The following is a 71,613-nucleotide window of genomic DNA, read 5'->3' on the forward strand; positions in this document are numbered from 1 at the left end:
CAGACTGACCACAATACAGGCATAAATTGCAATCGAGTCTCCGCTGCTTCTCTGTTGCTGTGAGGTGATAGCGGTTAATTTGCATTGGCTCTGGAGGTGTGGATTGCAGGGCAGGCCAGGCCGGATGAGGAGCTGCTCCTTCACCTGGTGCTCCGCCAAAGTTTCTGGGAGCTCTCCACTTGCGGCGCTGCTGCAGCCAGGAGACCACACGGACGGCAAGGTCCACAAGAGCATCGAAGCTGATGTGCGGTTCCTGGGTAATCACTTCATCCTTTATGGTCTCTGAGAGACCATTGAAGAAAACGTCAAACTGAGCATCTGTATTCCATCCACTAGAAGAAGCAAGAGTCCGGAAATCTATGGTAGTCCGACACAGAACGGTTTCCCTGCCGGATATGCAGCATCTCCCGTGCCGCCTCTCTGCCGTGTTTGGAACGATCAAACACCTTCTTCATCTCTTCAGAGAATGTGGAGAAGAGGTTGCAGAAGGTCTCCCTGGCTCCCCAGACTGCTGTGCCCCGCTCTCTAGCTCGGCCGGACAACTGGGTACACCACTCTTTCAAAGTTGACGGTTGTAGTTGGAAGATTAGTTCGCATTGGGCTAGGAAAGAACGACAGGTACCTGGCTCCCCTGAATAGTGTTCAAGAGGGGGCAGACGGGGCTCTGAGACTGAAGGGTTGAGCCGTGGTACGACAGGGTCCAGGGGAGCTGCTGCTGGAGGAGCCCTTGAGACTTGGAGTTGTTGAACCTGGGCTGCGAGATCAGTGAGCCGAGTTGAGATGGCCGCTACTGTTCTCCCAATCTCTTCCAGATGCTGCTGTTGTCTCCCCAGAGCGACACCATGGTGTTCGAGGACCGTTTTCCACCTAACCCTAACCCTAACTTCTGCTGGATCCATACTGGTCAGATCGTACTGTTAGGCTTTCAGTAGAAAAGGATCCAATTGCAGACAGAAGGCTTGGTTTCAAAGACTTTTGAGTTTATTTCCAGCAAGGCACAGGTAACATACTGGCACAATCTAACAGAGACACAACAACACACATTAGCAACAGATGTGTTCACAAAGAGGCAGCAATTCAAATCAAGACAGGAGTATCAGGGTGGAGTCAAAAGTACATGGCAATCCAAAACAAACAGAAAAACACATGACACCACCAACTGACCTACAAAATGTAAATAAAAGCACATGGAACAGGAACTTAAAAATCAGGATCCCTTACAATGTTGAAAAAAAATGGAGAATGATAACAGGAGAACTGTCATGGTCTGTCTGTTTTCTTGTCTTGTTTTGGTGTGTTTCCTGTTTTACTTTGGTATCTGTCTTGTTTCTCCCCATGTCAGGTTTCCCTCCTGTGTGATTACTGCTCCCTCCCCTAATGTGTTCCAGCTGTTACTCATTGCGTGCCCTGTGTTTAGTATTTAAGCCCTTGTCTTTCCTTTGTTCCTGGTGAGTTGTGTCCTGTGTGTTACCTGTGTTCCCGGTGTTGCCTTTTGCGTTTATAAATTATCCTTTTACCCAAACTGTCTGCTATTGGGTCCTACCTGCCTGCCTGCCACCCGCTAACCGTGAAAAGAAGATGATTCTTGTAAAAAGATCTGGGGCCGTATTCACAATGCTTTTTATCTTATCGCTAGGAGTTGCTCCCAACTCGCGCTAAAATATTTTACTTCAAGTTTTTCTTAATAGTAATTCACAAAGCCCCTGAGACCTACTCATACAAAGGATAAATCACTAAGAGTGACGCCCCCTTACGTCGATTCTAGTGCACGATTTTAGAACCGGTCAGTTCAGGGCGCTCAAGTTTTGAACTGAGTTCAGAGTGAGAGTTTGACGGGACGGGACGGGGGGGGGCAAAGGCCTAAGCAACACCAGTAGAGCCAAATACGTGAAATGTAAACATTGCAAACGTGCAAAGACATAATTAGATATTTATGTGGCATTCAGTCCAATGCTTAAAATATATCTGTGGCATTCAGTAGGCCAATGCTGTGGTAAAGTGTGTGTAAAGTATGACCAAGTGTTTCTTTCTGTTCAAATTCTATTGTTGTGGTGGTGTTTTTTTTATTTTTTTTCCCTTTTGTTTAATTGTCTGTACTGTATGTATTCCTTTCTTATTTGTCAAACGTCTTTGAGTATTTAGAAAAGCGCTTTAAAAAAAACGGATCAATTATTATTATTATTAATTGCCCATGTGTGTTTTAACCATCACTGATGGTTGTGATATTCCTGAATTGTCTGCATTGCAAAGTTACATTTTCCCTGTAGCTAAATATCTGAGTGCGGCCAAACATTTTATCTCCGGACTGATTTGGTTAGTCCTGTTTGTTGGGGACGTTATTGCATCCTGCACTAATTTAACCACAAGTTTGATACCCTCACGATTTAGCCTATATCTCTTTATCAATTTGCAGTACTCCATTGTCTCCAAAACTTTTCTCGCTGCAGCCATTTTCAGATTCTTTGTGAATAGGTCTTAAAGAGTTAGGAATCCTCTTGAGGACTTCTAAGTTCTCCTAGACTTAGGTGCTACTTTTAGGCCTAAAATACTTTGGTGTGACACAACCCAGTCGCCAAGAAAAAACGTCCACGGTGTACGTTTCCATGAACACTGGATACGTAGCATTTCAACGTAAAAAATAGCGTGTTATACCTACAGTATCCACATGTGCCGCTGTGGAGGCGGGTTTCGGGGTTTGGGTTTCACGGCTTTCGCGGCAAATTGTGGACACGATTGTTTAGGGGGGGGGGGGGGGGGAGACTGTTGTTGACCGGGGAGGGGGGGGGACGACGACACACGATTGTAGGGGGGGGGGGGGGACACGTTAGTTGAAGGGGGGGGGGGGGGGGGGGACACGTTTGTTGAGGGGGGGGGAGACACGTTTGTAGGGGGGGGGCACGCTCGACAACGAGAGTTGGTTTTTATTGAACGCTCGACAACGAGAGTTGGTTTTTATTGAACGAGACTTCAACACGGAACAGCTGCACGAAACGATGGTCACGTCACTCTCAGTGACGGTGTCGACAATAATGAACACACGAACAATGTTAATAGAACAACACACAACCACATAACATCCCGAACCCATTAACCCCACTTAATCCTAACAACAAAACAAGTTAACAAAAGCCCCATTTGTCAACTGAGAACCCCAATTCCCAGAATCCCCCGCGGCTCCGGAACACGGCGTAGCTTATATTAATCTTTATTATCCGAATGGGAAATGCAATATTTTAGGACAGATACACCATTAAACGCGTTTCTAATGACATTTCTAGCGAGAAATGTACATTTTCCTTACATAATCTTCAGTCAGTGAATGTGTATGATCTTTATTAATCTTTATTATCTGAATGGGAAATGCAATATTTTAGGACCGATTCACCGTTAAACGTGTTTCTAATAACATTTCTAGCGAGAAATATACTTTTTACTTGCATAATCTTCAGTCAGTGATTGTGTCTGATCTTTAGTTTTATAGTTATTAGGATTTGATCGGCTGGCTCGCAAGTTTGAACGACGTCAGGTTAAACGTAATAAACTAGCAGCTCACGTGCTTCCTGCGTTTGTGTTATTAAACTGTTACTTTATGTAACTTTTAATGATATCATCTTGTTAGAAACACGTATATCTGAGAGCCAACCCAGTCGCCAAAAGCATACCTACGTTGACAGTGTACGTTTCGTGAACACTGGATTACGTCGCATTTCAACATAAAATAGCGTGTTATACACACACACACACGCACGCACACGCACAGACACACACACACAAGCACACACAAGCACACACACGCACGCACAGACACACAGACACAGACACACACACACACACACACGGTGCATTTCGCTGCTAAAACAAAAAAAAAATATTCCCTCAAATAGTATTACTTTCAAAACGTTGGCCAAAATGGCCAATAATATCATTTTTTATTTGGGATGCTTCTAGGACATTTTGGGTGGATTTTGAACGGTATGTGGGGGGCACGTTTTTTGCAGGACCTGGCAACCCTGCGCTGTTGCCCGAGATCTGGATCCACCCCGGCGTGGTGCCGTCTCCTTTTGACCTTTTGACCCCAGACTTCTGGGGGAATAGCTGAATCAATTCATTAGTCAATCAGAAGCATGTAAATATCTTCCCGGTGGCGTAAGAGGACGAACAAGGTGTCCTTCAACATCTACGCTTCCAGGCGATTGCAACGGTGCCACACATGAGCATATTCGAACATGTTTAATGGTAGTAATTAGCTGTTGAAATTGGAGGCCTTAATCAATACTGAGCAGCTATTGATTTGCTTCCCGATAAAGATGTCACAAATGACATGTTATTTAGCATCTACACGTTGAGCTGAGTCCAATGACACCAAGAACGACACTCTAGCTAATGGTAACATGTATTTTACATGGTACACCTAGGTCTAGGACATGATCTCGGTGTAGCAAGAGGCCGAGCTTGATGTGTAAAGTATGACCAAGTGTTTCTTGGTCAAGTCCAGCAGATGTAGCAGGGTGGCAGGTGTGAGTTGCTTATCAAGTGGTTTACAAGTCAGTTGGTTAAAAGACACCATGAGCAACTATACTGTAGCTTCACAGGGTAACCAGTTTCCACCATCGTCCCAGTCTACAAACCGGCTGCTCCCAAGTGTCTGCCGACTTTTGGAGCTGTTGGACTGTAGACTTCGTTTGGACTGTGGCTTTGTGCTGCCTGAGCCAACAGGAGATCCGGAACCGTCGCTGAATCCCTGAAGCTGAGGGGTAACGATTTGGAGGGCCTTTAGAGTGTGGGGATGAAGTCTATGTAGCCCTTCCAACGCCCCCTCCACAGACAGGAGCCCCACAGGTCATCCAGTGGCAACACCAGTGGCCAATAAAGGGGTCTCTTCCCAGCACGATCATGACATTTCATCCAATTCAAGTTGGGGCGATGATGATAAACTGAGTGAGGGATTCGCGACAGCTGAAGCCTGACAGTCACAATGGGGTAATGCCGGTAAGCACACTTACCCATATCACCTTCAAGGACCTGCCATTGGCTGGAGGGCCTTGGCCGGGGTTGTGGCTCAGTTATATATTCAGATCCTTGGCCGCAAGATTAGGAAGAGAACCACTGATGGGTTGAAGGAGTATCTCAGATCTGCACATTGAGAAGATTCAAACATTTTGGATGGGTAACCAGGACCTTTCTTTGTCACAAGCAAGGGAAAATACAAAGAGGACACCGTTTGGTAGAGAAAAAAACGCAGATCACAAGGCCCCTTCAGAATGACCGGGTTTTAGGGTGTTTAGGAGCGGGGCTTGTATGTTCACGGCAGATGAATGTCACTTATGACAGACATACAAATCATTCTAATTAAGTTTCTCACAAAACCTCATTCGTTCGAGATTAGAAGTATCTCCCATGGAGTTAAATAGGTCGATATCCTAAAATAAACCTCAAATTGGCTAGAGTACAGGATGGGGCTCTTAAAGTGGGAACACTGCCATATCCCTGCACCCTCAAACACAAGCTAAATAAAGTACAAGAAGAAGCAAACAGATTGAAGACCTTTCCTTGGTTCCGAATGCCAACCCTGACTTGTATTCGCCCACCTGTAGACCACAGCATCAGAGGAAGCTATTTACCCTCATCGGAGTCTTGCCTTAGAAAACCGCTTGGCCATCAGATTCATGACACGAGAGAGAAGAAAAACGTTTTCAGAGCTATGGATTATTATTATCATCCCTTTTATTATTGGTCCAATATATCTAAATGATGATGTGAGGTAAAGATAATTTGCAATCAAAACGACATCAATATACAGGCATTTTTTTCTTTTCTTTTTTAATCATGACAATGTTATTTAGCATCCAAAAGATGGTTAGAACAGATTTAGAAATGACAGAAAATGGATCAGTGGCCAGAAGCCAAGAACATGACCCAGAGCTGAGTAACAGAGGGAGGGGAGCTGGATGCTAGTAGGCTGTCCCCAAAAAGAACCCCTACCTAACCCTTATTACTGATGCGATAAACACGGATGAGTGTTTACTACACGGCAATCAGGCTACCTGTCCGTACCATTCTTAATGGTGTCTTAATAAATTTATAATTATTAATATACAGTTACCTCAACACCCATATCCAGGCAAACATACACAAGCCTCATTGTAAACACATCAGTCAACATTCCTGTTCCCATTACAAAAATAGATTCTTCACTTTGTTTATTTTAAGTTATATTTGGGGATAAACTGTACGTATTGCATTAAAGCAGATAAATGTCATGGTCCAAAAGTCCCGGGTGCGTTTTAAAGGTGATGTATGATGGAAGGGGGGTCTTCAGTACCGAGGGGGGTCAACCTCCCCTTCAGCCTAAACACTAGGGTTCACATTCTCTGGCCCAGTACCTCTCCAGAAAAACAAATTGTATCCGGGTTTAAAATGAGGGCTGCCCTCTCATGTACTCCATTCATAGGCCAATAAAACGAAGCAGCCTCCATCTGAGGCAACACCTTGACTCAATGGACATCAACGCTGCATATTTACATCTCGTCATGTCAAACATGAAAGGATTCTTCATGGTGTTATAAATCCATCCCGACACATTATAACTGTCAAGAGTCTTTCAAAGAAAACAGGGAAACAACAGATCTTGAAAAGGAGTTACAAAACAATTATGGTACAAAATACAATTGAAAAATAAACTGGTCCCCGGTAGAGTCGTTTGTTTACAGGGTTCTGATAGAGGGGGGCAGACAAGAGGCCATAATGGTGGGTAAAACACGCCAATAAAAATGATATTAACCAAACCGCCGATGAAACCTCAGCCGTTGTTGCTGTAGACGTAGAGAAGGCTGTATCTACATCCGTACGTCTCACATGCTTAAAGTCACAAACTGGTGTTTGAAGCAAGGACACACCATCCTGTTCAGTCTGTGTACAAAGAGACACTCTTACATCTTTAAGAGCCATTTCTAAATATACCCTATGGTGACATCACAAGTGTCCCCCCAGATTCAGCCTGTACAGGTTGGTAGAGTCCAGGTGATGGGGAATGTATCCAACTATGTGGCGGCTGACTGTCTTCCTATACAAGCATCTGGGTGGCCACGCCTACTTGTGACGTCAGAATTGGCTTTTAGTAATCCTCCCGCCCCTTTATCAAAGCAGCCCTCAAACAAAGTTTGCATTGGTTGAATAGAGGAACCGCTGCCGTCAACCACTAGTAAACTAGTAACTTTTGCTTATAAGAAAAGGCAAATATTGGGAAATTTTTGAGCACTACAAATATGGTTGATATATTTTGTAGGAGTTACCGGTACACTTTCAGTGGCGAGGTGGCGGTGTTTCTCCAGTCAGTTCTCCACCTAGCCAGATATGGTCATTAAAAGATGCTTCGACGCCACTACCTGTTCTTATTAACTCACAGGGTTGTGGAAACCAAAAATACAGAGAATAACTCTGTGGGAAACAACCACAACTTTCAACAATCTCTCAACTCTGACCCAATATCTGTGTCATTCGTTAAGAACATGAAGAAGGGGGAATCACAGTTTAGTCTGAGATGAAATCAAGATCAAGACTTAATCAAACATTTTCTCAGATAGAATTACACCTTGGGACAGACCTCTGGAATGTCCTGCCTCTGTCCTCTTCTTTCTATGAACAATAGCATTACTCCATCACTATCAGCCAGTGAAACCAAACCAACCAACCAACTGGAGTCCTGGATCATCGTCAAACGGAGCACAAGGAAGGGCGTAGAAAGATTTTATTAGTGGCTCCTGCTGATAATTAGTAAGTAAATAAGAGGAATTAAGAACAGATATTCTGCTGAACAGGAGAAACAATACAAACAGTGGAACCGGAGGCGACTGAAGACCACTCACCTAAAGTATGTAAACGCATTAAAGAGAGAATGATGGGTTCTCATTGGCCTTGGATGTGTTCACATGTGTGGAAGCAGTGAATAGTGATGGTATCAAAACTCTGCTCTCCAAAGACAGAAGAGCCTTTCCCCTGCCCTGGCCTGGAGCCAGGCATCCAAGGGCAGTTCAGACTGAATACATCCAAGTCTCCGTCTTCCAGGCCCCTGGAATAAAGGCCTAGATACAACCTCATCTAAAGCGTGAGCATCTAGAGGTCGGGGCGGTGGAGAGACACGAAGGCGGACCACCGGCCACTGAGTCGTCTACAGGTATAAAATACAAAAGGTCTTAGAAAACAACCGAAGAATCACAACATCACAAGCGTCTCCACCTCCCTCCACTGTTCCTTCATCCTCATCACCGTGGTGTTGGTGGGGGCGGAGGCACCAGTCATCTCTTCCTCCAGTGACATCAGGTCACATGGGAACAGGGGGGAGGGGCCAAGTCCAGCACTTAAAGTGGCCCGATTGGTCCTTTTTCCTTGGCATGGGAGTGTGTGTGTCTGTGTTAGTGTGCAATCTCTGTGTGTCTTTGTCTCTGTGTGTGTGTGTCTCTGTCTCTGTGTGTGTGTGTGTGTGTGTGTGTGTGTGTGTGTGTGTGTGTGTGTGTGTGTGTGTGTGTGTGTGTGTGTGTGTGTGTGTGTGTGTGTGTGTGTGTGTGTGTGTGTGTGTGTGTGTGTGTATATATATATGTGTCTGCATTAGTCGCAGTTTGTCTCATTGGTATTCTCTGCCTGGTCGTCCTGTAACTGAGAGACCAGAGACTCCCACGCTGACTGGCACTGGAGGGAGGGAGGGAGGGAGGGAGGGAGGGAGGTAGGGAGGGAGGGAGGGAGATATAAATCAATTAATAACATCACAAGTGTTTAGCATCTTACATCATAAATAGACAGCATCATGTTGTATTCTTTGTCAGAACACAGTATCTCTATATCTTCATGGGGAACGTGACCCTTTGGATGGAGCCCCCAGCCTCAGGCCCAGACGTACCTTCTCGAAGTAGTTAATGTTCTTGTCGGCCATGCTGGTGAGCAGCTGTCTGAAGTCCTGCCTCTTGTTGCTCTGCCAGCGCTCCCAGTCCGCCTTCAGGTCCGCATTGAAACACTCCACCCTGTCCTGGCACTTCTCCACCTCAACCGGCACCTGGGTACACAGAACTATAACTACAGCAGCCTTCAGAGGACAAACTACAACTACAGCCACCTTCAGAGAACAAACTACAACCACAGCATCCTTCAGAGGACACACAGAACTACAACTACAGCAGCCTTCAGAGGACAAACTACAATTACAGCCACCTTCAGAGGAAAAACTACAACTACAGCAGCCTTCAGATAACACTCACAGAACTACAACAGTCTTCAGAGGACAAACTACATTCACAGCAGCCGTAAGAGGACAAACAACAACTAAAGCAGCTTTTGGAGGAAAAACTACAATTACAGACAGAAGCCTTCAGAGGACTAAAGCAGAACAAAAACAGCTTCATAGGAGAAAATACAACCACAGCAGCCTTGAGGACAAACTACAACTACCGTAGCCCTCAGAGGCCAACCAACTACAGCAGCCTTGAGGACAAACTACATCTACAGCAGCCTTGAGGACAAACTACAGCAGCCTGGAGGACAAACTACAAAGACAGAAGCCTTTAGAGGACAAACTGGAAATACAGCAGCCTTGAGGACTCAAACTAAAATGACAGAAGCCTTTAGAGGGGCCAAAGATTTGACATTTTCTCACTTCCTTGTTGAAACGTGGAACAAAATTGAATATAAATGCTACCCCCTTCTGGTTGGAATTGTGCATCACAACAACTCAAATCGAGCAATTTGACAGGAGTGAAGTCCTACCGGCGTCTTCTCCTCCTGTTTGCGTATGACGGCGGCCTCCAGCCGGCCTTCGTACTCGGCCTGGCTCTGGTCCCTCTTCTTCAACACGTTCTGGAACATAAATGTTTTGTTACAACAAAACATTCATGTGATCAGAAAGATTTTACTAAAACATGTAAAGGGCGCAGTGGGAAGGTGGCTGTGTTTGCACTTGGTTTGTGTTCCGGTGTGGATCAGAGTCACATAAGAAATGTGCAGAGTCAGGGCTGAGGAAGAGGACGTGAGTCAAGCATAACTTCCTGTGCAGACCACGGTCAAAGGATTTAAACCAGCACATCCATCAGGGTTATGAAGACCATGATGGTGCAACTCACTGTGAGATGGCAAGGCGGTTTCGTAATAGAGTTACGCCTTTACAATAAACAATAGAGTTACAAAATTAACAGACAACTCTATGTTTGTGGATTAATGAAACCTAGCATGTATTTTCTGTAGAGCCTTCCTACGAGTTATAGTTCAGTAATACAACAGAAGATCACAGTACTGAACTGTTGGACCATCAAGTACAACCACAGGATTAGGACATTTTTGTACATTGGGTTTATTGTTTAATTACAGGGGACGACATAAGCTCAGGAGGTAGTTGCAGGACCCCAAAATGTAAATTACATTGTGCAGTTACATTGCACTAACCCATTCAACAAGCTCCCAACACAGCGGCCGAGCAAGGCTGACACTATTCTGCTCACAGGAATACGTCAGAACGGGCTGAGGAGCGTTCAGCCAGCCCAAACCGTGGACCCCATGAGACTCACCTTCATGGACTCGATGTAGAGGACATACTCTCTGAGGACCGGCAGCAACTCCTGGCTCATGCCCTCACTCAGGTCCTCCATGGCCCCGCAGCATGTGGACACGCAGCCGGCCACGCCCTCCAGGGGCCGCGTCAGGGCGTCCTCCGACCCCGCCCAGCCCGCGTACACCGAGCCATACTCCCTCAGCTCCACCAGGTACTCTGAGAAACAGGAGACCGGTCACCACCCATAACACCCCCCATAGGACAACACCACCCATAACACCCCCCTTAGGACAACACCACCCATAGGACAACACCACCCATAACACCCCCCATAGGACAACACCACCCATAACACCCCCCATAGGACAACACCACCCATAACACCTCCCATAGGACAACACCACCCATAACACCCCCCTATAGGACAACACCACCCATAACACCCCCAAAAGGACAACACCACCCATAACACCCCCCATAGGACAACACCACCCATAACACCCCCCATAGGACAACACCACCCATAACACCCCCCATAGGACAACACCACCCATAACACCCCCCATAGGACAACACCACCCATAACACCCCGCATTAGGACAACACCACCCATAACATCCCCCATAGGACAACACCACCCATAACACCCCGCATTAGGACAACACCACCCATAACACCCCCCATAGGAAAACACCACCCATAACACCCCCCATAGCACCCCCCATAGCACAACACCCCCCATAGGACAACACCACCCATAACATCCCCCATAGCAAACCTTAACTTGACCATCTCCCTGAACAGACCTAAATTTAACCATCCTAAGAATGATAACTTATAGTGATACCTCAAAATAAGGACCTAGATCAAATAAGCACTTAGCTGTACCTTAACATTGATAAGGGTCTACTTGAGCCGTTAACATCTGTATCTATAACTCAGTGTGTTAACAGATCATTTCTTCTCCAGTGTGCCACCATATGAGAAGGGAATCACAACCTGAATCAACCAGGATTGTTCTCTGATCGGAACAGTGCGACCCCCCGGATAGCCTCCTGTCTGGTACCGGCCTGCTCCTTGAGGATCCTCTGGCTACCCTCCAGCTAGCTCTAACCCCGGTTAGCCCCCTGTCTGGTACCGGCCTGCTCCTTGAGGATCCTCTGGCTACCCTCCAGCTAGCTCTAACCCCGGTTAGCCCCCTGTCTGGTACCAGCCTGCTCCTTGAGGTTTCTCTGGCTACCCTCCAGCTAGCGCTAACCCCGGTTAGCTCCCTGTCTGGTACCAGTCTGCTCCTTGAGGATTCTCTGGGCGATGCGGTCCATGGTGCCCAGCTTCTGGTTGAAGGTGTCGAGGTACTCCCCCATCACGCAGTACTCCGGTGGCCGCGCCCGCAGCTTGTAGCCCCCCGCCGCCTGCTTCACCGACTCCCCCACCTTGGTCAGCAGCGCCAGGCCCTGTCGTTTGTTCAGGTCCTGGGCATAAGGGGACAAGACATGTTATGTCTACACACGCACAAAAAACACACGCACACACACACACACACACGAACAAAAACACAGACAAAAAAAAAAAAAACACACATACACAAAACCCCTCCTGATAGCAAGACACTGTGGTGGTTGAAAACAAAACAACAGATGATAATCATGTGATTCGATGTGAATGCATCCATAAAACTGATTTCTAGTAGGTATCAGAATTCGCTGCTGTCAGGCATCACCACTTGTACTTTTGGACTTTTGCGTTGTGCTTGCCAAGACAATCTAGACATTTAGAATTTGTGGACCTGATGGTAAATAGACAATCAATGATTATTATCTGACACCAACCCTTTGGTTTTTGTGGGATAGCTCAAGCGTGCCGGCTCGTTTATCGACCTACTGTACTATACATGAGGGGATCAGGTATGGAGGTAGATTTGTGTCTTTATTATGCAATCAAAAAGAATAGGTTTGAGAGCAAAACTTTCCACACTGCAATCAAAAAATAGGTTTGAGAGCAAAACTTTCCACACTGCAATAAAAAAATAGATTTGAGAGCAAAAACTATCGACACTGCAATCAAAAAATGTTTTATTGCAAGATAAATTAATGTGATAAAAAAAATATTAATGGGAATCCAAAAGTTTTGTTTGCAAATCCAAAAGTTTTGTTTGCGAATCCAAAAGTGTTGTTTGCGAATCAAAAAGCTTTGTTTGCGAATCCTAAAGTTTTGCTTGCGAATCCAAAAGCTTTGCTTGCTGTTGAGCTGAATCTCGTGGGCGGGACCTACCGCCTCCAGAAGCAGATTGTCGGACAGACGGACAGGGTGTTCGTTTGTGCCTCTCAATCCGCGGCGGCGGTCAACAACATCGCCCTGCTCTCCTCTGCCATGGTCTCCTTGTCGGCTGACAGGGAGGCCTACGGAATTTTCAGGGCGCGCAAGCGCGCGCACGGGACAAGCCCATAAGGCGAAGCCTAGAACTCCCTCTCTCGTTACTAACTGTGGGTGTTGCCAAGCTGTCACTCCGATCAAGACTGGCCAATAGAGACGTGTCTTACATCTTTCGGCGTAGGTCCCGCCCACGAGATTCAGCTCAACAGCAAGCAAAGCTTTTGGATTCGCAAGCAAAACTTTAGGATTCGCAAACAAAACTTTTTGATTCGCAAACAAAACTTTTGGATTCGCAAACAAAACTTTTGGATTTGCAAACAAAACTTTTGGATTCCCATTAATAATTTTTTTATCACATTAATTTATCTTGCAATAAAACATTTTTTGATTGCAGTGTCGATAGTTTTGCTCTCAAATCTATTTTTTGATTGCAGTGTGGAAAGTTTTGCTCTCAAACCTATTTTTTGATTGCAGTGTGGAAAGTTTTGCTCTCAAACCTATTATTTTTGATTGCATAATAAAGACACAAATCTACCTCCATAATCAGGGAAGGATGCAACATGTTCGCAAGAAAAGGCCTTGCACCGTCTTTCTCCGGGCTCTCTTGGACAACAGAGGTGTCTTCAGAGGTGTGACCTTACCTTGGCGGTTAGGAAGGCATTGAGGTGGGGGTTGAAGGAGAGGACGGGATGGTCCGCCACCCTCTTCAAGAACTTGTCTAGTGCCTTCATCCTAGTCTCCACAAACTCCTCTGAGAAGCGATCCACCACACCCTTCATCACAAACTTCTCTGGGAGAGGCTGGAGACAGGAGGAGGAGGAGGAGAAGAGAGGAGATGGTTGAGAGGAGGCCCCTGCTGTCATTCATCATCATGTCCTTCAATAGGAATCGCAGATAAAATTATCTCCATTTCTTAAGGATATATCTCAGCAGTATAAAATATTCTGAAAATGTCGATTCAGTACAAATTCTGTATGAAGAAAGGAATCCCTTTACCAGATGAGTTTTACACAGGACAGCATTCCCGGTGCCCAGTCCATCCCCTTTAAGGCTGTAGAACTGTAGTTCTCCATCTTAGCCCGATTCTTAAGATTGATTGACTCGTAATTATGCTCATGCTTAATGTCCATGTACTGAATCAGACAGGCACTGCATTATAGTAAGTGTATTGCACCAAGCTATATATAGTGAAACCGGCTCCAGTCCATCCCTAAACCAACCCACCGCTCTTCAGTGAGGTTGTGCTGTTCTCTCCATCGCCCCCCTCCCCAATTAAATACTCGACCGCCCCATAAGACCCTTCTGCTTTCAGCCAGCCCTGTGGTGAGGATTCAGCATGCCTCCAGTGTTCTGGTCTCCAGCAACAAGTTAAAACAGGATTACACAGCCATCCGCCTCACATCACACTCCATCACTCAGTGAACTGTTTGTTGTCTCTGACTGCTGCAGTGTGAGCTGGCTGCTCCAGGCCTCGTCCCTGGGCTTGTTTACTACCTCAGCCCAGCCCATATGATAGAGAGAGCGGTGTTACAGCTGAATAATGTGCAGCCTGGCGTCTGCTGTCACAGCACAAGGGAGGCTCTTGGATTTATTGGAGGACAACAAAGGAATTCTAGAGCGCCGAAGGTAAGTGATTTCCTTTGGTTGAACCTTTAGAGATGATAGTTATGAGCGGAGAGGAAAGCATGCTGTCTTTACTCTGTGGTGTATTGAGATGGGGGTCATGTGGCAGCTTGTGGTGTGTTCAGGAGCAGGATAGTGTAGCGTGAGCGGGGTTAGACTCCCAGCTAGGGCTCGGAGTCTTACCTTAAGGAGATTCAGTAAGTCAACCGACAGATAATTAATCCAATCTGTTTTTGATAATTGATGAGGCAAACAAACGTATGCTGCTCAATGTTACAGTTCAATTCCAATGATTGGATCATGGATCAGAATTAAATGAAAGGTAGATTTTCCTTGCTGCTTGTCAGATCAAGCATTTAGGATATCACTTCGGAATCTGGTAACTTGTAATGGCATTTGCTATGCTATGCCAATTATTTTTGTCCATTTATAGACTCTTAAGTTTCATCAAAAATTATCATTTGATTTTTGACTATGAAAATGATCGTTACTCGCAGCTCCAATGGCCGCAGACAACCAGTAAGTCTCACTCCTCCCTGCTCCCTGATGACCTGCCTCTGATGGAAAGTCCACCCCTTTCGGTAAAAAGGTCAGACACATTTCTCAATAGTAGAAACAGCAATGACATGGTCAGGTGACATACTGGGATGAGGTGGGTTGGTTGGCTGTCTTCCAGCTTCATCCTCAGCCAATCAAAGTCCTGGTATCGCCGGCGCAGGTTGTACTCCGGCAGGTCGAACTCGATGCGCGAGGTCTTAAGGCGGAGAGAGGAGGAGTCAGGCTGGGTCCACACACAAACTACTGTTACACTCCTCATTCCTGTCCGATTGCCTGCGCTAGCATCTTCATGGCTAATCACTAACACAAATGTTAGTGATTACACACACACACACACACACACACACACACACACACACACACACACACACACACACACACACACACACACACACACACACACACACACACACACACACACACACACACACACACACACTGTGTTAAAGATGGCCTTAATTATCACTTGTTTGTGTTCCAGTGGCACCAACACCATGAGAAAATCTAATTCCCTTTCTAACGTTCAAACCTTTTCTATCATCAACAAAGTATGCTAAATCCCTGCTACTCCCAGCTAATGGCAGACCTTAGTGCCGACTAATTAGCCAATAGCAGACCTTGGTGGAGACCCTGTAGGTGATGTAGGTCTCCATGGTGGAGACGTGTTTCTTGGGATCGTCGACGGTGACGAAGAGGTCACGTGTTTCCGTAGAGGCGTAGAGGTCAAGCGTGTCAGCTTCCAGATCATCGTCCAGTTGGAGTCGGTTGAGTAGCGATGACGCCGAGGCAGGACTTGATGTCTCAACTGGCTTGCCATTGGTCAGCACGACTTCCTGTTAAGACACGAGCCAAAAGGGACTTGACATTTGAGTGTTCCTGTGTCGTTATTGATGATTATAATGTTTCCCTCCTACAATGGAACGCTTGTTGATTCTGCTGCAGCACGCAAGCACGCACGCACGAACACGCAAGCACACGCACACACACACTGGGCATATAATAATAATAATAATAATAATAATACATTTTATTTATAACAATCTTTATATCAATTCAATGATCTCAAAGTGCTATATATACTATAGTTGGGTATATATATATATATATACCCACCATATAGCCCGGCGGTTAGTGTACGCAACAGAAAGTTTATGTGGGAGAACAACAGGATTGCATTAAGATTAAATCCTCAAATGGAAGAAGATCTTATTTAACTGAGGTGCACTTTTGTTGACTTGGGTTTCTTTTTTGACCTCTTCTGCTGAGATACAATATCTCTGCGTATCTCTTAGTTTCTGGTGAATCTAGAATGAACTTTGTTCTTCAAACATTGTGTACTATGAATCGTTGATCCTGTGTTCCGTTCTTTGCAACTAGGTCAAGCGTCTGCTAAAAGACTGAATGTGTATGTGAATGTACTGTATATGAATGAATGCCCAGCTGTTTCATAATAACTCCCGGGTAGAAAATCTTCCTGCACTTCCTTTACGGAGGTACATGACAACAGGGTACTGTTCTCAGATAGGAAAAGACTTCCTCACTTGTATAAACCTCCACATGATTAGTGTGTGACTACAGTATGTGTTTGTGGCCTAGTGTGGACTTGTGAAAAATAGTAGAGAGTAACTGGGATTATTGGCTAAACAGATTACCTTGACACGATCGATGGAAGAAACAATTCCTTCAGAGTTTGTTCCTGCCACCATGAAAACTAAAAGGCACACTATCCAATCTCACCTAGTAACTAACTATCACTCATCCTTCACCACTACATGCCCTAAGCCTAATACAACTATCAAAGAATGTTCTATCTATGCTATAACGGAATATATTACAAACCCAATGGCCCATACACTTTACAAATAACATCCAACATAACATTTCTGTAGGTGAGACCGGCAAACATGTTGTGGACAGGATGGTCTACTGATAATTGAGGGTGTTTGAGTCCCAGGTCATAGGTTCTAGGTTCAAACCCTGATGTACCAGTCAAGCTGTAGGCATCACTCAGCCGGAACCCCCACCTGCTCCATAATGTGTAATCTGTCTGAAAACACCCTAAAAACCCTTGAAGAACAGAGTATGTGATGTGAATACAGGTTATATTTTCAGAAAAAACGGTCATGGGAATTTTGAATCACTCACCAAAAAAGCTAATTAAAATCACGTTAGGTAAATAAAGCAGAGACGCTGATTTGAAGTGAGACTGAGGATGAGGAGGGTTTGTATTAGCCTCAAGCGTATTTATAATCATTCCTTCTTTCCGCACATTCATTACATTTGTGTCGACTTTCACTCTGGCCCCATGGATTTATCCCATCACCTCTTTCCACCTCGAATACACGGCCACCGCTGCTGGAAATGACCTTTTCACACAGGGATCACCTCACAAGATGGTGTGGATGTATGGCCACTGGATGATAAAACCACGTCGATTAGGGCACTTAATTACCAAGATTTAACCACACATCTCATATGCATGTATGCTGATGTTCAGTTTTTTTTAGTTGCCGACCTTGTTAACAATGAAGACGACTGTGTCCCCAGGTCTGAGATGGACCAAGGGCCTATGACACAACCATCACAGAAGACTCAGGCTTTAGTTGGCTCTTGGGATCATTCTATTCAGGGTATCGCTGTCTGAATCGGTCACCCAGGGCGACTGTTGATCAGGCTCAGGAGTGGTGACTGTCACCGTTTCTCTACTCTGCTCCACTATGGGAAAACCACCATAAAAAAATGCAGATTAATCATACGCAGAAATATATTATATATATATACATGCATTTAGAAACACAAGCCGAGAATAGAGGGTACCCACTTTGTCTCCTCCACCACCACCACTGCTGCTGCTGCTGCTGTTGGGGATGTGGCAGCTGGCGGTGACATCTGGGACCGGGGAGAGCGTCTCCTGGACGGCGGACAGGGGGTGGGTGGTCCCGGTGACGGGCTGCAGGCCCCGCGGCGCACCGACAATCATCGTGGTGCTCGACACCCGGGAATCCTCCGCTCAGTGCCCGCGGTCAATCGACCCTCCTCACGGTCGCTACGGTCGGTTCAGAGGTTGCTTTTCCAGGGTCTTTGGCGAGATGCTACACCCGCTAGTCGGTCACAACTGTCACCTGATTCGCGCTGCGCAGGTCCGGAAGTAGTAACGCCCGAGCCAGGAAGTAAACACAAGGGCTGCGTGGACACGTGATCACAGGCGGGTATTAAACAGACCGAGCGGCGCTCTGCTTCTGTGACAGGAAAGCACGTTTAATACACATGAGAGACATCATACGACCGACTATTGACTCTTCATTCTCAATTAGCTGTACAGTACTGCACCCTAGTAGCTGCATATGTGTTAAAGAGCTGAATGAACCGAGTATTAACGGAACAAAGTGAATCCTGTGTAGTGGTATGCTAAGTGATGCTAAAGTTAGCGCGGTGAACCGGAGCGGTGACGTCATCAACTCTGCAGCCTCTTTCTCTTCTCTTCTCTTTCTCTCTAAAATGACCTCAAACCCTCCGAGACCAGGTACATATACTCTATTTAGTCCTTTATGGAGAACGGGTGGGTTTTATGCAGTTAGGGGTTTATTGGAATACGCCAAGTGAATAATACGTGACCTGTGTGCACTGTTAACGGATATGTTTTGGTTCCGTGATGCAGTCCTTCATGATCTATCTGATACATGTCACAAAAGATCACTATGATTATTAATGCCAGAAGGTTACAAGTGAATAAAAATATGGATAAAACCATAACATTGTTCAAACAGAATCGAGTTTAAATCTAGTTTACATAACAAATTAAATAATACAGTCAATTATTTTTTCCATCAGCTTTCCAAAACAAACGTGTAGCGATCTTGGCGGAGCTGGATAAGACAAAGAGACAGCTCCAGAACCAGTCCATGAACAACCCTGGCGGCAGGTAACGCACCCTCGTTGGTTCTTTGTGTCGCTTTGTCACAGCTGGGGGGAAATTATTTCAACACCCCTTTTGCTGTTGATCTTCATCTACATCTGTAATTTTCTCTTCTCTCTTTGTGTCTCTCTTTTTACATCGCTCGGTCTCTGTTTATCCCTCTCCCCCTCTAGCATCTCTCTCTCCAGGCCGAACCTGAAGGAGTTTCGGGACAATGCAGAACAGCAACACATTGCAGCTCAACAGAAGGCTGCTCTGCAGGTAGCTCTATAACCAGGGGTGCTCATAATTTTTTTTTGTGAGTACCGGGAGATGGTGTTTGGTACTCACCCCAAACATAGCCCCAGATGTAACATCTGATCTTATGAAACTAACCCAGTTTCACAAGGGAGATTCCATTTGCAATACACAACTTCTTAAGCACAGCAGTGTTTTTTGCCTCACCTTTTTTTTATAAAACTGCAGCAGCCTGACCACGGAGCGTTTGAATATCTCACAGTAAGGAACGTTGCAATCAGCTGATTTTTGCTCAGTTGTCCAGCGTGTCCGCGGTGCACAGCACACATGAGCGCACATTACAGTGCGCTTATCATTCATTCGAGCCACGGCTCTTCTGCTCCGGCTCCGTTTGCCTTTTCTTTGCAGGTGGTGAACACACCAAAGTATCTGCTCAATGTTTTTTGTTTTTTCAATTCCTTTCGATCTCCCGTTAGTTACGTAAAAGCGTTGTAGTGATGCAAGTGACGTTACACATCCCTGATTTTGGGCATGCATGCGTACTTGTGTACCACTTATGTGTGGCCTTGTCTATAACACACTCGTGAAGCAATAAATAATCTCACATTTGCCATACTGAACCATAATTCATCCTTCGCTTTTATATTTTATGATTTGAAATGTTATTGAGCATTTTATTGTTAAATTACTTAGTTGTGAAATGTTTTAACGTGTTTAAACGTTGGATCATGTTGTGGTTGTTTTTGTGTATAATGTAGATCATGTATGTTGTGTGTTTGCAGCACGCACACGCCCACTCGTCCGGATTCTTCATCACTCAGGACTCGTCGTTCGGGAACCTCATCCTTCCCGTCCTTCCCCGCCTGGAGGCAGCCGAGTCCTGACCTCCGACCTCTGGAGGCACTGTACTGACCTCTGACCCCTGGGTACCCCTGTCCTGATCTCTGACCCCTGGGAACCCCTTTCCTGACCTCCGACCCTTGGGAACCCCTATCTTGAGCTCCGACCCCCGGAGTCCCTCTCCTGATCTCTGACCCATGGAGAACCCCGGATCTCCAACCTCTGCGGACCCTGACCAGACTCCTGGGGACGGCCTGCCTGACCTCCAAATCAGTCTCCAGACCTCAGGTTGGGGGCGGGGCTTCAAGAGCAAGATGACCGGTCAATCCTTCCCTTCAAACAAGGGCCCAGTCGTATGGACGGCTGCTTTGATTGGTTGGCTAAGGCTCTGCGTCTTCTTGCCCAGATATTAAATCCACAGCCGCCCCCCACTACTCCCCCACTCACATGTTATGTTTCTACGCCGTCTTTCCATTTATCTTTCTATGGCTCTTTTAAAATGCTATCCCTTGTCATTTCAAGTTCACTAGGATGCTGCCCTCTAGAGGACAGGTCCAGACTCAGTTAGTTTTATTGTTCTTAACTGTTTTTTACATGGGTGCAGAGAAGTTGCCGTTGCCAAGTTGCCATCTCGGTTGCATTGCTTATATATATGTGTTTGTTTGTGTGTGTGTGTGTGTGTCCAAGGCTTTTTCACATGGAACATTAATACATATATATATTTATGTAGGTATGCTGTACATTGATCATTTAAGTACATATATATATATGTTGGTATACAATGTAATCTTTTAATGGCCGTGGTTAAGTCTCGTACTCTGCAGTTTAATAAATCATTGGAAATAAAGGAGGTGTTTAAGTTTGGCTGCTAGCCTGCTACAGAAGGAGAGTTTGAAGAAAGTTATTAGGCCCAGTACTCAAGGTTGGCTTAGGTTATGGAGGAACAAAAGGGACATATACTATTTAATTCTTTATTTCATGCAAGTTCAAATATCTGAGAAATGAAAATATGAGATTTGTAGTGTCACGAATCAACTTTATTTTGACAATCTCACTTAAAATTGGAGGGTAAAATGTCCCCTCAAAGTATGGACAGAATAAAGTGGACCAAGCATAATAGGATTGTAGGACTACGGGATTAATTTCAAACCTATGGAGATAATGTTTCAGTCAAAAAATCGATGAATTATCCAAATGCAATGTGTAAAATTGTATCACACATTCATGTAGTTAGAACTTAATTTGTTCAAAATGGAGGTCTTGGTGGACCATTTTGGAAAGAAAAACTATTAAAATACATGTGACATCAAACTAATCAGATGTCTCTGTAGCCCTATCCTTCGTTTGCTCTAGCGGCCAAGATAAGTAACTTGATCTCTGGATAGGACCATTACAAATAGGCTAATTGATTAAGCATGACCATGACAACAATTCTTCCTTTAGAATAAGAATAGTCATTGGAAAAATAATTAGGTTATGCTACCTTTAACTATATGACCATGGAACTATAGAGGTTATAATGAATGAATCCACACTCCGAGGCAATTTACATATTGTCGCCTATAATCTGCTGGGTTTTTTTAAAGATATTTTTTCGTTTTTGGAATAAGTTGTGTTATTCTTATTTTATTCATTGTCTCTCTATTGTTCTACATATGTAATGTACTTTGACCTGTATCTTTCCTATGAAATGGGATATATACAAATATCTAATTTTAGGAAGTAATTATATTGCATTGATGATATATAACCGTGCTATGTTGTAGAGTCCATGGAATAATCAAGAAATATGGAGATTTTGAAACCTGACAAAACATGTAGCCTGAGTCTAGTCCACATTGTTGAGTAAAGCCCCACCCTCTCTTACTCATGTTAATACGTGTTAGGACTGGGGCTGCTGGAGAACCCGAGCATCTGGAAAACACCACTTTCTGCTCCCGGTACTCTGCTCTTTACTGGAAACAAGTGAACTGGTAGTCCACTTGTTGATTCAGGTTAGTTGGTACTACTCTGCGTGTTTTGTGAGTTTCTCCGACTCGGATTAAGTTGTGCATGGAGCGACATCTGACCCTGCGACCGGAGTGAAACCAGAGGGGGTTCGGAGACGATCCGACGGCAGCACACGGCTCTACATGAGCTGACATCGGATCGGAGACATAGGGTTTTACTTATTAACTTATTGGTTTATATCAGGTCCTAACTTTAAACTGCGAACCATGGCATTAAAGGCGAGAGTTCTGTACGACTTCAGCTCGGAGAACCCGGGGGAGATCTCTATCGCCGAGAACGAGCTGGTTACTTTATACACCGAAGAGGAGTTCGACGGCTGGTTCGAGGGGGAAAACCACCGAGGAGAGGCCGGCCTGTTCCCGGCCACATACGTGGAAATCATCCGATCCGACGTGTCTCCCAACAACAATAATAACGGCCCCTCGACGGGCTTCGAGTCCCAGTCCCAGTCCCAGTACGACACCTCGGTCCGCTCCAGCACCGTGGAAATCAGCAAAGCCTCCCCGCCCCCCCTCGCCGCCTACCCGACCCCGGCCCAGCAGCCCCCTCAGCGGGGTAGCTACCAGACCAGCCAGGGCAGTGATGATGACTGGGACGACGACTGGGATGACCAGTCTACTGCGACGGAGGACACGGCCAGTGTGGCCAGTGGCCGGCCCTCCACCTACACGGTGACCACTTCACTGCCCGGCCCTGGAGGGCACTCGGGGCAACAGGCCAAAAGCTCCGCAACAGTTGGCCGGAACCTCAACCGCTTCTCCACCTTCGTCAAGTCTGGAGGAGAGGCGTTCCTGCTCGGGGAGGCCGCGGCCTTCGTGAAGGACGGGGACCGGATCTGCGTGGTGATGGGGCAGTGCGGTCCAGAGTGGCAGAAGAACCCGTACCCCTTCTCTTGTGCCATCGATGACCCCAAAAAGCAGACCAAGTTCAAAGGCATGAAGAGCTACATGTCCTACGGCCTGACCCCCACCCTCACCAATGTACAAGTCAACCGCAGGTACTGATGAGCACGTTGTGTGTGTGCTTTTGTGTAGACACAAGAAACCTATGGTTTTAACGACTATAGGCCCCTGGTCCGGGCCACCCTGCAGATCTGGAGTGGGCGATCTGCCCTCCTTTGATCATTTCAGCCCCACCAATAGCATCGCCATCTCGTATATTTATGTATATATCATGCCCTGCCGGTTGCAGAGTGGATCTCCCTAAAGGTTCGGTTAATATGAGTTGAACTTCATCCATGAACACTTTATTCTCTCTCTCTCTCTCTCTCTCTCTCTCTCTCTCTCTCTCTTTCACTCTAATGCCTACATGTTGCTGACATTGGGGATTGACACCAAGTCCTTTATACTCCCCTAGCTACTACACAATACTGCCCCCCCCCCCTCTCTTCCTCTACCACATTATTGTCTACTCCTATGATCATGATGATCTATTCTCTTCTGTTTTTATATCCCCCCCCCCTGAAGAGCTCCCGAACTCCATTTCCATTCCTATTGAGCAAAAGTGGAGGAATACATATCGCTCATTGGCTTAACAGAGGACCCCTAACTGCGTTCTCATTGGTTTAAAGTTTCCTGAACACTTGAAGAGAAAGGGTTTGTTTAAAAAGCGTATTTCTAGCTGTGTTTGTTTGAGGCACCAACACTTTGATTGGCTTTAGAGAGAGAGCTGAAGGGATGTTTTTAAAAGGGTACTTCCTGTTGGATTTAGGTACAAACACTTTGATTGGCTCTATGCGCGGCTGGTGGAGCGGTTCCCGGTCATCTCGGTGCCCCACCTCCCGGAGAAGCAGGCGACGGGGCGCTTCGAGGAGGACTTCATCACCAAGCGGAGGAAGGGCCTCATCTGGTGGATGAACCACATGAGCAGCCACCCGGTGCTGGGCCGCTGCGACGTCTTCCAGCACTTCCTGACCTGCGGGGCAGACGAGAAGGCCTGGAAACTGGGCAAGAGGAGGGCCGAGAGGGACGAGATGGTCGGGGCCAACTTCTTCCTCACCATCAGGTCAGTGGAGCAGGCTGAGAGGGGAAACCAGGGATGAGGGAAGCTCATACGGCCCGACGACGGCCCTCTCTAAAGCTTGGGGTTAGCCCTCACGGCCAAATCATACCTCTGTGTTGAATTGCAAGCCTCGAAGCTAACCAAATTAACTGGAAATTGTAGCACGAAAGACAAACTGGTCTGTCCATCGTTTTGCATTTTTGGTAACTACGGCAACAGCCTCTGTTTCTACACTTGTGACTGAGAGACCCACTGGGTACTTAGGCGGGAGTTTGACATGGAAGTATGATTTGAATATTGGGTCATGGGGCATAAAACATTCTGAACAAAAGCTGAATGTTTATTCTTCTTGTTTGCATTAAGCTGAGCACATCCAACTGGTTTACTATTGACATGCTTTGTTTTCATACAGCAATGAGCATAATGAGGAAGAAATAGAATAAAGATAGCTCACTAATGTTAATGATGAGCTGATGCAGTTGGTGACTCAATGGTCAACCGACTGTTTCCCAGAAAGTGAACATTAAAGGCCAAATAATACTTCCAGCTAAAACACCTTTCCAAAAATGTAACCAGGTCAGGGTGGAGGATGATCCATTGACACTATTTGTACGACACATATTCCTCACATTATTAAGATCACCACCGCCACAGAGAGCCAAGGTGTAAGGTATGGCAGCTGTTCAATGCCGATGTATAATCTGGCCTTAAGTCACAGCTACGACCACCTCCAGAGGAAAAATCACAAATTCTATGAACTTCAACCGGTTTCCATTCCCCACCGCTGCTAGTCCTCCGGTCGTTCCCCTGGACCTCCAGGAGGTGGAGAGCAAGATCGAGGGCTTCAAGTCTTTCACAAAGCGGCTGGATGAGAACATCGTGGTGGTGAACACTACCATCAACGAGTTCGCCCGCAAGCAGATCACCGGCTTCAAGAAGGAGTACCAGCGCGTGGGTCAGTCCTTCAGGCTGCTGGGCCAGGCCTTTGAGATGGACCAGCAGGCCTACTCCGCAGGCCTCAACCAGGCCCTGGCCTACACCGGGGAGGCCTACGAGACCATCGGGGAATACTTTGCCGAGCAGCCCCGCCAAGACCTTGACCCCATCTCAGACCTGCTGGACCTGTACCGAGGCCACCTGGCCAACTACCCGGACATCATCCACGTGCAGAAAGGTAGGACCAGGAGCTAGAGAAAGGTCTTCACCAGGTCAAAGTGAAATGGCAGTGGCCCCATTTACAAAGGGGAATAACGTTGGATAAAAAAATACGTAAACAAGTATGTAAGCGGTGTAGCAGTGATGGATTATCAAGAACAGGCTACAGAATTTGTTTCATTACACATACAGACAGACAGACAGACAGACAGACAGACAGACAGACAGACAGACAGACAGACAGACAGACAGACAGACAGACAGACAGACAGACAGACAGTCTTTTACATTTATTCATAAAGCAGATGCTTCTGTCCAAATAGAATTTGGAAAATTAGTCTCTTAAAGGGGTAGTTCGGAATTTTGGACATAGGGCCTGATTCCCAAGTGAGCATTGGTATTCTACATCACTGGAGACAGTTTTCAACACATTTCATACAGTCCTTATAGTTGCAGAGTTTGCTCGTGCTAGGCTAGCGCAAGTCAACGGGCAATGCTAGCCTGCTATTAAAAACAGTCTTACCCACTCCACAGTACACCCGAGGTAAATCAATTATAACGCCAGACTAGATTTAAATGTCTGTGTTGATAGAATAATGTTAGAAATAAAACTAACCTTGCATCGCATGAATCATCGAGGGACTACTTTCTCAGCAGAAGCGGAATTTTACTATGCGCTGGTTAGGTTTGTAACCGAATCACGACAGAAGAACGTAAACAGAGAAGCGTGGGACAGAAGCGCAATGAACGACTAGGCAACATGATGGTTCAGTGTGCTTTTAGAAATTGTAGAAATAAACGGTACAGATGGGCACCACAAAGTTTCCACCAATTTCCAGTGCGAGATCCAGAAATGACTCAACTGTGGCTTGTTGCTGCTGGCTTGGACATCAAAACACCGGCTCGTACATGTACGGTTCGTTGGATACAACAAATTCCTCATAATCATCTTCAAAAGCAGATGCATCGCAAACTCCTCCAAACGTGGGCATATCTTGTTAATTGAATACGCTTATAGAATTCCTTCGTTCACTGTACTCTGCGTTTGTAGCAATGACAGCGGCAGGTAACCTAGGTATCAGTCCGCCGCTGCCGTAGCCTACGTACAGGAATATAAACACTGCTGCTGAGACCCCGCAATTCCCTCAAAATGCAATGCAATGCAAGGTTGGTTTTATTTCTAACATTATTCTATAAACAGACATTTAGATTTATAGTCTGTCGTTATAATTGATTTACCTCGGGTGTACTGTGGAGTGGGTAAGACTGTTTTTAATAGCAGGCTAGCATTGCCCGTTGACTTGCGCTAGCCTAGCACGAGCAAACTCTGCAACAAGAAGGACTGTATGAAATGTGTTGAAAACTGTCTCCAGTGATATAGAATACCAATGCTCACTTGGGAATCAGGCCCTATGTCCAAAATTCCGAACTACCCCTTTAAAGGAACAGGCACCATCTGTAATACTGCAGGACCAGGGTCAAACCCAACCAGATCAGTGCAAGGTATCTGTAGGACTCTGAGTCTGGAAGGAGGTGGATCTGCTGGCAAAGTCACGCCTGCTGCTCGCCAAGTCCGGAGGCGGCGTCTCGTTGTGTTCCTTAACCCTGTTCTCTAGCTACCAATGGTAGCCCAGAACTCTGTGCAACACACGCGCGGTCCTAGCCCTCAGGTTAAACCTCTAGCAGGTTTCCCGTGCGTTTGGGTACCAGGGCAGGTATTAGGAGCCTGGGAAGCTGGTAAAACACTTCAGACTCCTTCTGAATCTGCATCTGCAACTCACTAGAGTTGTTGTTGAAGAACAGAATAGCTATTTATTTACCCCAAGGGCAACTAGTCCTGCCCATGCAGAAGCTCTGCAAACAAAAAGTGCTAAAAAAAGAATTAAGTGAACATTTAAACAGGAAAACAAATAATCAACCCGCTTACCAAATACACCTTGCAATACATAACCTGTATATATTAATACAAGGCACACTGTTTATTTGTAGATAACACTGCTATCGCATAGCTGTAAACTGTGGTGATAACACAAACAACTGATGGGAGCGGTTTGAGGTCACTGTCCTAATCCAAACCTCAACAGATATCTTTTTAACTATTCATTGAATTTCATTGTCGTTTCTATTGGACTTTTTTTTACTGACAGTGGTGTAATGTGCAAGGCCTATGCCCCTTTACTTACTGGCTAACACGCCAACTAATTAGAGAGCCCTTGACGTCATCGCTGACATCTGATTTGAATGAGGCTCTTTCTCAGAGATCCCCTTGAGGCAGGAATGCAGAGAATAACCGACTCCAAATGATCTGCCTCTGCCTCTCTACTACACTCCCTCTTCTCGTCGGCGTGGGGCAGAAATGGAGTTGGCATCTTCCTCCTTCTCAAGGGACTCCTGATTATCCTCCTCTTTCATGCTTTTCTCTTCTCCCTCCCCCCCTCTTTCCCTCCTTGATGCTAATAGAGAGAAAGAACAGAGGAAGAGGGAATTGGTGGATGTGTGGGTAGGGGTGAGGTGGTTAATGTAACAGAGTTTACACATTTTCCCAGCATGCATCTGGTTCCCCAGCTTTTAGTTTTTATAGCGACTGTAAGCTCATTAGCCTGGTGAGCAAAGTTCAATTGCACTAGAAAACTGAGGCAGTCTAGTAGGGATGAACGATTAATAGAATTGAAACCGACATCGCGATATAAAGGATTTGTTACTGTTACTGACTGGAGATCACTATGATTAGAATTTTTTTCCTTCTACAATTCAATAGTTAAATAAAGATGTTTATAATATCATTTAAGCAATCAATTCATGTCAACATATAGGCCTGGCCTAACGGAAAGAACAGTTGTTCAATGTTCACTGCTTCCAGTATTTGTGTATACATACACAAATACCGTGTGTATGTGTGTATGTATAAGTATTTAATAGCACATTTTTACACAGGTTGTTTACATAAGCAAAGAGACTGAAGGAAGAAAAAAAAGAAAAAGAAACATAAAAATAACATACGTACATTCAAAAAATACAAAAACAACACACTTATAAATGCGTAAGACATACCTATGTATGTGTTTAATATTGTATGTTTGCTGGTTGGGTTGACTGAGGTAGCGAGAGATACAGAGAGACCAGAGAAACAGTCTAATTCAGACTAATTCCAACAAGTTACTGTAGTTGTTAGTGTGTGGTGTGTGTGTGTGTGGTGTGGTGTGGTGTGGTGTGTGTGTGTGTGTGTAAGAGAGGGACAGTAAGTCAGGGTCTGAGGGCCTGTATCAGAGGAGGGTTGTGATATACAGACGCCAGGCCACTTCCTGAGCGTGCTCGTGTTGAGTCAGCTTGGCTGTTGAGCCACACTTCCTCCTCCTTCCTGCTACCAGACGTTGAGCTAACACTTGACCCCGGAGAATGGCCGCAGTGATGGTAGAAGCCATTAGGGAGTTCAGGTTGAAGGATCTTGCATCCAACTGATGAGGCTGCAGACATTGGACATCGAACCCAAACCTTTCGGCTAGGAGCTGCTCAAGGAGCCACCATGCCCTAGTATTGGTTTCTGAATTGTTGTCAGCCTATAGTAATAGTTTTTCTATATTATTTTCTGCCTATGGTGATAGTTTATGAATATCAGTTCTGGGGCCGTATTCACAAAGGATCTTATGGCTAAAAGTAGGTCCTAACTGGCGAATTTAGGAGTAACTCCTGGCGTGTCACTCTTAAATTTAGGACTCCTAACTTTTTTCACTAAGAGCAATTCACAAAGTATTTTGGGCCTAAAAGTAGCACCTAAGTCTAGGAGAGCTTAAAAGTCCTCAAGAGGACTCCTAACTCAGTAAGACCTATTCACAAAGAATCGTAAAATGCCTGCGAGACTAAATGTTAGACTATTCAACTTGTTGTGGAGTTAATGCGTGATGCAATAACATCCCCGACTTCCAGGAAGAATCCGATAAATTCCGAAATAAAATGTTAGGCCACACTACGTTATTTAGCAACAGGGGAAATGCAACTTTGCAATGCCGACGATTTAAAATTATCGCAACCATCAGTCAGCCGTGCCATAAATTTTCCTTTGGACATTCAACAATTACACAGGATCAAAGCCAACTTCATGGCAATTGCAGGTATGCCCGGTGTGGTCGGTGCTATTGACGGGACGCACATAAAAATAATTGCGCCATCAAAAGACGAGGACGTGTTCGTCAATAGGAAGAAAGTGCATTCCATCAACACGCAGGTTGTTTTTGATGCAAATTTTAACATAGCCTACTGGATGTTGTTGCAAAGTGGCCTGGATCTTCAGCTACCCATGATTCGCGCATTTTAATGGTGAGCGGTCTGAGGCAGCTTTTTGAGATGTACCAGTTGGGTGTCACTTGCTGGGTGACAGTGACTATCCATGCAAGACGTGGCTCTAGACACCCTACCTCAATCCACAACCGGGAGCACAGTTAAAGTATAACATGTAAGTGATTACGCAGATTACGCTTAGTCCTATGCGTAAAACACATCGTATTGGCTCTTTGACGCCTTTTATTTGTTGAATCCATATTTATTATTGTTTACTGATTTCTTCCATATATGCTAGAGCACACAAACATACACGAAATGTTGTGGAGAGAGGAATTGGGCAGATGAAACGTCGGTTTCATGTCCTCCACGGCGAAATACGCCTCACCCCAGAGAGGGCAAGCACAGTAATCACTGTATGTGCCTTTCTACACAACCTCTGCAAGCGGAGGAACATTCCACAGCCAGACGATGATGATGATGATGATGATGATGATGAGTGGACAGGCATTTAGGGATCACTTTGAAAACACATTTTAGGTAAACACCTTGGCACAAATCAGTCAACACTTGGGTAGTTCATAACATTTATTTTCTTTTAAATTGTACCTATTTTTATTGTTTGCTTTCTCTCTCTCTTGAACGTGCAGGCTACAACGTCATTATCGTGGTCTGCACAAAATTGTCATCATGCGTGTATTCTGCTAACTGCACTATAACTACTTAATAGGAATTCATTTCTAGCCTAGGCTATTTCCTTGTTTTTCAGTGGGCTCGTTTGAACAACCAGACCACGATGAACATAAACTATTACTAAAGACCAGGGGCCGTATTCCAATCATCTCAGCGGCTTTGTGAATAACTTTTAAGAAAAAAACAAAAAAAATGTTTTAGCGCGAGTTAAGAGCACTCCTACCGGTAAGATAAAATGCTTTGTGAATACGGCCCCTGGTCTTTAGTAATAGTTTATGTTCATCGTGGTCTGCCTATTGTAGTAGTTTATGGTCGTGTTGAATTCGGTGAACTTAGGTTTATCCATTATGTTCTAGTAACATCTCCTCTTCCTCCTCTTCCTCTAGGAGCTCTGACCAAGGTGAAGGACTGCCAGAAGTCAGACGCCGACCTCCACAACCGCTGCAACATCATCTCGTGCGCCACGCTTGCCGAGGTGCAGCACTTCCACCGCACCCGCGTACGGGACTTCCGCAGCCAGATGCAGCACCACCTCAGCCAGCAGATCCTCTTCTTCCAGAAGATCACCGCCAAGCTGCAGGAGGCCCTGCAGAAGTATGACGAGTAGGGACAACCACCACAACCACCACCTTCTAATCCTCTGAAAGAAACACCTGTTTTTATGATCAAAAGGAAATGAATTGATGAGTGGGAACCTGAGTCACCTTGAAGTCCTGTGGATGGAGAAGGAGAAGGAATAAGAGATACATGTGCTCTTGGAGTTGATTGATGGATACAAACTTGTCCAATAGGAGAGAGACAACTCGTTGTGGAACCCTGCCCTACACAATGGAGAAAGACTATGCTATAAAAGAGATCAATATGGAAACTTTCAGGTGAAACCAGAGTGAACAAGGTTGTCAATAAGACAATTACAAAAAGTGTCCTGGCGGGAGAGACTAAATGTAACAGCTCCCACCACACAGTCCCCTAAACTCAGGTGATATTAATATTAAGAAATTCAATGTTATAAAGACTGGCGGACCGAATGTCTTTGCAAAGCTCTTGAGGTGCAGGAGTTTGAAATGGTATCGTATAGGATTCTTGATGTTAAGGTATACAGTTTGAAATGGTTAGGTTCAGGGTCAGGAAGGATTAAGTTTCAGTGCTCTGCTATAAACGACAAAGTGTAAATGTGTTTGGTAAGAGATATAGTTAAGGTATGGGGTCAGACTGTGTGGGTGTGCCAGGTGTGTGCGTTTAGTCTCTGTGTGTCTTGCAGTGTTCTACCTACTGGTTCCTCATCATGTGACCCATAATGTACAACGAGACGAGACATTATATTCACCCTATTTTACCGCTTTACACGATTTTGAAAGACGTACCTAAAGAACTCATTTTTATCCTTTTAACCTTTACTTGAATGGCCTTTTCAGTGTTGTTTTGTCATCTTTGTCTTTTAACTCTTTAACTTTTGTGGTCCGAATCCCTGGATCTGACAGTACACTCAACTCACACAGTGGGACAACACGGCTGACGATAATCAAGGGTTCATCAGTTCCCCGCTCTGACACACCGTCATCGTACAAGATGGACAGGACCGGAGCGTGTGAAGCACGTCTGGGTCAAATTGCTACACCAGAGTTCCTGGGCCTTGGCTGAGTCTACAGATTTGAGCACACTACAAGATGACAACAAGAGAGATTGAGAGAATCATGTTTTTTGTTACGTTCAGATGAGTGAGAAACTCTCTATTTCCTCTTTCATAGTTCTTTTGAGTGATAGTACTCGTATCATAGTACTACTTAATGATTGTTTAACACAGCCTTTTAGTGCCTTTCAGTCAAAGTTTTTGACACATCCTACGCTCTCTAATTAAAATCCTCTTGATACTACTTGGTATTGACGGATATCGAAAACATAACCTTAACCGTTTTGTCAAATGGCTCAGTTTCAGGCTACGGATCATGCTGATGATACTACTCACTATCTGGTAATCAATTATAACTGTCTTTTATTTTGTATTGAAGAGGCTCGTAATCTTCACTTAGTCCATCACTTTGAGTAACGCAGTCAGATGGGCCTACAGATATTCAGGAAGTTATAAAAGATGAATGTATTCTGAAAAGTATCTCTATCTGAGTGTACCATATTGTTGACTTATATAACCTCATTAAATATTATAATTTAATTTATGACTTCCATTTCAGACATTAACCTAATAAGTACTTAAGCATCTTTTGAAAATGTATTGAACAAAGTAATATGACTTGAAAAGCAAGCCCTCATCTGAATAACTGAGATGTGACTTTTTTGTTTCTGAACATTTCCAGACTGCCTGGACGGTAGACAGGTATCCTCCACGGCGACTAAAGAGAGCCATCACTGGTGGATCAGATTACTATGGCTCCCGGCTCGTCAATAATTAGACGGGCCTTCCAATATGTACACACTATCTGTTTATCGTTTGATTGAATCCTGATACATTGCCATTTTAAGGTTGTTAATGAATGATTACTAAATATTCGCACAAAGTCCAACGTTTAAGGGTGATATGTTTGACATTATAATTATAAATGTTTAAGACACAGGATACTTAAAATAAACATAAAGGTGATGTTCATAAGTAGGCCTAGCTACGCATAAAGGCCCATATGTGAGATAGTCTATTTAATACATGAGAGGCTCATGAAAATAAGTTGGCCGTATTTATGTCCGCTTAACGCTGAAAGTATAAAGTATAATCTTTATATTCTCTAATATGGACCCGAACCCGAACCCCTTGTCAGGTTGTTGAACAGAGGCTACACTTTATTTTGCCTATTTGTTTGAATGACGTTTTGAAGTACCAAGGTACGGAAAGATTTACTTTTGATAATTAGCCAAATCACAACTTACATGCGGGTTTATTTTTCTACCACGAAGTGCGTCGTGTTGATATACGCCGGCTGATGTGTGTTCGTGGCATGCTTCGGCATTATGGTGAAAAAAAATACGAGCCAGCCAGGAGTCGAACCTGGAATCTTCTGATCCGTAGTCAGACGCGTTATCCATTGCGCCACTGGCCCATAGAAACTGCTGCAGGGGTGTGTTTGTTAATGCCTCTGTGTAGATCCCAGTCCCTGGAGATAGAGCAACTATAATGTGCGTAATAATAAGTAGCAATAAACGATCGATTACGATCGTATTTGGTTCCTACTGCAAGCACATCTACTGTTCTTACGTTTTCTTTATTCCGTTTGGCTGTTTTTTGCGCAGCTAACTGCTCCTGCATATTTCCAGCTACAGAAACCATTCAACTATCAAGACGTCCGGTCCAGCTCTTATGATGGCTATCTCGGCGTTTTTCAACTCATTCAACTTTTTAAACTATTATGCTTTTTGGCATTTGTTTTAAAAATGAAAGTCAATGGGGTAACTTAGTCAATTCCCAACGTTAACCTTCGTTCAAACCATTTAACAAATCAACACACCCGTATCTTCAATAATCTGAAAAACGAATTTCGATACCTTTACATTTCAGAATACATATACTTCACAGTTTAATCCATATCGGCTTCGTTTTAGGTTGGTTTCATTGGTTAAAGGCCCAGCTACGTGCATGTTAACCGGAAGTTTTGATTAATGGGTACATAAAGCACTCAAAATATGTGTATCATGTATAAAATGTCTCCATAATAGTGTTAAAGTCCGGTTTTGTAGTTTTCGGCAGTAACGGGTGTTTTCTAACGCCATTCGGCGATGACGTCACGTTGGGGAGACGTGGTGGAAGGTAGCTTTTAATAAAACCCCATCTCGACTGCGCTCCCCGTCGCCTGTGAGTCGAGGTCGAATCTACCAAGAATTGGCCAATCAGCGCTCGTATCATCTACCAAGAATTGGCCAATCAGCGCTCGTATCATCTACCAAAAATTGGCCAATCAGAGCTCGTATCATCTACCAAAAATTGGCCAATCAGCGCTCGTATCGCTACCAAAAATTGCACTTTTCAAACGTGACATTACGAAAATCTTCACTTCACTTCAGTACTTTGATTTGGCATTACAAAATTACGAAATTACGAAAATCTTCACACCTTTCATTTGATCACTTCACTTCACTTCTTACCAACATTTCCGAGGTAAGTCAGTCCTTTCTAGCTATTTCCAATACAAATAAATTGGCAAATATCACGTTAACATATCCGACAAATGCCAAAAGTCTGCTTCGATGATAGGTCGTCGTTCATCATTGTAACGTGTATGAATTCGACGTATAAGGTAATGTGTATGTTCAGTAATGCATTTTATTGAATAGGTAACGTTAGTTGTATTAGTTTTACAATTTCAAAAAAGCCTGTTACCGTTGGAACACGCAAGACCAGTAAACATAGCTACGCGGTAAACAAAATTCAAAAAGCCAGTTACTACCAAGCAACAACTAGTACAGTGAATAAGCAGTAACTCCTCCACTGTGTGACCTCCTCGTCCCCATTATTACGATGTCATTGTCCACATTATGAAGTAAAAAAATGTAATCTAATTTCGAAATTCAAAAAAAGCCTGTTACTACCAGCGTAGCCTTTTTGAATTTTGTTCACTGCGTAGCTATGTGTACTGGTCTTGCGTGTTCCAACGGTTTGTTAGGCATCTAATAAATCGCTGTGTAATCAATACTTCATTCAATGCCTCTTCCGTGGTCATTACAATATGAATAGAACCTGCCCATAACAGGTTTGAATATTAAGGGATTCGTTCAAATTTAGATTTATTTTTTTATATTCGAATTATATTCGAGTAACAAAGTTCGGAATCAAAGCCCTACCTGTTAGTGACTTAGGCCCAATCCCATTTCTAGCCCTTACCCCTTCCCCTTACCCCTCCCCCTTACCCCTCCCCCTTCCCCTTACCCCTTCCCCTTGCCCCTCAATACAGAGGGGTAAAACGTTCCCCTGAGAAACGGGACGCCCCTCCATTACGTGGCTTCATCGTCGCTGACTGCGGACAGCTGACTGCTATGTCAACAGAGGCCAAGAGTAGGCATGTTTCAGATCAAGCATGCGTTGCGTTGCCTCACATAACATAATGAATTAGTGGATAAAAACGTCAGAAATGCTGGCGTTAACTTCCCTATGTGATGTGACGTGTCACATGGCTTTAAAAACTCGCAGGATCTCCATTGCAACTCCGTCCGTCTGCTTTTCTGTGCATATGCTCTTTCAAATAAATGCAGACATAAGACACTCCCCTCAACATATCAAAACATTGCCATAGTTGGTTGGAATGAAATCTAGCCAAGCTCTTTCAATCGATAGTGTACACACACATCGCTTGGAGGAGCTATGCAAAAGAAGACGTGTCTTGTCGTGAATAATTTGTTGATAGGCTACAAAAATCCATTTCTTACATGCACAAACACATTATGGTCACTGGAATGTGATTTGATCTTCATTCTAACTGACCACTATATCAAAGCACAACAGTACAAGAACATATTGCATTTGGTTACTTTATTAAAAGTAGACAATAACCGATGGAAACATGCAAAATGTGCCGGTGGAAGAGCATGAAGATCCTAAATAATGTTAAAACGTTAATTCGTATGAGGTACGATCAGTGGGTGTTCAGAAGGAAAAACACATACAACATCCAATTACGTAACAGAACATTACACTACCTTGATATAGGGTATGTCTACAGTTGAGTTCCACGCGCACAGACCCCTCTCAAAGGCGGCAATTGAGTCGCATTAATTATTAATTCATGATGCCGTCCTCACGTCTGTTAATGTCTGTAATGTCTATAATGTCTGTTGCCTTGGGGAAGGCAACCGACATTATAACTAATCAAATGATGGTACGTATAACTCTTCTTTATTTTTTCATTGTATGAAATATCAGTTAGCCAGCCGGCTCAGCTGGAAATGTAGGCTAGCTTTCGTATGTGTTTGTATACGATCTGTTTTTTAACCATGTATGTGTTAATTTATTTTTGTCAGTGCCGGGTGAGTTAGGAAATGTTATCATCAAGTGGTTTTAAATAGTGATGTAATGGTTTGCGTCGAGGCATCGGGGCGTGCGTCAAGTAGGTGTCGGCTCCTCCCCAGCGAAGCTCCGTATCGAGTAGGATTCATAGGCGAAATTACGTTGTGCTGTCCCGCGATCTGAAAATCTTAGCCAACTGATTTATGAATTCTCAAATGATTTGATTGAACCACTTTGGTGGTTCATCTGGCTGAGAGGCTTTGACATTTCATGAGGCATCATCTCGACCCCAGTTTGATCATCAGTCTCTTTGTTTCTCCAGGCGGATCGTCCACCTATGTATTGCAGGGTGGATGCGGCTGTGCCCATCCTGCGGATATGGCGCGATGAGGGGGCTGAACTGTGGCAAGATTTTCGCCTGTCCAGACGTGCCATGAACAGCCTGCAGAGGCTCCTGGACAGGGGGCAAGATCATGGTTGGGGGGATCAATTTGAAATCCTGATCTACACACATTGGCTTGCCCATGGACTGTCATACCGGGTGGTATCCAGGGTGTTCAGTGTACCGAAGACAACTGTGCACAGAGTTATACACCGGGTGGCACAAAGTATCTGGAACAATTTGAACAGGGTGAACTCCTTCCCACAGGCCTATGAGGAGCTGAAAGCAGTAGGGCAAGGGTTTGCTGATCTATCAGGGACCCCTGCTTTTGCAAATGTTGTCGGGGCGATCGATGGAACCCATATTCGGATCAAGCCACCACAACTACATCGATTAGACTATCTAAATTACAAGAACTTTTATTCAATTAACATGCAGGCCATATGCGATGGAAAGGGGACATTTTTGGACATTTTTGTGGGCTACCCAGGGTCTGTCCATGACACAAGGGTAATGAAAAACAGTTATTTTTATTTGACTGCCAGGTATCCACCGCCGGGTTACATGCTTTTAGGTGATGGTGGGTACCCCTGCCTCCAGACGGCCGTATGTCTGTTGACTCCCTATAAAGAGCCGGTGATTGGGCGGGTGCAGCAGCGCTTTAATTACCGCCAATCCAAGGCGCGTTGTGTGATAGAGCGGGCCTTCGGGATGATGAAGACAAGGTGGAGGTCAACCCTTTTCTGGGCGCTAGAAGTCAAGCCTACCTTTGCCCCACAGGTCATTGCTTCCTGTGCCTTCTTGCACAATGTTTGCTTAAATAATGGAGACACACTGGATCCTGATGAAGACATTGCCAGGGATGACCTTGACCCCCATCCCCCTCAAGAACAAATTGGACTCAATGAAACACCAGGATTTGTTATCAGAGACTCACTGGCTGCCCAAGTTTCATATGAAGTTTAATTGTTATTACGCTTACTAATCACTTGTAAATAGTTTTTCTACAGTTACCTGTTGGTATTTATGTTCCCTTACAAGTTTATCCTGATGATTATGTTCATACTTTGTTATTTATTTGTTGATTGATAGTTAGAAAAAAAATGTTTTAAAACTATCTGCTTCTTGTAGCATTTATCACACATAGAAAAAACTTTTGTAAACAAGAATATTTAATTGTTCAACAAGTAACATTACAATTAGAAATATATATAACAATAATAAATAGGAATAATAAATAGCATAAATTAATAAATAGCAAGAATAAAAAACATAGGAACAACAATAATCAATAATTATAATTTGTTGATCATCCTCTCAAAGAGATCCAGAAAGCGATCCGTCTTGGCCTCACTGTCTTCATGGCGCCTCTGCTCCTGAAGGGCCTCCTCAGCCAGGAGTTCTGCCACTGTTTTGGACCTCCTTCGTGGTGGTATGATGGATGTGGTAGGGTGTACTGGGGTGCTGGCTGCTGTCGGGGGTGCTTGGGTGTAGGGCTCCACCATCTCCTAAAGAAACAATGCAAGTCAGTTGTTAGAAGTCATTCTCTTTAGAAATTTTCAGCTAATATCTCATGAAACATGTTTGAATAGCAGTTAGTGAAATTCATGAAACCACATCACCCTCACCATGAGGATAACCATGGGGTCTTGAATAGATGACACAAGGACTGGTGGGTCAATTGCTGGCCGGGCACCAAGAACCTCGTGCATCAAGTCAAAATACTGCCACGTCGCCACAGTCACCTCTCCACTTTCAGCCCCCGACCCAGTTTTGGGAGTCCTCAAATCCTGAAAAAACAAACACACACACACACACACACACACACACACACACACACACACACACACACACACACACACACACACACACACAGCAAATACTCAATTACAAAAACAATGGTCTCGTTTGGTTGATACATTCATTAGGCAATTGGTAATTGTTTATTTCAAACTAGACACATACCATGCACTTCTTTTTAAGGTTCTCCCACTTCTTAGAAGCCTGTTGCCTGGTCACTTTCCCCTCCATCCCCATTACTTCCAGATAAAGCCTACATCACAGCCAACGTACAGTATAACGACACAGACATTCAGTGGGCTATTGAGCTCAACACAGAAATACCAAAGAAGAAAACAGACGCAAGAATGAAAAGATTGAACAACGTAAGACTCACTCCCACTGTTTTCTGGCGATCATTTTTGATTTTAGGAACTCATTTTCCCTGGTCGCTCTGAAATTAATGAGCCGTCTGGTCTGGTGTCCCTGAGGTAAAAGAGGAAAGGAAATCTTCAGTTTGACAGGCGAGTGACGTAGCCTAGGTGGCAGCTTTACCGATATCAAAGCAGTGCACCGGTATAATCAACCAAGGAATAGTAGTAGTAAGCAAATCCACTGCACACACATTTTACTTGAAACCTTAACATGTCATGTCAAGGGTTATCGGATATCTATCTCAACAAATAGCGATAGCGGAACTGTTAGCAGGAGCACTACTAACACAACAGGAGTCCAACAGTGCAACAACAGAAAAGTAGACGAGACGAGTTTTAATCTTCAGCCTCAAGGCATATTTATTTTATAGTGAATAACTAAACTGCTCTTCCAGCCTTCATGTTGGGAGCGGGCTAAGAGAATGATGAAGTCCGGAACATTCATATTAATAAGGGGCATGACGTCATCAATCATATCACATCGTTATCAAACTGATAACGCCCCCTTGTGGTGTGGAACAGATATACAGTACAGAATACATCACAGTCAATCATACATACTTATGTCAACACTCCCACTTATGAGTGACCTGTATCCTGTACAGCTTTTAACAATCAGAATAAAAAAAATACAGAATTAAATCAAAAACATATTTACTATTCATCAGATGCTTACACCAAACATGACTCCTGAAAATTTCCTCAGTTTAACCTTTGAGAGAGGCTTGGTCATAGCATCTGCTACCATCTCATTCGGTGTAGTACCAAGTTCTCTTGTGCTGCCTTTTGCATGACTGGTCACACGCACACTGGTCATATTTGCCGTGGGGGAGAATGTCTCACCATAATCTATCCCCTCTCTCTGGCTATACCCCTTCACCACAAATCTGGCCTTGTACTGCTCACACCCATCACCACCCTCTTTAATTGAGTATACCCACCTACCTCTCACTGTCTTTCTGCCCTCTGGCAATTTTGTCAGGGTAAAGGTCTGGTTCTCCTCTAATGACTGCATCTCCTCGTCCATTGCCCTCTTCCATTTACCTGCTTGTGGTGATGTCATAGCCTGCTTAAAGGCCAGTGGCACACCACACACTGCTCGGTAGCAATAGTCAACACTGGTGAGTGTGCTATCATCATCACCACTATCATCCTCAGTAGCATAATCACAGAGATAACTTGGGGGCTTACGCTCTCTAGTGGGGTACCTCCCACTGCTTGGGGCCTGTGGCGTCACCCTTTGGTGCTCCTCGCCATCATCCTCTGGGGATTGTGGACTGTCAGTCTGTACGTCTGTGCTCTGAGCACTGGGCTGTGGTGCGTCGGTCTTGTCACTATTTACAATGGGGTCAAGTCCTAAGTCCTGAGTCTGAGTCTCGCTGTCACATGTGGTCTTAGTGATAAACTTGACCAGTCTGTGCTTCTGCACTTTACCTTTGGTGGGGTAGTAAACTAGATAGGCTGGGCTGTCTTTGTCGTGCCCTACGAAAAGACCCTTCTCACACCTGGGATCTAGTTTACCCTTGTCTTGTATGTACGCATAACACTCTGACCCGAATTTGTGCATCTTGGCTAGATCACACTTCTGCCCTGTCAGTGCTGTGTATGGTGTTGTGCCTATGTGCTTGTTAAAGCATCGGTTTCTGGTGTATGCTGCTTCCTGAACGACGTAATGCCATAGTAATAGGTAGGTTGGTAAGTTGCTGTCAATGAGCTTACACCTTGCCATCTCAAAGAGAGTGCGCCCTTCCCTCTCAGCTATCCCATTCTGGTGTGGGGAGTAAGGACAGGACGTCTCTTGTCTGATCTTGTTCTTTCGCAGGAGTGTCTTAAACTCTCTGCTTGTGAACTCGGTCCCGTTGTCTGACCGGATGCATTTCACACTGCCATAAGGCGCTATGTCAGCCAAGAACTTTTCAGCAGCCAGTACGGCATCACTCTTTGCTTTGAGGAAGTATGTGAATACTACTCCTGTGTACACATCTGTGAAAGATTGCATGTACCTGTAACCCTCGATTGAACCATTGGTCACTGGACCAGCTAGATCAGTGTTTACCAACTCCAGTGGTGTTTTCACCTTGTCTGTTGCATTTCTGTTTCTCTTCCGAGTAAACTTCCCCTCTATGCACACATGACATTCCTTTTCAGGCTTACGTTTTGCACCCTTAATGTGCATGCCTAGGGTTACATCCTGCAGTTTCAGTATGTCATCATAGTTACAATGCCCCATAATTTCATGCCAGGTTTGAATATCATGGCTAACATTTCACATATCATTGTCATCACACTTGGTTTGCAAGTAGTACATTCTGTCACACACTTGAATGCTAAACATGCACCATCAGGCGCTACAAGAACATCGTTACCTTCCTCGAAGAGTACCTTGGCACCGTGTGCAGTGGCACACTTCACGGAGAAGAGTTCTTGTGGGAACGAAGGGATGTACAGGGCGTTCTTGAGAGTCACTGTACACGTTCGTCCGTCGCTGTCGGTGAGACACACCTGTGCGTCTCCTCTGCCTTCCGCCAACCCGAATGTCCGCCTCCCGTCGGCCAGCTCCATGCTGTGGCTCTCCGGCTTGAATGTGCTGTCGAAGGACTTGAACCGGCTCCTGTCGTTCAGCATGTGGGATGTCGCGCCAGTGTCGACGATCAGCCCTTTTCCCTCAATCTGCCGCTGCTGTGCTGGCTTGCAGGTGTCCTCGGTCTCTGCCCGGAATGTGAAGTCGACTCTCGCGGGTCCCCGCGCCTCGATCCGTCCACCATTCGCTGCCCGACTGCCACTGCTACCACCGCTGCTGCCGCCGCCACCACCGCCGTGATCTTCAGCCGCAGGGAGGAGGAGAGCCTGGGCGTCTACGCTGCTGACGTCCAGCTCTTGACCCGACGCAGCTACCCAAAATTCTCCGCGGCTACACGGGAGGCCCTGGCGCTCCACGCTTTCCTGCGGGGACTGCAGCCGGAGAGTCTGGGGCAGCATGTCCGCCTCACCGAGCCCCATACCCTCGATGCGGCTCTGGACCAGGCAGAACGGGCTGAGGAGGAGCTCTGCCGCCGTGCATCCGTGGACGCGGCTGGGGCAGCGGCCGCCCCCGGCACAAAGAATGTGGAGGTCAAGTCCAGGCAGCGGAAGGGCCGGATCCGGACGGCCACCCTTCCCGCCACCGAGACGGCTGAGGCTTCCCTTGCGCAGTGTCGGCAGCTGGGGCTGGTCGAGGACTGCGGGTGGACGGGGCATCGTGCCACTCATCCTCGTCGCAGCCGCCGGCGTGGCCGTCGGAAGGCCAGACGTCGGAGGGCGGCGAAGGATGGGGGTGCCCACAACGGCGCCCCAGAGGCCCCCTACAGCAGAACCTGGTGGGGGCCCCAATGGAGGTGGTCCCCGACCACACCCCCAGGACCTCTGCAGACAATTGGAGACGGGCGTCCCAATCCGAGGGGAAGGCTGCACCGCAACAGGGCCGCTACTGGCAGGGGCCAAGGCGGCGGCGCTGGCCCCCTGAACACTCGGGACTGTGCAGTGGGTGTTGGGGTCGTCGGGACGTCTGACCCCTAAGGTGGGGGCTGTGTGGCAACTCCTACCCCCCGGGGAGTCTGGGTAATGGGGTATTCATAATGTTGTTTGGGGAAAAGGGGTTTTATTGTCTTTAGATAACTTGTTTATGTTATTAGGTTAAGTGGGGTTAACGGGTTTGGGGTTCTTTATTGTTTGTGTGTTAATTGTGATGTGTAGTGTGATCGGGACCATTAGTGAGAGTGTTGTGTGTGTTGGTGAGGTGTGCCGTGTTTTCTGTTGTGTGTTTGAATAAAGGCAGCTCTCGGGGTCGTGCGGTGTATTGAGGCACCGCACGAGAGTTGCGAGTTGCGTCGCCATTCCAACCTGGGCTCCCGTCTCGTCCTTCCCGCGCTGCTCGCCACAATACTTTATGGATAGAGGATGAGACGCCCCTACTTCAGAGAAGATGGAAAAATAAAAGCAATAGTGTAACAGTTGAAAAACGAGTGGTGAATAAACAAACTGCACTACCTAGCAAGGACGGTCGACTCGCACTATGCGAACTATACTGGTTAACACCGGATGAATCTTCAGCACTGATGGCGTGGAGTCTTCCACTCTTCCACTCGCCACTCAAGCCGTAAAGGTTCCGTTGCTCAGATAAAAACATGTCGCACAGGCACACGCAATAACTAAGAGCTAAACTGTTCTTTAACTGATCTATTATCTCGAAATCTCCGTCTGCCATGGCACCGCGCCCAACCGCCGTCTTCCTCTCCGTGTTTCCCGCCGACCTCCTCTAGTCCCGCCCTCTCCTCTCCTCCCATTCGCCAGGGCACCTGCATGCAAGTCATTGATTGGCCGAGCCTATGGCCAAGTTCAGAGGTGCGATTGGGTGAGGCTATTTTGAGGGAAAGGTTATCGTAGGGGTTACATATCAAGAAATATATGCACGTGTACACCTACATTCCCCCCTTCCAAACCCTGCCAACAAGAACAGATGTACACATGCATTCATTTCTTTTACATTTTCGTTAGTTTTAAACAAAATCACATAACAAAACAAAAGATAACAATCATTGAAATAACGTTGATTTAACGTCGGCATTTCATGTCAATTTCAATGGTCAATTTCAACCATTAAACAATGTTGATTCAATGTTGATCCACCGTTGGCATTTCAATGTGCAATTTCAACCATAAAACAATGTTGATTCAATGTTGATTTTTCAACCTTAACCAACCACAACCAATAATCAACCTCCATGACCATATTTCAACGTTGATTCGATGTCATTTTGCTATCTGGGATTGCACTTTACTGCATTGACTATCAAAGGGGCGCTCACACAGTTTGTCGCTGCATTTTATTCATAACCAGTCGTTGTCGTGGGGCCCCAGGCCAGCTCGGGGCCCCAAGCAACTGCTTGGTTTGCTTGCCTTCTCGCGACGGGCCTGCGCCTATGGTGACGTTCTAGACGCCGCCGAAGGCATCTAGTGTTCTATCTATGAAAGGTAGCCTCAGCCTAGTACTAGAACTATGGCGTCTACGAGGTGGCAAGAACCACAAATTATGATGGCCCACAGCCGTATAATTTCGAACCTGTCAGACGTGAGAGGGCGAATGAGGAATTGTCGACAACTGATGGCGGTCAAAGCCAAATAAATGCATGGTCAGAGGAGCAGTGGCGTGCACAGGTAGACCCAAGGTGGTGCTATAGCACCTGCCCTTTGCCCCCTGACCCAATCAAGTGCCCTTTTGAAAAAAATAAAATAATCTGAATTATTTTTTTATTTTTTTTAAACAGTGTATGTGGCCCATGCCGACATTATCATCTATAAAGGCTCGACAATTAAAAACGTGTGATAATAATGGCCCAATATATATGCCCCCCCCCCCCCCTCCTCCTCGCACACAACTCTCTTCCTTTGTCAACGTGAACGCGCAGAGCGGACACAAACGGAGGCGCGTTGCAGCTGTAGTTCACAGCTGCTGCCCACACACACCTACTCCCCTGCCCTGCCCAACCGGCGATGTAACACATAAATGAATTGAGTCTAGAGTGTATTGTTTGCCCCCTAAGCCTCCTTTCTGGATACTGTGACTGAGGAGCTGAAGTCCCACTGCTAGAATCATTCAGTCCTTCCACCCCTTCACGGTACATGCCAACTGGGTAAGCATGCCAAACGCAGAAGCCAAGGAAGCCGTCCACATCCTGATTTCTATGGAGAAGACGAGGACCAGCTGAAGACAGAACTAAAGGTGTTCCACTCCAGCTTTCCTGCAAAATACCTCAAAGAAATCTTTGCCATACTGAGGGAAAACAGTGGCCGGCTCATCTTTCCTGCCTTTGTGAAGATGATAAAAATCGATGAAACATTGCCAGTGACAACTGCTTCTGTGGAGAGATAATTTTCAAAGCTGAAAATTATCAAAACTAAACTAAGAAGTCTGTGTGGAGAAGAACGGCTCTCTGACCTTCTCCTGCTTGCTATAGAAAAATATATCAAGATCAATCATAGTGAGGTCATCAACATCAAGACATGGCACTGAGGAGGATGCTGCTTTAGAAAAGTGGTAATGATCACTCTTCACTTCGAAATGACACTTTAATGTGCCCTTATTTTTCCCTGAGCACCTGCCCCCCAAAATGTCTGTGCACGCCACTGCAGAGGAGAATGAGTGGATGATTTAGTAACGCAGCAACCTAGCGCTGGAGCTAGTCAATGAACAGCAGTGCATAGGCTACAATAACGACACTTTTATTTATTTTTACTGTGAGTGAATAGCACCGAGTGAAACGTCAACGTTTTCTTTATATCTAGTGACAGCGATTATGTCGTTCAGATAAGTACCGGTAAACTTAGTCAGAAGATCTAGAAATAGAAGATAATGCTAGCTATGGGTTAACCTAGCCTATCGGACACGCAATCGGTGCACTTGCAAATGAGTGCCTGCAAGACCGATCGTGGTGTGACATTATTTAACCATCAATCTACAGCAAATACGACCAGACAGATAGTACATTGAACACATACACAAAGCACATCGTCCAACCCGGCGGATGCTGACAGACAGCCCACAACAAGTCAAACATCAACGCGGCGGGTGTGCTCTCTCACTCTCGCACGCCCGTGCACGCCCATACACAATCACTCCAACTTATCCAACTCCAAGGCAGGGCTGCTTCACTAAGACCACAACTCACCAAAAGGCCCATAACCATGCAGTATGCCGAAGCCAGAAAGGACACACGCAGTCGCACACACTCGTCTTATGCAAAACAATCAGTTTTATCATCAACATTCAGTCACTGCAAAGATTTAAAGACTAGCCTCATACCATAAGTTAGAATGGAACCAAAGTATGTGATTGACAGTCTGGTTTAGCTTTCGCTTGCTATCCGTTTTTAGTATGACTTCTCAACATTACGTTTTTCTTGTGTTAGGCGCACATGGCTAATTTGCATACATAATAAATAATAGAACATATTTAATTATCTTTCTATCTGTCTATCTATCGATCTATCAACGCATGTGTCTAGTTTTAATGTGATGTATTTTGTGTATGCCTAGTCAGACTTGTGGCCTCCCTTGTTCTGTGTGGTCTTGTAGGCTATTGTTGGGAAAAACGGTCTGTCTAGTTACTGGACCAGATGAAATGAGACGGAGAGGTAATAAAGTCTGTCGGCACGAGGACCTTGGATTTATTAAGTAAAGTGGCAACGGTTATACAGAGTCATAAAGCGTGAGAAATCGAATATGTCTAAGTCCCTAATCAGCGCTGATGGTTCGTCCGGAGCTTCGCCTCCGTGGAAGGTCTGCTTCAGAAGAAGATGAAGAGTCTCTGTGTGATACAGTTTTATGCTGTATCCTCCTCTCGATGAGGTGTGTGCGTTTGAGGTGTGTGTGGTTCTGTGTGTTTTTGCTTGACCTTGGCTCCCAGGCCCTGGTGTATGCAAGTGTATCTTCTTGTGTTCCTACTAACGGGGAAGAGCTCCTCAGTGTCTCCTTTGTTCTCGAAGTATCTCTTGTGTGCTCGAAGTATCTCTTGTGTGCTCGAAGTATCTCTTGTGTGATGAATTAATGTGGCTCTCCCGTTCTTGAGGATGACTGTTGCATTGTCTGAGTGTCTACAATTTGCCTGCTTGGGAAATGGGGCCTTGGCTCTGGCCTTGACCTGACTATATTATCATGTTTGTGTTATGTGTTAAAAGTTGACTATATTGTAATGTGACTGCCATGTGATGTGCTCATCAGGCTGGGGTAGGAGTTAGCTATATTTATAATGTACATGTGATGTACTCAGCAGGTTATTTTTCCCAACATATCCCCCTCAAGTCGTCGCAAGACGACTTTTACTCATTAGGGGTACGAGGGATAGGACTCCAGCGCGGGACTACCATTATAACACCATTAGAAATAACAGAAAGAAGGCAAAATGATCATAAAAACAAACAACCATGAGCATGGGACTAAAACAACTCGCTGGACCGGGTGTATGGGGAACCACGTGGGAGAAACGCTACCCCTGCTTCAGACATGGGTATGCCATACACACCCCACCTAGGGGGTGGCATCCACCCCGGCCTTACATCGCGAGCAGACAATACCAACAATACTGGCAGCAGATGATACACAACAAAACCAACACCAAACCATAACAACAACAACAAAATGCAACAACAAAACTAACAGTAAACAATAACGATATAAACAAAATGCAACAACCACACAAACACTACACAATAACAATCACAGGAAAGAAATGTAACCATGAAACGTGTCCCTAAATAATAATAATAATATCAGAAAGATATGAGGTACACAACGAATGGCAATCCCCCTCAACCCATCCCTAGATGACCACACCCTAAGGATGTGAGGAGGAGTTAACTGGTCGTGTAACAATAAGCAAGCACACGCATGGGGTATCCAGGGTAGGCCCGGGGCACGGGAACAACTGAAACCACGGAATAGCCCTGAGCGTCATCATGGGCAGGTGGTCGCAAGGCGCCACCTCAGCATTAGACCCTTTTATTCAACTGCGCTCAGGACCTCATCTGATAAACGGGCAATCAAGGCCCCTGGAATCTCGCCCGTGTGTATCCCCGAGCTCCATCTAGTGGGACAGCGATATAAACAACAACATTTACGTTCCCGGCGTCGGTTGCGTAGACGCGGGCATAGATATGGGAGCGGCTAAAAACAGTGAAGCGTACAGAAGCGAATACAGCCAGGGGCGCCCTCAAGCCTTAAGGGAACGGGCCGCAGCCCCTGGTGCCGGAACGCAGATCCCTGGTCCGGGCGACGTGGGTGCATCAGGTGGGAGGGGGGTGGTGCCGTTGGCGGGGACGGGAATGGGGCAGCCCACCATGTTCTCCAGCCGGATCAGGTCGGGCCCCTCTGGTGGTCCCTCGTCCAAACTCTCCGGTGTATACTCGATCCCCAGGTAAGCTTGGATGGCACCTGCTGCACCTGTAGCGCCCATCGCTCATTGGGCTCTCCATCCATCCGAAATCTGATTGCATCATCCTTGGGTAGTTGGTCGGCTCCGGGCGTGTCTGCATCTGGCTCCTCCTCTGGCCCTGGAACTTTGTGTTTCTCTTGCTGGAATTACAAACTTATGTACAACAGTTAGATGTTCAAACATATTTTTCCTTAATTCTATTTCTAATTACTCTAATGGAAGTCCCTTTTGGGAGCCTCGAATGTTAAGTGAAGGCATGGGTCGACCCTTAAGCATTTCATGCGGGGTTAGATGTGTCGTTCTGTTAGTTGTCATGCGATAACTCATTAGTGTCAGTGGTAGTGCCTCAATTCAATTTAGTGCTTGCACAAATGTTGTTAATTTTTTGTCTTGAGCGTCCCATTCACTCTTTCCACCATACCTTGTGGTTGAGGATTGGGGCGTAATCTAGTCTTTATTTGACATGCAAATGTTGAATCACTTGTTTGAGTGTTCTCTGAATAAACGTTTTGTCTGAGCTTATTTCTGACGGAATTCCAAACCTTGTCATGACTTCTCTAGTCCGAAACTTGATTACTGTAGTCGCACTTTGGTCTTTTGATGGGACTGCTTCTACCCATCTGTTGAACACTGTATTTCACACTCATTTAGCTGGATGTCAATCATTGTTTGCAAGTATGGTGAAGAAAAACCTTGTTTTCTAATTATTATTATTATTATTTTTATTATTATTTATTTATTTATTTATTTTTTCTCAATACCTCCCCCCTTGGGCAATGGTCAAAACCATGCACATTAAATGATAAGCAAATCTAAGAACGCCGTTGGTGCAACCAACGTCGAAACGTCTAACCTTAACCATCAGCAAATTAAAGCCAATCTTTTGGGAAGGGAAATCGAACCAGTGTGTCAAAAACCAAAGCCCAATATGGGTGGGTTTACCATCAGCAGCCTGAAACCACGCTGTTCCAAAGTCATGCACTAAACCGAAAAAACGTACATGCGTTAGTGGCCTTCTATACCACAAAGGTAAAAATAAAATAAAACGCGACATGCCCCGTTCCAAGACCACCTCTGCTGCCAGAGCTGACATATCTGACTCCTGTTTCTCCTCCACCCTACACCCCACCCGGCACTTCCCATGATTGTTGCAGCTCGTCACTTCATGATCAAGTGAGCCAGTGCCCACAGCGACTCTGCCAAGTAATCGTGACTGTGCCTGCCTTAGGTCGTCCCGGGTGTCAAGGTGGGATCTTACCCGTCGTTGGCTAACCAGCCTTCCATACTGGCTCGCTGCAGGATGCCATACCTGGAATACAATCAACCCCCACCCATATGGTAGTATAGATCGCAAAGTGGAGGGATGGAGACAAAGTCTTCAGCCCCATCTGCCCTATGCAGCCAAGTGTGTGCGTATTGGATACACATCAGGGAAACTATAAAACAAAAGGTAATTTATCAGAGTTAAAATTATTAAAGTGTTGCAGCAGCAGTAGTGGCATTTGAAAGGTAAACCCACTACTTCCGAATCCAAATTGACAACATAGCATGTAGGATCCCTTCCCAGCAGATGTAGCGCTAATCCACCTGTCATCCTTGACCAAAGAGATATACCCCATATTTTAATAGGTGTAGTCCTACTTGTACAGTTTATCAAGATTAATTTATTTTATTATTATTCTCCTTCTTTAATCATATCCATATTTATTCAATTATTCTTTCCTGTGTGAAAATAATATTAATCACTTAGTTAATAGCAACACCTTCTTTAGTCCAATTGCATTAGATTATCATCACTGTTGTCCTATTAAAGTATCAACGTTATTGTCCTTATAACCTCCTCATGAACTTCGATGTTCATCATCATGAATGATAACTGTTGTCCTAGGAAGACAAAAAACAAAACAAAAACTAAAACAAATTAGCCATAATGTGAATATCCACTGTGTGTCTCCCTGTGACTCTCTCCCTCCTTCAGGAGAACACGCTCTCTCTCCCTCCTCAGTACGGGGTGCTGTTTGGTGCAAGACAACAGATAAGGGTGTCTCCCTCCCACGTTGGGTGCGGCCATAACGCCTTGAAAGCGAGCGTGCTCTGGGGGCTGGGTGTGAGAGAAACCATGGGTAGTTCCTTTTCTCGGCCAGCAGAGGGGTTGTTCAGGTGAAACCTATGGACCGAGACTACAAAGAACTTCAAACATGGCAGACAGGGAACTACAAATTTATCAAAGCCTGAAAACTCAACAGAGCTCTACCTGCATTCCTTGGATATGTGGTATTTTATGGCGTATGGCCACCACACGCTTTCAGTTGAACACACTCTATTTCCTTTCTCTGTACTGTGTGTTAGTGTGTCTCTCTGTACTGCCTGAATGGTGTAGGTCAGTGGTTTTCAAACTGTGGGGCGCGCCCCCCCTGGGGGGCGCCAGAGTTCTTCAGGGGGGGCGCGACGTGAGAAAAAAATAAACCCGAAGAAAACCCTGAAAGACGATGATTCAAATCATCAGTCGTACTTCAACTGTAGAAGTAACATAACTAAATCAATTTTCAACCGTTTATCTTCGTGCAAACCATTTAACAAATCTACACACTTGTATCTTCAATAATATCGAAACAGAATTTCGATATCATTTAAAATGTCTTCAGAATCACAGTTTTAGTTTCATACTGCTTCGTTTTCAGCTGTTTTCATTGAAGACGTCAGCCCATTCTGATACACCTACTTCTAGACATCGTAACTCATTCCTTTTTCAACCGTTTACCATCGTTCAAACCATTAAACAAATCTACACACTTGTATCTTCAATACTATCTAAACGGAATTTTGATAGCATTTATACTTTTTTCAGAATCACAGTTTTAGTTTCAAACCGGCGTCGTTTTCAGTTGGTTATAATAATTGAGGTCACCATAGCAACGCCGGTAAACAAACCCCGCCAAATAGTCGAATCTCTGGACTGAAAAGGCAGATCTGATTCGACTCAGAAAATTCAGAGTCGGGGACCCTGAATGAATCTGTAAACTGGCAGTTTACACAGATTAAGATGTTCAAATGTATTTAAAAAAGGTTAAGCTAAAACATGCTTAGATAAAGTCGTTACATTTTGTTGTTTAAAAACGCAAAAAGATGTAATGTTTCAGAAATATGTTTAAAAAATATGTAAAAAAAATGTTTCAAATGTTTCAAAAATATGTTCCAAATGTTTTAAAATTATGATCGGAGATGTTTGAAATGTGTAAAATAATTAAAATAGCTTTCAAAACACAGGTATTTAGAAAAAAAAATTGGGAGGGGGGGGGCTCAGCTGAATTTTTTTCTCTGAGGGGGGGCTCACTCTCTCACACTTTGAAAACCCCTGGTGTAGGTCGACAAATGGGGGGGGAAATGTGTTCTCTCTCTCTCACCCTTCCTCACTCCCCTTAGGGTCAAGCAGCAGCTAGGACCGTTAACAGATAAGCCTGGAATGCAACATCCTCAACTCTCCATCATGGAACAAGGCCTAATAACTATCTCTCACACACAAAAAGATCCTTCTGTCCCTTCATTCACAAATAACTTTTCACTTTATTATATATAACTTAATACTGCTCCCCCTTTCCAAATTTATATATACACAAAACTACGAAGCTGACCACCGAAATTGGTACAGGCCTCGTCAGGCCGAACCAAAACACCCTCACAGGTTCTAACTTCCATACAATTCTAGGGAGGGGAACTACAACATGAGGTGGAGTAGAGGACTTCAAATATGGTGGACGGGGACCTCAAATGGGAGGACTACACATATGGGAAAGGGGATTACACTCCGGGCCTGAAAACTCAACAGAGTCCCTTCTCGTGGTCCTGAAACAACCGTTCATTGTGAGAAAAACACGCACTCTATCGCTACCTCCAACTGTCTAGAGGGAAAATGGTCCCTCTCGATCGTCCTCCGACTTTAGCTCTCCTTGCTATCTCTCTCGCTCCCTCTCACACAAACACACACACACACATACACACACACACACACACACACACACCTAAACAGACCTTTCTCATTCTGTCTCCTCCAAACGCACACACAGAAACATCACCTCTTGCGTACACGCGCACAGAGACGCACACAGCCTTTCTGACTCTGTCTCCTCTAAACGCACACACGGAGACATATCAACAGACTTCTCTCATTCTGTCTCTCGCAGACGCACACATCAGACACGGCAAAATAGCGTTGAGCATAACAAAGCAAGCAAGCGTTGCACACATAGCCGGGTTATCATTGATTGATTTATTTCTATATTTCGCCGGCCCACAAATACGCTCGTTCTCTTCTCTCTCTCTCTCTCTCTGGGCCTCTTACACACACACACACACACACACACACACACACACACACACACACAGCCACTCCGTCGCTCTCTCTCTCGCGCATACACACACTGTCTCTCTGTGTGTCACTCGTGCCCCTCTGCAAAGGGATTCTAACCCTGATAAAGGACTCTAACCTTCTTACCACATAGAATTATTTAATACACATTCATTACTTGGCCATCGGTAGTCTTGTATCACTATGACCGATTCTTATAGGCCCTAGTTTTTTCTTCTCTTTCCCTCTGGGTTCCACCCGCGGCCCAGGCATCCCTCTGGGTTCCACTCTTGGCCCAGGCATTTATTACTAGGCCATCGGTAGTCTTGTATCACTATGACCGATTCTTATAGGCCCTAGTTTTTTCTTCTCATTCCCTCTGGGTTCCACCCGCGGCCCAGGCATCCCTCTGGGTTCCATTCTTGGCCCAGGCATTTATTACTAGGCCATCGGTAGTCTTGTATCACTATGACCGATTCTTATAGGCCCTAGTTTTTTCTTCTCATTCCCTCTGGGTTCCACCCGCGGCCCAGGCATCCCTCTGGGTTCCACTCTTGGCCCAGGCATCCATTATTCGGCCATCGGTAGTCTTGTATCACTATGACCGATTCTTATAGGCCCTATGGTCTCGAGGGTATTCTTTCACCATGCAACGAGCCGATATTCGATGTGTCACGCGTTCAGGGTCAATCGGGTTTATGGGGCAATGCTGGGATGCAGTTCTATTCGTCCCCACGAGATATCCCGTAGCGAACCGCTCTCACAGTCTCACCTCCTAATGTGGTTCCTATATAACTATGCAGAGTTTGGATTTTATCAACAGGTTCTGCCTACCTTTTGTTGGGCGCGCGCGAGGTGAGACTGCAGGAATCGGTCCGGTGCTCCGGGGTCTCGAGGTCGTGCCGCTCTCCGTCTCTCGTTTCCCAGTTGCGTGTTCAATTCAGAAAAAATCACGTCGGAGGTCACCAAATTGTTGGGAAAAACGGTCTGTCTAGTTACTGGACCAGATGAAATGAGACGGAGAGGTTATAAAGTCTGTCGGCACGAGGACCTTGGATTTATTAAGTAAAGTGGCAACGGTTATACAGAGTCATAAAGCGTGAGAAATCGAATATGTCTAAGTCCCTAATCAGCGCTGATGGTTCGTCCGGAGCTTCGCCTCCGTGGAAGGTCTGCTTCAGAAGAAGATGAAGAGTCTCTGTGTGATACAGTTTTATGCTGTATCCTCCTCTCGATGAGGTGTGTGCGTTTGAGGTGTGTGTGGTTCTGTGTGTTTTTGCTTGACCTTGGCTCCCAGGCCCTGGTGTATGCAAGTGTATCTTCTTGTGTTCCTACTAACGGGGAAGAGCTCCTCAGTGTCTCCTTTGTTCTCGAAGTATCTCTTGTGTGCTCGAAGTATCTCTTGTGTGCTCGAAGTATCTCTTGTGTGATGAATTAATGTGGCTCTCCCGTTCTTGAGGATGACTGTTGCATTGTCTGAGTGTCTACCATTTGCCTGCTTGGGAAATGGGGCCTTGGCTCTGGCCTTGACCTGACTATATTATCATGTTTGTGTTATGTGTTAAAAGTTGACTATATTGTAATGTGACTGCCATGTGATGTGCTCATCAGGCTGGGGTAGGAGTTAGCTATATTTATAATGTACATGTGATGTACTCAGCAGGTTATTTTTCCCAACACTATACTGTCTGAGCTGAATCACCTAAATGAATTCCCGATGATTTGTGTCATTTGGTATTAATAAAGACTTGACTAGGCTATCTATCTAGGCTATTAATCAACGATTATTTGACGAAGGTGAAGTGAATAGTGGGGAATAGCCCCCGAGAACAAAGGTCGACATAACATAATTGTTAATTAAATGTTTTAGTATTGTAGCGTTGGCCAAGAAGGACACAGAGTCAGGCCTTAAAGGCCTCCACACACCGGCGCCGCAGCGGCGCGTCAAAAACTCCGCCCCCATTATTCCGGGTGTACTAGCCCACACGGCAAGGCAACTTCATTCATATAGCACTTTTAATACATGAAGCAGACTCAAAGTGCTTCACATAGAAACATTCTCATACAATAAATTAGATAAGTAAAAGAAAACACAGGCAAAGCTCAAAAATGCATTGTCATGTATTAACTGTCTCTCTTGTATCAGATCATGTATTAACTGTCTCTCTGGATTTAAGGAAAAATAACATTGTGTCTCGAGCACTCAAATAAAATACACTGGCTACTGAATCCAGCACAGCAATAACATCACTGTATTTATCCCGAGGGATAAAAAAAAAGTATATATATATATATGCAAAAGAGTATACCAGAGAGGGATAATAACTAGATTATAGGTCATCATATAGGCTGCACCATATGGTTCTGCCATTGCACACTTTGTGGCGAATTGAAATATTGGCGTGCCTCTCAGGATCTGCACAGAGCTCCTGGACCAGATTGTGGCATACCCCCTGTTCTTGTCTCTGTTCATTGATGGGGTGCACCCAAACCCTTCGTCTTCTCCTTGCCCGCCTACAGCGCAGGAGAAGAAGGGCAGCCCCCCTCTGTCTGGCAACAGTTATTTATTCTGTTGAAATAAAAAAAACTCAATAAAATGTAAAAGAGCTTGCTCAATTAAAATGGATAGCTACTGGCTGCATACATGTAAATGTGTGGCTATGTTAAGGCTATATAGATGGATAGATAGATAGATACTGTATTGGTCCCAATGGGGATCAATAAAGCCATCCAGGAGCTCAATACAATAAATACACACAATAACAATTGGCCTTAAAAGGTGACTGCACTATATACTAAAAAGGCTTAATAGAAGGTCCTGCAGTTATTGAGATTGTTGATGCAGTAGATGAATAATGGCAAAATATAAAATAAATAAGAAATGACAGTAAATAAAACGATAAAGTGCCCTACAAACTAAGTTGATCTGATGCTTGAAAACATACTTTCACTTCGCAGATTATACATTTTTCAAATTATTCAGCCAAAAATATGGAAAATAAATAAACTAGGCTACAATAGGCTACTCACCCATTGCGTTTCGTCTCTTTGCTGCGGTTGATTGACAGGTGACTTCCTGATTTTATACTGCAGCGCGGCCGTCGCGCCGCCTCCTGTTGGTGCTAGGGGCGTGCTTTTGACGCGCATAAAATGCGCGCTGCGCCGCTGCGGCGCCGGTGTGTGGAGGCCTTTAGGTTGCCGACAAAACTTCACACAATAAACAACACCCCACAACCCATATTTTACATTAAACCAAACACACACACCCCAAACCCGTTAAACCCAACACCAAAAGGCACTAAAACCCCTTTTCCCCAAACAACTTCGCGTTTACCCAGACTCCGCGGGGGGTAAAGGTACAAGAGATACGGCCACACCAACCGCGTTAAAGGCTCGATTCCACCGGAGGCGTACGCGCCGCGGGACGGCTGCTCCGCAGTCACCGCTGCTGATCGCTTCCAATCTAATCAATGAGACCATTTCCACCGGGCGCGCCGCGGAACGTCTCAGCAGCATCCCAGGAGCGGCGTGCCGTGCCGCGGCGCTATCTTTCCGTCCAATTCTATTTTTGCCGCGAGCCGCTGCTAAACCGCGTCAATTTCGACAGAGCAGGTCGAGCCGGGCAGGAAGTGAAAAGTAAAAGCCATAGAGCATCCGGTCAATTTTCAAAATAAAACACAATACTTCACATCAACATTATTACGTCATGACCGGTGGCACCAGGTCAGCAGTCAATCAATCAAAGGGTCTCAGAGGGTCGGCAACATGGACGACGAGAGACTCATTGTCGAAGATCAGCAACATGAAGTCATTTATGTACCAAATCATCCTTTTTATAAGGAAAATGTCAGAAAGGACAAAGTGTGGCATTTAATTGCAATAGTTTTGGGAGTGGAAGGTGAGTACATTAGGCTTAGGATTATCGCGTGATCTCGTGATCTCGCGTGAATACGGCTGGCTCGCAAGGCAGCGCTACGCTGCCGTTACGCACCCGGTAGGAATGGACGCAGGGCAGAGGACGCGGCCGTTCCGCGGCGCGTACGCGTCCGGTGGGATCCCGGTGTTACTCGCGTTAGGGGCGTCGAAAATCTGCATTTTTGCATAGGGAACCATTGGTATAGGCGCGTAGACGCGTTACACGCGTTGAAGCGCCGCGTTAGGGGCGTTAGACGCACGTAAACGCAGTAACGCGCCCAACGCACCAACGCCCGGAGTTCAAAAAATTGAACTTTTGATAGCCAATCAGCGTGGAGCTTGACCCGACGTCACTGGCAGAGAGTAGTGACGCTTGCACAGAAGCATACGGCCGACATCTTTCTTTATTCTGGGTGGAAATAGTAACATAGTTACGCCATTAAATGCGTTTATGGAAACATTTTTAGCGAGAAATGTGCATTTTACTTTCATAATGTTCGCTCGGTGAATGTGAAGGATGTTTGGTTTGATAGTTATGACGAAGAGGGAACGCTCTGTTCACTTGCATGGACATGGAATCATCTAGCTGCATTGACGCGTAGACGCGTTGGAAGCGTTGAACCATCACACAATGATCAAGCGTCAGGTTAGGCGCGTTACTCGCGTTATCCAACGCGAGTAACGCGTTTGGTGTGGCCGTAGCGTTATAGTCGCCACAGTAGCCTATATACTACACGTGAATACTCCAAAAATAAACAAGATAACGCTATTTGCCGGGATTTATTTGTTTGCATTAGCGGTTTATTTGTTGTTATTCATTTTGCGATGAAAACAATATCGAGTTTGAGATGTCAATCATGGGATATTGCCCAATATCCCGAGATAGCAAACCAATCAAATTGCGCCATCTTAGGAGGTTCACGTGTAGCATATACTAACTATATAGCCTATAATATCTATGTATTTATCTATGTATCTGTATAATCTGCTGAACACTCTATAGTCTCTACTCTCAAGGGTCTCAATGCGGCTTTGTTCCGTGTCAGAGCCATAGAGAGTAGAGTTTCGACACTCTCTGATCTCGCCGGCAGGGTGGTCATGTTTTTCATGTAAGCCTGTATAGTTCCAAAACACGCCGCGCTGCCATGTTCTTCTCTTGGACAGCAGCGATTGCAACATTGAATGGTAAATATAAATTAAAAGTGGTAGGGTGACAACTGAAAGCTACTTAGATACGTTTTTAAGTTTTAGTGAAAGCTTCATGTTCGTGTTAGCATGGGTAGTAGCACTAGGCTGCTGACTTTAGTGGCTTAACCTTAACTTTTACCTTACATCTATTCTGAAATTAAACGACGATTCAAGATGTTCATTTTTGCGCAAATGGACTATTGGATTTCCTTGATTTTGCTTGTAGCTTAATTCCGATTCACTTACCTGTGGTCAGAGAGCGATTGAGAAAGCAGAGTAGCATCAGTCCATTTAGCATTTAGTTTCCAGGCAACTTCTTCTGATGAGGCAGGAGCTGACCACACAACCATGATATTTTTAAGACTCAGCCATACACAAAGTATTAAAGGTTGCGTAGGTGATTCGCTTTTTTGGCCATTTTTGCAAAATTACTTGAAATCCTTATCATAACCCGCTTACAGCCACTGAGTTAGAAGTACTGACATGAAAATTAAACTTGTCAATCATCTGTGGAACGGGCAGGGCTCGAAAAACTCCAGCCAATCATTTCCATTGCCACCGAGTTTCATTGGACAGTAAGTACGTCAATCAAACGGTCGTACTGCACTCCCCCTCCCCCCCTCCCCCGCGCCCCACGCGCGACCCCTTCGTGCAGTACTCGTGACCCAGAGCTCGTGACCCAGAGCAAGCTCCTGTTTGTTGTTATCCTGCGGTATCTACTGGAACTAGTTAATCCACATTTGGACCTAGCAGTAGAAGACAATTTCCATGGCAGACAAGACGCCACCATCCCCACCACCACCAGCAAAGAGAAGGAAAACTCTTTTTCAGAGAGTAATTGATAATAAAAAAACTGAAATCAAGAATAATCCTAGGCGCTGCTTTTGAACGTTTGCGGCAACTGAAGGACGAGAAGGGTCTAAAAACCGATGCTTGTGTGGCGGTTGACCTAGTTTCAAAGTTTATACCGTTTATACTCGGTAATACCGGTGTTGAGACGAGTGTATTACTCGGTGTGAAAATGTCCACACCGCGGCAACCCTAGTGAAAACCAGGACTTCCAATACAATTATATGAAACAAACATACATTTTCTAAAAATAGTAATGATTTATGTGACCGTTTAATGTTTATAACATCTGGTGCAACCATAGCCGCGAGAACGTATTCTCAGCAGGGGGTGCTGGGAAAAAAAAACCCGGCCTGCACTAGACTCGCAACTCGTCACATTGATAAAAAAAGATATATAGCAGCGCAGCTCAATTACACCAGTGCATGCGCGCACAGTTGAAAATCGATCGTTGTGTTCACTTCCTTCACACCATGGTTCACATCCAGCTGCTCACAGAACAAGTTTAGCGCACCACCGCTACCCTCACACTTTTTCATATAACCTTTTTTCAGCACTAGGACATATGAGCATTAAATAAATGCTGCGTCTCAACATGCCTTGGACAGCAGCGAGGATGACTCGCTTTGCCACGGGCCGAAACAGTTCGGAGGGACCACAGCCAGAGCGAACACAGCGGGGCAGAGGAGCGTCAGGAAGTCTTTGGTGTACACATCAGTACGGCCTATTTGCACTACTGTTTAGTGGCAATGCAGTGTTTTATTCTATGCCTTTTTATTTTCGTATATTATTTCAATTAATACAATTTATTTATTCATGAAATCAAGATCTGGTCTTCAAATCTTTTTTCCAAATATAGGTCGTATTACAATGGGGTTTGTGTTTATATTCGGACCAATACGGTACAGCGGACGCTCACATGACGTTAAGCATTTCCTGGTGCATAATGTGACGCTTCAGAACCTAAAATCCCGTTTCTCCCCGTTGATACGACAACACATAACCGGCGTTTTCAGAAATCTCCACTTTGGCCGGAGTTTTTAGAAATGATCGTTTTCTGTGATAAGACAGGGCCTCGGACAGGGGGTGTTGCAGCACCCCCAAAACCCCTACTTCCCGCGGTACTGGGTGCAATTTACAGCTGAATGTAGTGCCATGTTGTTAAACGAAAACCTACGCTAGCCTGGCTCGCTCTCGCGCATCTCTGTTCGCGCTCGTGCATGATTGCGCGTCCAGGTACTTGGAATGGGTGGAGTCAGAGTCAGCGTTGAAGGAGAGGGGGTAGGACCATTTGAGTTGTGTATTTTCAAAATCTGCTGGCGTTTCGCAAATCGCGTACCCAACCTTTAAATATATTGAAGAATAACAATCATTACGCTTGGAGGAATGAAATAGTATTTTTTAATTAAACAATGGGTGAGACAACAAGAATGTGTGTGTGTGTGTGTGTGTGTGTTTCCAACTTGAAAAACAAGAACAAAGTGAAGGAACAGGGATGAATATTGTATATATATATAAGTTTTAACCAGAGAGAAATTGTCAGGATTCTCGTATGGACTGTTGTTTTTGTCTCCCCCTACCTGTTGGAGTGTGATCATTCTGGACTTTGTTTATGTTTGTAGCCATGTGTTGGTCATGTGTCCGGAGTAAAACCCATGTCCTTATTTGGGCAACTTCCTGCCTTTTGTTTGTTCCCTCCATTTTCTCTGTTCACCTGTCTCTCATTTGGCATTGATTGGTGGAGTATTTAAACACTGCCCTTTCTGTTCACTTTGTCAGATCATCACGTTATGTACTGTTTGCTACCTGACTGCCACGTGAGTGCGACTAGCGTGAAGCTCTTTAAAGAGAAACTATAGTTTACTGTTCTTCCCGGTTTTGAACCCTGCCTGTTTTGGACTAAGCCTTCTGCCTATCGGTTTTGGATCTCTTGCCTGTACCTGTCCGTCAGTATCTGTCTGCCTGCCTGCCTCTTTACGAACCCTGCCTGTACCTGGAATCTGATTTGCCCTCTGGACTGTTTGGGAATAAATCCTCTTGATCTGCAATTGATTCCCGTTCTGTGTCGTGACAGTACGATCTGACCAAGATGGAATCAGCAGATCTGAATCAGGTGAAGGCTGTGCTGGAGAGGCAAGGAGCGCTTCTCGGTCGACATCAAGCCCAGTTTGAGACAATTGAAATGTCTCTGGAGGCCATCACAACCAGCATCACAGACTTGGCGGCCCAGCTGCAGCAGGTCCAACTGGTCCTGGTGCGGCCACCCCAGCCTCAACTGCCAACATCGCCCGACCCACCCGGTCCATCTGGTAACCCGTTCCGAGAGCCCCGACTGCCAGCTCCTGCACTTTATGCCGGGGAACCAGGAACCTGCAGATCGTTCCTTTCGCAATGTTCGCTGGTGTTCCAGCTGCAGCCCGCCACCTTTCCGTCGGATCAGTCCCGGGTTGCTTATGTCATCACCCTCTTGACGGGCCGTGCAAGAGAGTGGGGAACTGCGGTTTGAGACTCCAACTCCCCAGTCTGTCTCAGCTATCAGGCATTCATAGGTGAGATGAAGAAGGTCTTCGATCGCTCGGTGCACGGGAGAGAGGCCGCCCGAGTGATGTTGCAGATCCGTCAAGGCAAGAGGTCTGCTTCTGACTATGCAATAGACTTCCGCACCCTCGCCACCACCAGTGGCTGGAATCCAGATGCCCAGTATAATGCCTTCCTCTATGGACTCTCTGAGGCCATCAAGGATAAGATCGCCACCCGTGAACTACCTTCCACCTTTGATGACCTCGTTGAGCTTGCCATCCGAGTGGACCAACGCCTGAAGCAGCGCGCCGGGCGTCACACGCCTCGGAGGCCCCTCTCCCGTCCCTGCCAGTGCCAGCTTACCCCAGCGTACCAGAGCCCAATGCAAGTGGACCGTACCCATCTGTCCCCAGCCGAGAGACAGAGAAGAAGGGACACCAATTCTTGCATGTATTGTGGTAAACCGGGCCAATACTCCGCCCAATGACCAGCAAAAGGCAACGCTCACCCGTAGAAGGGGGATTACTGGTGAGCGTCACTCCTCTTCATCCCTCTTCTACCGTCCGTACCCTTGTCCCTGCCACGCTCATTACAGGAGCTCATTCCCACCTCGTGTCTGCACTTATTGACTCGGGAGCTGATGGCAATTTCATGGACACCTCTCTGGCCTCTGAGCTACACCTCGTCCCAGCCCAGCTGAAGACACCCCTGTAGGCAAGAGCACTAACCGGAGCAAGGTTCTCCCAGATAACCCATGCCACGCCCCCGGTGAATCTACTAATTTCTGGCAATCATCAAGAGAACCTAGTGTTCCATATGTTAGACTCACCAACTGCTCCCATCGTCCTCGGCCGGCCCTGGCTGGTAAAGCACAATCCATATATTGATTGGGCTAATAACACCATCCTAGGCTGGAGCACATTCTGTCTGAATAACTGTCTTAAGAATGCTCTTACCCCCCTGCCTGCAGTCTCACCAGCCACAGATGATTCCATGGATCTGTCTGATGTACCACCTGAGTTCCTGGATCTCAAGGCCGTGTTCAGTAAAGCCTGTGCAACCTCCCTGCCACCACACCGACCCTATGACCTGGCCATCGATCTTCTACCTAGTACGTCACCTCCTAGGGGCCGTCTCTATTCCTTGTCTCCTCCCGAAACCGCAGCTATGAACAAATACATCTGTGAATTACTAGCTGCCGGTATCATCCGCCCCTCTTCCTCGCCTGCTGGTGCCGGGTTTTTCTTCAGGACGGCACCCTGCATCCTTGTATAGACTATAGGGGGCTAAACAACATCACGGTGAAGAACCGCTACCCTCTGCCTTTGATGTCCTCAGCTTTTGAGCTGTTGCAGGGGGCCAAGATTTTCAGCAAGTTGGATCTCCGCAGTGCTTACCATCTGGTCCGAGTAAGGGAGGGGGATGAATGGAAGACTGCATTTAATACTCCTTCAGGTCACTATGAGTATTTAGTCATGCCATTTGGTCTCACCAACTGCCCAGCTGTGTTCCAGGGTCTGATTAATGATGTCCTGAGGGATATGCTTAACAAGTTTGTTTTTGTTTGCCTTGATGACATTTTAATTTTTTCTCCGTCGGTTTCCCAGCACTCCCAACATGTCCGTAGTGTCCTGCAGCGCCTTTTGGAGAACCAACTGTTCTGTTGCCTTTCACAAAGAGACGGTCTCCTTCCTGGGGTATGTCATCACAGCAGGAGGGGTCCAGATGGATGGTCCGAAAGTAAAAGCAGTCACCGACTGGGAGCCCCCAACATCTAGGCGGGAGCTACAAAGATTCCTGGGATTTGCTAACTTCTACCAGCGGTTCATCCGCAACTACGGTTCAGTGGCTGCTCCCCTAACCGCTCTAACCTCCTCCAGGGTGAAATTCTCTTGGACCCCAGCTGCCGAAGCAGCGTTCAACGACCTGAAGAGTCGTTTCACATCGGCCCCGATCTTGAGCCAACCCGACCCTGACCATCAGTTTATCGTTGAGGTGGATGCCTCAGATGTTGGGGTGGGGGCTATTCTTTCTCAGAAGTCTGGGGCAGATCAGAAGATCCACCCCTGTGCATTTTACTCCAACAAACTCACTCCCACTGAGCGCAATTATGACATTGGGGACAGAGAGCTATTGGCAGTAAAATTGGCCCTAGAGAAGTGGCGTCATTGGCTGGAGGGAGCTAAGGAGCCGTTTTTAGTTTGGACGGATCATAAGAATCTGGAGTATCTCCGTTCGGCTAAACGTTTAAACCCCAGGCAATCTCGTTGGTCTGTTTTTCACCCGTTTTGACTTTTGTCTGTCCTACCGACCAGGGTCCAAGAATGGTAAACCGGATGCCCTGTCTCATCAGTTCCCAGATTCGGATCCTGCTCCTGCACCTAGCACCGTCCTGTCTCCACAGTGCCTCATAGGAGCTGCTAGATGGGATATTGAGACCATTGTCCGCACAGCCCTGTCTGGTGAGTCCGGCCCCAGTGCTTGCCCTCCTAAATGTCTTTTTGTACCACAATCCGTCCGCCCCCAGGTCCTGCAATGGGGTCACTCATCCAAACTGGCCTGTCACCCGGGTGTCAGACGTACCACTGCGTTAATCAAGCAACGCTTCTGGTGGCCTGCTATGGAGGGGAGTGTGCGTGAGTTTGTGGAAGCCTGTTCTGTATGTGCCCGGAGTAAGCCATCAAACCAACCACCTGCCGGCTTTCTGCATTCCCTACCAGTACCCAGGAGACCCTGGTCCCACATTGCCCTGGACTTTGTCACAGGTTTGCCACCTTCTCACGGTAACACAACAATCCTCACTATCGTTGATAGCTTTTCCAAAACCGTGCACTTGGTCCCCTTACCCAAGTTACCCTCTGCCAAAGAGACAGCGGACTTACTCGTGCAGCATGTCTTCAGGCTACACAGGCTCCCAGTGGATGTGGTCTCAGACAGAGGTCCCCAGTTCACCTCTAATTTTTGGCGTGCTTTTTGCAACCTTCTCGGTGCTAAAGTCAGTCTGTCCTCAGGTTTTCATCCCCAGTCAAATGGCCAGTCGGAGCGAGCCAACCAGCAGATGGAGACAGCGTTGCGGTGCCTGACGTCACAGGACCCTTCAGCCTGGAGCCTTCAGCTGCCATGGGTGGAGTACTCCATGAACTCCCTGCCTTCTGCTTCCACTGCTCTGTCACCGTTCCAGTGCTGCCTCGGCTACCAGCCTCCATTGTTCCCGGCCCAGGAGGAGGAGGTTGGGGTTCCCTCAGCACAGACATTCATCCAACGCTGTCGCAGAACATGGAGGCGGACCCGGGCCGCCATTCTTCGCTCACAGACCAGAATGAAGATTCAGGCAGACCGTCGCCGCATCAGGGCTCCCCACTACACCCAGGGGCAGCGGGTGTGACCTTCCTCTGAAGGTGACTTCCCCAAAATTGAATCCACGCTTCATCGGCCCCTACACCATCTCCAGGTCAATCCCTCTGCGGTTCGCTTGAACCTCCCTCCTGCCCTCCGCCGCATCCACCCCACCTTCCATGTGTCCCGTGTCAAGCCCTTCCGGTGTAGGCGTCCGGGTTCCAACCCCGACCCCAAACCCCCACCACCCCCCAGACTTGTTGATGGGTCTGAGGTTTACACAGTTCGCCGCCTGCTCGACGTCCGCCGTTGGGGTCGGGGCCACCAGTACCTGGTGGACTGGGAGGGCTACGGCCCCGAGGAGAGGAGCTGGGTCCCTGCCCGGAACATTGTTGATCCAAAGACTTTCACAGTCAACATCCTGCTCCTTCCACGGTCAACGCCAGGAGGCGTTGGTAGAGGAGGGGGTACTGTCAGGATTCTCGTATGGACTGTTGTTTTTGTCTCCCCCTACCTGTTGGAGTGTGATAATTCTGGCCTTTGTTTATGTTTGTAGCCATGTGTTGGTCATGTGTCCGGAGTAACACCCATGCCCTTATTTGGGCAAATTCCTGCCTTTTGTTTGTTCCCTCCATTTTCTCTGTTCACCTGTCTCTCATTTGGCATTGATTGGTGGAGTATTTAAACACTGCCCTTTCTGTTCACTTTGTCAGATCGTCACGTTATGTACTGTTTGCTACCTGACTGCCACGTGAGTGCGACTAGCGTGAAGCTCTTTAAAGAGAAACTATAGTTTACTGTTCTTCCCGGTTTTGAACCCTGCCTGTTTTGGACTAAGCCTTCTGCCTATCGGTTTTGGATCTCTTGCCTGTACCTGTCCGTCAGTATCTGTCTGCCTGCCTGCCTGTTTACGAACCCTGCCTGTACCTGGAATCTGATTTGCCCGCTGGACTGTTTGGGAATAAATCCTCTTGATCTGCAATTGATTCCCGTTCTGTGTCGTGACAGAAATACCGTGAGGAAAGGAGACAATTAAAAAAACAATACAAATAAAATGGACCACCGGTTATGAAACTCTCCATCAAATGCAGATTCCACTGCCTATTATCTGCATGCTGCAAAGGAGGATGCACCATGTAAAGCTGAGGGGTATTCCACAAAGCCTGTTTATCACATAACCGGGTAAGTTTACCCAGGGTTTGCGGTAACCCCATATTTTCCGTTCCAAAATGAACACGGTATGTTAGTTACTATAGAAACATATGCTCTGAATCAAACCTGGTCGAAGCAGGTTTTGCGCAGGTTAAGTTTGGAACATAACCCGGTTTTGGGTATTTAAACTTGCGTTCACCGTAGATTTCATGTGTTCACAATGGCATGCCCTTTGAATGAGGCGATATCGGAGCGCAAATTATTCGTGCAATCCACCGGGAGCGATTAAGACCACGGCTCGACATCTTGGCATATCCGGATGACTTTTTGCTGGAGAGAGATTCTTGCGCAAATCTTTAATATATTTAAAAAGCCTACTCCAGCCTTACTTAGCCAACACTACCAATCGAGGACCTGGCCTCAGTTCACTCCAGACTATTTGCGTAGCCCTCCGATTTTTGCAAATGGTCGTTTTCTCTATAATGTTGGAGATGTTGAGCACATCTCAGTCCTTTCAGATGACCTATCCACGTCCGGACCAAGATTTTCATCAGCCTCCTATAATACAAAGAGCAATATTGGCTGAGTATGCCGAGAGGCACTTACAACAGAAAGTATAAAATAGTCCTAACGGACTTACATCCACTGGAGAATGTGCGATCGTAGCCGGCGGCTCCATTACAAGCACTAATCCATCTTGATCTGTGAAGTTGATGAATTGTCACTGTGCTAACTGGGCAGAGTAATTAAAACATGTTAATCCACTAGGTGGCAGCAACTCTCTGTTGTTACGGTTGAGTTAACCAATAGTAAAGCACAGAACAAGTTCAGTCAGTGATGTGCCCCGGTTTTGCCTTGTTAAAGGTGCCATGGCATGAAAATCTCACTTTATGAGGTTTTCTAACATAAATATGAGTCCCCCTAGCCTGCCTGATGATCTCAGTGCGTTGTGGTGGAGATGTATCGAACTCCCATCAGACACATTTTACCTTTAACCTTGTAGGCATATTTATTGTATCAACAGGCGGGAGTAACGCGACTGAACTCTCCTCGACATCGTCACATGTAACAACTCAGACACCGGAACAGGAAGTGTCAGGTATCACAGAGGTAAAGTCAACACTGCCCTCTAATGGACACGATGAGTAAGGGCGTACAGTAGTACTACACTTAACACCCCAACTCGCTCTTAGCTGTGGTACATTACTTTTGATAGAAAATAAAACAACAAAAACACATTTTGGGACACTATATGCTGTTCTTGCACTCTAAGTGCCCAACAAATACTGAGCAAACTTTTTCAGTTGTAGCTTAGTGGCTGGTTTTGTCATCAAGTCAGCAATCATGTTGTCAGTAGGACAATAATCCAAACATATTCTCCCACTATTCACAGTTTCACGTATGAAATTATATTTGATATCAATATGTTGCACCTTTGTCGGTTTACTGGATTGCTAGCTAGTGCAATAGCTCCTTGGTTGTCATCATAAACCTTGGTTTGTGCATACTGAAACTTATCAATACCCTTGAGTAACTGTTGCAAATGCATACAATCCTGTATGGCTGACGCTAAGGCCATGTATTCTGCCTCACAAGTAGACAGTGCAACTGTTGGTTGCTTTCGACTCTTCCATGAAATGAGTGCACTTTTCTCACTTAAACTGGCACAGTATCTTGTGGTGCTACGTCTGTCTGTGACCTCAGATGCCCAGTCAGCATCACTGTGGAATATTAGACCAAGTTCCCCTGTGTCATCCTTTTTAAAACATAACCCACGGTCTGTTGTACCTTTAAGATACCTGAACACGTGCTTTGCAGTGTTCCAATGCTCTTCACTTGGTTCATCAAAAGCACTTTTTCATTTTCTTTTTCCCTTGTGTATTGGCAGTTATCAGCAGGATTTTGATCAAAACCATTTTCAGTGAGATATGCATGCAACAGAGAATTCCAGTTTTGGCCTTGACTGCTTGAGACCATATAAGGACTTCTCTAATTTGCATACTAGCTTCTCTCCTGTTTTTGACTTTCCTCATAACCAGGTTGTTTGAGATAGACCTCACAGTCAATTGGTGCGTGCAGGTATGCGGTTTTCACATCCATTTGATGTAAAACTAGATCTTCCTGCACTGCTTTTTGCATGACTGCCCTGAAAGTTGTCATGTCAGCAGCAGGCGAGAATGTTTCCTCATAATCGATGCCTTGTTTTTTGCTATAACCTTTTGCAACAAATCTTGCTTGAAACTTATCTGACCCATCCGTATAACTCTTGAGTGTATACACCCACCTACCCCCCACTGCCTTTTTGCCTGGTGGCAACTGATTTTGTTAGCCTGTGTTTTTGGACCTTTTCTGTGTCTGGATAATAGACAAGATAAGCTGGGCTGTTCTTGTCGTACCCGATATACGACCCTGCTGACATCTAGGATCTAACTTCCCTTTCTCTTGTGTGTATGCAAAGCACACAGATCCGAATTTCTGAAGTTTGGACATGTCTGGCTTCTTGCCTGTGAGCATCTCATAAGGTGTTTTCTTTGTGCGTTTACCGTAACACCTGTTACACACATAAGCAGCTGTCTGTACAGCATAATTCCACATTTTGTATGGTAGTTTACTGTCAAAAAGCATACACCTGCCCATCTCATAGAGGGTTCTCCAACCTCTCTCTGGTGTGCCATTTTGGTGCGGCGAATAGGGTGCAGATGTCTCGTGCTTAATCTTATTTTTGGTTAACAGTGCTTTGAATTCCTTGCTTGTAAATTCAGTACCATTATCCGAGCGTAGACATTTAACTTCCCCAAAAGGGGCGGAGTCTGCTAAGAAACTCTCTGTGGCATGTACTGCATCACTTTTGCATTTGAGAAAATATACAGTCATGGCACCTGAATAGTCGTCTGTAAAAGACTGTGCATATATGTGACCTTCTAAGCTTGGGGTTAGAAGGCTAAATTAGTATGGACCAGTTGTAAGGGCTCTGTAGCCTTTCTGTCTGGCTCTCTATTCCTAGTCTGTGTGAATTTACCCTTTGCACATATTTCACACAGCTTTGCTGGCCTGGCTGCACTGCCTCGGATTTCCATACCTCTTACCACACCCATTAATTTCTGTACATCCTCATAATTGCAATGACCCAATATTTCATGCCAGGTTTGCATGTCGTGTCACATATTGCATTTATCAACATTTTTCTGAACAGTTGGCAAGTAAAACAGATTACCATTCTCATGGAAGTCAAACCTGTCCCCTTTCTTGGTGATCATGTGGCTGTCTCCCTTCTTGAATGTCACTATCGCTCCTCTGTTTGTTGCCCTTGCCACTGAGAAGATGTCGTGTGGGTAGGTTGGCATATACAGTGCCTCTTGTAGCTGTGCTCTTTGTTGTCGTCCCTCGTTGTCTAGCAGGTAGATCAGCGCCGTCCCTCTGCGTTGCGCCATCCCACTGCACTTGGTCCCATCCGCCAGCTCGATAGAATGGGTGTCGGGCTGGAATGTGCTGTCAAAGCTCATGAACTTGGCGATGTCGTTCACAATATGAGATGTCGCTCCGGCGTCCACCATTATCCCTTTCTTCTTCAAGTTGACAGATGGCCTCTCGTTGGTTGCATGCTTGGCCGTGAAACATTGATCCCCGTCGTCGATGTCCTCCTCTTCTTCTGCAACTTTTCTGGCTCCGTCTTTTCCCTTTTTCCTGCATAGAGACTCTGCGTGTGTGTTGCTCTTGCAGTGACTGCACCACACTTTCTTGGTACACCTGGTTCTGATATGTCCTTTTTCTCCACATTTGTAACACGTCAGAGTGGCTTCCCCTTCCTTCCAGTGTGTCTTGGTGCCTTGTTTGCTTTGCTTTGTGCTAGTCTTCATCATGGTCTTCATCACGCTGTCTGCAGGTCCGGTTGTCCTCATCTTCTCAGATTCTTCATAGACCCTCAGTCTTCTCTTGAAGTCCTTGAATGTCACGTTGTCCTCATTTTGTGTAACGTGGACAGCCAGTGGTCTGAATGAGTCTAGCAGTCCATTCAAAATGGTGGCTACAAGCAGCCCGTCACTCATGTTCTCTCCTGCATCACGAAGAGCTGAAATTATGTTCTCAGCCCATCATATAATCAGTCACAGTCTCATTCCCTTCCATTTGTATGGTGGTCAATGAAGTGTACAGGTTTAGAATCCTGGGCTTGCTTTTTCCAGAATAATGTTCTCTTAATAATTTCAAGGCTTTCCTTCCATCATCGGCGGCGTCATGTCTTATCAATGATAGGCTCTTATCATCTAGTGCATTCACTAGTTGAGCATAACAATCTGCATTCTTCGCTGGATCTGCAGCTATGGCAGCCTCGCCAGCGGGCTCTCTCAAAATGGTGTCTTTCAACTTCAGAATGTGTAAACGGCTAAGGAATCGTGTTTCCCATAGATCGTACTTATCTTCCATTCCATCAAAGACTATCTGCTGTTGTAGCGTTACTGCTCCGGCCATTTTCACTTTTATTCTTTTTATAGTTCACAATCTCCAAGACGTTGCTCAGGCTGTGGCTTGTAGAGTCCTCGATTTTCGCGGGGGTCTCTCGGCACCATCTTTATCCAGGCTTGTGTAGTAGCTTCTCTTGGCTAACAGTTCTTCTTACTTCTGTTACCTTGTTGTTGCTCTAGACTTGCGTTCCTTGGCCCATAACCTGATGAACTTAGTGTGTTGCGGTGGAGATGCAATCGAACTCTCATCAGACACATTTTACCTTTAGCCTTGTAGGCATATTTATTGTATCGACAGGCGGGAGTAACGCCACTGAACTGCCACTCTCCTCGACATCGTCACATGTAACAACTCAGACACCGGAACACGAAGTGTCAGGTAACACAGAGGTAAAGTCAACACTGCCCTCTAATGGACACGATGAGTAAGGGCGTACAGTAGTACTACACTTAACACTGCCTATGGTCCCCCAGTGGCTAAAACTTGCGTTCGGTGTGAAACGAGCACTAGGTGCTCGCCTTTGAAAAAAATGGAGGCTCAAGCGCGCTGATTTGGAATGTGGTTTCTTTCTAAGCTCCTCCCCTTACTCTGCCTGGCCCGCCCAGAGACTTGGCCCGCCAATGAGACATGACCGTGCGAGCGCCACATGTGTGTGTGTGAATACACACACTGTAACGCAAGTGTTTCTTGTCGGTTCTTTGACGTCTCTTGTATTTCCACAACGAGACTGTAGTGGGGGTTATCTCAGCCATGGTTATTGGGGTAAGGAACTTTGGCTTTGACTCCCTAGTACATGAACTGCGACATGCCGCCGGTTGCCTCGAAGCACCACCGCATGGCAGCGGGCAGCCGGCAGCAGGCAGCGCGCGGTTCAGTCGTGAAAGTGGAAGAACCAGAGACGTCGCAGAACCCGACGAAGTCGTCTGTGATTCATAATATCGTCTGGAGGCGCACACAGCTTTTGGCCCTGATAATATGTATTATATGATTTAGATATCTATGCATTATATGATATTATTTAGATATAGAGCTCCAGGACTTTAACGCAAGTGTTGTACACTTCCTTATTATTTGGATAACCATTCTGCTTATGGTGTTATGGCGCATAACACGTCAGACTCTCGTCTCTGGTATTTCTACAACGAGACTCGTAGTGGGGGTTATCTCAGCCATGGTTGAGAATGAATTGGGGGAAAGGAACTTTGGCTTTGACTCCCTCAAGAACATGAAACCACGACATGGAAGAGAAAGAGATTGTTGGCGGCGAATGTCTCCCGCTTGAGCACCGCTTCCCACTGCCTGGGGACCACCACCTCGGCGCTGCAGGAGGCGGAGGTGCCTAAGCGCTGCCCGGCAACAATCCCTTTCTCCTCCTTGTCGCGGTTCAGTCTACTTCACATTGAAGTGGATGTGGAAGAACTAGGAACGTCGGAGAACCGAACGCAGTCGTTTGAGATTCATAATATCGGCTCACACAGCTTTTTTGATATAGATATCTATGTAGGCTATATGATATTATTTAGATATAGAGCTCCAGGACTCACGTGTGAATATTTACAGAACACGACTAAAGGCTGTGTGCACCTCGCCATTGAAGCTCCTTCAATGTGCAATAAGAAGCCTCCCGTGAGTTACTACATAAATGGCGATGAGGATAAACTAAAGCCGATGCCTCGTGGGGATGCAAGCAAACAGTAAGACTCTGTAAAGTTGCTGCGTTAGCATTAGCGAATCCGAATCCGAATCGGACGTTACCCGGATATAATCATGACGGCGGCCTTGGTAGGGAGCACCGCTCCGTTCGACAGTGAGACGCAGACGTGGGAAGAATATTGTGAGGTTCTTCAGCATTTTTCTTAAGCTAATGAAATCACAGATGCAAGTCGGCAGAAAGCTATATTGCTCAGTTCAGTTGGAAGTCAGACGTACAGCCTCGTGAGGAACCTTGTAAGTCCCGCCAAGCCTGGAGACAAGACGTTTGCTGAACTGGTCAATATTTTAAAGGACATTTCAACCCCAAACCCAGCGAGATTGGGCAGTGGTTCAAATTTTATTCCAGACATAGGAAGCTTGAGGAAACAGTAATGGAATATATCGCTGTGCTTAGGAAGTTAGCACTGGATTGCATCTATGG

General features: G+C 45.8%; 3 protein-coding genes and 1 non-coding gene across 5 annotated transcripts; 2 read left to right on the forward strand and 2 right to left on the reverse strand.

Moving 5' to 3' along the window:
* Positions 1-3,692: 3,692 nt before the first annotated feature.
* On the reverse strand, positions 3,693-18,216 carry snx30 (sorting nexin family member 30). Its single transcript, XM_056578498.1, has 9 exons — positions 17,907-18,216; positions 15,703-15,918; positions 15,171-15,281; positions 13,546-13,704; positions 11,814-12,003; positions 10,548-10,747; positions 9,754-9,843; positions 8,894-9,046; positions 3,693-8,685 (listed from the first exon to the last, which is right to left on the reverse strand). Exons 1-9 carry the CDS (start codon positions 18,063-18,065, stop codon positions 8,605-8,607), a joined length of 1,359 nt encoding a protein of 452 aa, XP_056434473.1. The 5' UTR covers positions 18,066-18,216; the 3' UTR covers positions 3,693-8,604.
* Positions 18,217-18,279: 63 nt separating this feature from the next.
* On the forward strand, positions 18,280-20,986 carry inip (ints3 and nabp interacting protein). Its single transcript, XM_056578428.1, has 4 exons — positions 18,280-18,608; positions 18,917-19,007; positions 19,175-19,262; positions 20,021-20,986. The coding sequence occupies exons 1-4, from the start codon at positions 18,491-18,493 to the stop codon at positions 20,120-20,122; spliced, it is 399 nt and encodes a 132-aa protein (XP_056434403.1). The 5' UTR covers positions 18,280-18,490; the 3' UTR covers positions 20,123-20,986.
* Positions 20,987-21,924: 938 nt separating this feature from the next.
* On the forward strand, positions 21,925-33,257 carry LOC130372430 (sorting nexin-18-like). 2 transcript variants are annotated; one of them, XR_008893348.1, is made up of 5 exons: positions 21,957-23,085; positions 23,799-24,092; positions 24,881-25,263; positions 30,599-32,184; positions 32,525-33,257. XR_008893348.1 is itself a non-coding variant. In XM_056578426.1 (4 exons), the coding sequence occupies exons 1-4, from the start codon at positions 22,295-22,297 to the stop codon at positions 30,817-30,819; spliced, it is 1,689 nt and encodes a 562-aa protein (XP_056434401.1). In that variant the 5' UTR covers positions 21,925-22,294; the 3' UTR covers positions 30,820-32,516. The 2 variants fall into 2 exon arrangements, 1 of the variants encoding a protein (XP_056434401.1); XM_056578426.1 differs by lacking the exon at positions 32,525-33,257 and having other exon boundaries at positions 21,925-23,085; positions 30,599-32,516.
* trnar-acg (transfer RNA arginine (anticodon ACG)) lies at positions 33,187-33,259 on the reverse strand. The gene has a single exon. It is a non-coding gene; the product is annotated as a tRNA-Arg (tRNA).
* Positions 33,260-71,613: the final 38,354 nt, after the last annotated feature.

The sequence above is a fragment of the Gadus chalcogrammus genome, chromosome 19 (assembly GCF_026213295.1).
Source record: "Gadus chalcogrammus isolate NIFS_2021 chromosome 19, NIFS_Gcha_1.0, whole genome shotgun sequence".
Classification (NCBI taxonomy): Eukaryota; Metazoa; Chordata; class Actinopteri; order Gadiformes; family Gadidae; genus Gadus; species Gadus chalcogrammus.

What these genes read in the sequence shown, in the direction of transcription:
- inip (XM_056578428.1), top strand. Translation starts at nt 18,491, where the DNA reads ATGCTAAGTGATGCTAAAGTTAGCGCGGTGAACCGGAGCGGTGACGTC. An exon ending in ATGAACAACCCTGGCGGCAG is followed by an intron (nt 19,008 to 19,174) that starts GTAACGCACCCT and finishes CTCCCCCTCTAG; the next exon opens with CATCTCTCTCTCCAGGCCGA. An exon ending in AACAGAAGGCTGCTCTGCAG is followed by an intron (nt 19,263 to 20,020) that starts GTAGCTCTATAA and finishes GTGTGTTTGCAG; the next exon opens with CACGCACACGCCCACTCGTC.
- snx30 (XM_056578498.1), bottom strand. Translation starts at nt 18,065, where the DNA reads ATGATTGTCGGTGCGCCGCGGGGCCTGCAGCCCGTCACCGGGACCACC. An exon ending in GTGGTGGTGGAGGAGACAAA is followed by an intron (nt 15,919 to 17,906) that starts GTGGGTACCCTC and finishes GTGTCTTAACAG; the next exon opens with GAAGTCGTGCTGACCAATGG. An exon ending in ATGCCTTCCTAACCGCCAAG is followed by an intron (nt 12,004 to 13,545) that starts GTAAGGTCACAC and finishes CCTTATGCCCAG; the next exon opens with GACCTGAACAAACGACAGGG.
- LOC130372430 (XM_056578426.1), top strand. Translation starts at nt 22,295, where the DNA reads ATGGCATTAAAGGCGAGAGTTCTGTACGACTTCAGCTCGGAGAACCCG. An exon ending in AATGTACAAGTCAACCGCAG is followed by an intron (nt 23,086 to 23,798) that starts GTACTGATGAGC and finishes TGTTGGATTTAG; the next exon opens with GTACAAACACTTTGATTGGC. An exon ending in AACTTCTTCCTCACCATCAG is followed by an intron (nt 24,093 to 24,880) that starts GTCAGTGGAGCA and finishes CACCGCTGCTAG; the next exon opens with TCCTCCGGTCGTTCCCCTGG.